The sequence below is a fragment of the Balaenoptera borealis genome (assembly GCF_965194805.1).
Source record: "Balaenoptera borealis genome assembly, chromosome: 2".
Lineage (NCBI taxonomy): Eukaryota > Metazoa > Chordata > Mammalia > Artiodactyla > Balaenopteridae > Balaenoptera > Balaenoptera borealis.
The window spans coordinates 151,927,925-152,000,013 of NC_138867.1; the positions used below are offsets into that span (position 1 = coordinate 151,927,925).

At 38.2% G+C, this 72,089-nt stretch overlaps 1 long non-coding RNA gene across 1 annotated transcript; it reads right to left on the minus strand.

The window, feature by feature from the left end:
• Positions 1 to 27,469: 27,469 nt before the first annotated feature.
• Positions 27,470 to 60,143, minus strand: LOC309622740. The gene is made up of 2 exons (XR_014241098.1): positions 37,533 to 60,143; positions 27,470 to 36,921 (listed from the first exon to the last, which is right to left on the minus strand). It is a non-coding gene; the product is annotated as an uncharacterized lncRNA (long non-coding RNA).
• Between the last annotated feature and the right edge of the window lie 11,946 nt (positions 60,144 to 72,089).

A 72,089-nucleotide genomic window follows, 5' to 3' on the forward strand; every position in this document is an offset into this window, starting at 1 on the left:
GATGTCACCACACCTTACTCAGACCTTCCATCTAAACAGTTCCCTCACATTGACTGTCTAGCGCATCACCTTATTTAATTTCTCCCAGAGCATATATCACTATCTTAAATTATCTGGTTTACGTATTTGTTTACTTGTTTATTTTCTGCCTCCCCCGTGTAGAAAGAAAGCAAGAACCCTCTCTACCTTGCTCACTCCTGTTTTCCCAACACTTAGAGTGCCAGGAACATACTAGTCACTCAATAAATATTTGTTCAATTAAGGAATGAGTGAATGGCTGAATTGACCTCTCAGATTTGTATTACAAATTAACTGAGACAGTGCATAAGAGGCATTTTTATTGGTGTCAGACACACAGTGCTCAAGAAATATGTGTGACTCTTACATTATGGACTGTCAGTACTCTACCACCTACCAGCCCCCACCTGCAGACACTTCCCACCCATAGTTCCTTCCAATTCTCCTAACAACATTCTTTCCCTGATTCTAAGGATTCACAAAGTAAAACAGAGTCCTGGCTTTTTGGAATTAAGTAGCAGTGATAGTTATCCATGCTTATTAAACTAGTCATGGTGGTGGTGGTGGGTAGGGGGTGCATGTGTAAAATCACTGCCTTGGGGGTGAGGCATTGGTGTGAAGTAGGGAGATACGAGCTTTGGAGTAACTTAGACATAGATTCTAATCCCTGCTGTTTCAACACTGACATTTTCTATCTGTGTGGGCTCCAGAAATGTACTGAACTTTTCTAGTCTTTATAATGTTCTCCTTTAGGCTTGCTTTAAAAGGATTAAATTTAAAAAGCTATTACGTATAGATTATCAGTGGCACACAGTAGGAATCCAATAACTAGAGCTATTAAGAATACTAAATACTGACCTTGATGTGTGTAACCAAATGTCCAAATCTCAGGCATGGATATTGTTCCAAATACCTTTCCAGCTTCAAGCAGCTTCAGGGTCATTCTCCCCAGAGTAAGTGACCGGTGGAATTAAGTGAAGGTGGAAAGACTCCCACCCTCTCCCGGCCCCCTGCCTCCAAAGGATATTGCTTACTTTTGACAGTCTTACTGACTGTGAGGCTAAACCACCAGGCTGGTAAAGAATGAGTTTCCCCCTGAATCGCAGTTGATGCAATCCAGCATTATGGTCCAACATGTTTCTAAGTCATGGGAGATAAAGACATTGCCATTTTCATGTCAGTAAACTGTCCCCCTGACTGGGAAAGATAGTAATTGAGATAGTGCATAAAATGAAATAATCACCTCTTTAGGTCTCCTTTGTGCACAGTTTACTACAGGCTTAGTTTTGCCTCCATGATGTACAATGTGCTGAATGGGAATTAGACGCTAAGATCCCCCTAGACCATGTTGTAGGGGGTGTGATCTGATTTTAAACAATATCCTTGGCTGTGCTGATGTACTTGGGAATATTTTAAGACTAGCTCTGTATTGAGGAAGCAAGTGCTGAGTTCAGACCAGTGTTTACACAATCCAGGATTTAAAAACTCAACCCTACTCTTGAGGAGGATAATTGGCACTTTAAAAACATTCTGTTTAAGGATCCATAAAGAACAGTCCATCTATAGGATGTGAAGAATGGCCGTGTTGGGGAAGGAAAAATGTCCCCTCTAGCCTTTCTAGGTTCTTCTGGCTGGTCTAAGGATAAAATTGACGTGAGACAGAATAATAAGAGAAAATCAAATTTAATTACATATGTGCAAGGACTCCATAAGAATATGAGGCCCACGGACAAGTTAGGCAATTGAGGCTTATAAGCCACCTGAGAGAAGGAGAAAGGGGGTAGGGATTTGAACTGCAGAGCGGGGAGGAAGGCAACTCACATGGAGATGGGAAAACAAATGTTTGGTGAATGTATGTTTTCTCAGCCCTGCGGAGACAATGGGACACACAAAGGACTTTGGTGTCCAGCTCCTGCAGAGTTTCCCCTACCACACATAGCCCGTATTCTTGTAGATATCTCTGGTGACAGTGCTCTTCCTGGACCAGGCCCTTTGTGTTAATTCTTTTAGGCAGTTAAGGGAGAGGTAACGAGAAAGACTTCTGGAGTGTTCTGTTTTTTAAATATAATCATCCTCATGCCAAAGACACACATTTTGGGGCAGTGAATTTTGTTTTCCCTGCAGCTGTTCCAAACATATTTATGAGTGTTCACCCTGTGCCAAGATAAAAAGATGAAAAAGGCATGGAGAATGCAGTCGGTGGTGGTGATGGTGACTGGGAGAAAAGAGTTACGAGTTAGACAGACGTCTCAGTAAAAAAAAATAAACAGTAGAAAGCAGAGGTTGTGTAAGCATCCATTAGATTGATTCACAGCATTCATGGAACAGTTCCTTGAGTGCCTCCTTTACTGGGGCTAGGTGGTAAGACATCCATCCCAAATGGAAACAGATGGACTAACAATGAATTCTGTCATGGAAGTTGTGTTAAGGAAGTTCTGTGAAGGAAAAACAGGTGAGCTGTGAGGACCTAGGCGAGCCACGCAGTATTCAGCTGCTTACCTTTCCTTCTGTCAGTGATGACCATAGAGCCATCCAAATAAAGAGCGTGCATTCTTTAGGCAAAGGAAAAGAAAAATTAGTGATGTTCTGGCTCAGACAGGAAAACCTACCTCCTAGATCCTCCCTCCACCCTCCTATTTTGTATAAGAAAGGTGTAATCTGGCCCCAGGTGGGTTTTTTTTTATTTTTTTTTCCTCTTGATGCCAAAAATTGATGAACTTTTTTTTCTTTTTCATAAAAATTCATGCTTAATACAATTAGGCACATTTATATTTTTTAAAAGATTTTTAAAAGATCTTCACTATCACCTACATACCTAAGTATTCTCTAGCTATTCAATTTTAAATTTATCCTTTTTTTTTTTCCTTCTTTTCAATTGAGTCTTTTCATAGATAGGCAATTAAGGAATGGTTCAAAGTGGCATTTGAAACCCACTGTACTTTTTTCAAAATAGAATTCATCGTTCCCTCAGCTAATGTGTATGAGACATTTAAATTTTAAAAGATGGCCTCGCTGGTTGTACATGACACTAAGAACAGGCAGAAGCTGAAATCCTGAAAGGTAGCATACCATGTTATCAAATGCTCTTTTCCCTTCTGGTTAGTATTACTTACATTGTGCAAATGTGTTATGCAAAATAATTTAAAAACTGATTCTGCATCTTCGCCTCAGGTTCATACAATATTCATTGAAAGTTTTACAAAAAAAGAAATTAATTTAGTATAAAAATCAAGCACTTAAAAATGCCCATGTATATCAATGCAACAACATTCCAAAGGGAAGCTTGGAAAAAGGAAGAGCAGCTCAAGTCAGAATTTCATACATCTTATTTAATTACCTGTGCGTATATGTCTATATTTATGTTTCTAGCATAGTAAAACCCCATGGAAACCTGAACATGAGAAATCCTCACTCATGCTGGTTTCATGGCCTTGGACAAGTCACTGTACATCAACCAAATTCGTTTCCCTCAGTCATTTAAGTGGTGCTGCTAATGTTAATCCCAGTTACTTTGTAAGGTTGTTTTAAATATAAAATCAAATTGTATCCAAATTAAACATGTTTTACACACTGAGAAAGTGCTGTGTAATTCTAACTAACCTAAATTATCATGAGCCTTCCTTTCTGACCTGTGGATGGAAGTTTGGAGCTTCTGATAAACATATTTTTGTTATTACATCTAGAGGCAAAAGCAAGTCATAGAAAATTTTGGCCTCTCTGTATATGTAGAGTGTAGGATTTTTGTCATTTGGCTGGACCAGAGAGTTAAGTTAATGTTTTCATTTGCGCAGAGTAATGTATATTTACCAAAGTTTCTGCAACTTTAGGGGTTTTTATTCTAATATTTATTAGATAGGTATACAGCAGGCCCCTGAATCTTCTATAATTTTAGTATTTGAGACCTGTAAGCTTAATATTTCTAAAATTGCAATTATATGGGTTGCAAAATATTACATGATTGTGAATCACCTTATGTAAGCAAATTTTTAGATGAATTTTCATTGTGTATTGTATCTTATAATCCTGAGATACAGAATTACATCAGATGCCTCATCTTTTGGAAGGAGATTTTTTTTTTTTTACTATTAATCCCTCATGCAAATCATAAAATGAAATTCTCTCTCTTCTTCTTTAAAGCTGCTTTGCTCCTTGACTTTTGTGCTTTACAAGTTAGTTTCTACATGGTTTCTTTGTATCAGTTAGTGAATTCATGTTCTTTGTCCAAAGTATCATTGAGTGATCATTCCACTGGGAAGTCTTGCAGACCCTGTTGATTCTTTCTCTCTTGGGACCTGATTTTATAGGAATAGATTATTCTTCCCTTTGGCAATTAGACATATTTTGGTCTGAAGGCAAAATTTTCACTAAAAAGTAAACATTATTTATCAACCACCATTACTCCCCATTTATGTGGGGAGAAAAAACAAAACAAAACACTTTACCCTTCTACATTCTTCCGGCTGGTCTAAGAATTAAATGACATGAGGCAGATTAAGAAGAGAAAATCAAATCTTATTAAGGACTTACGAGGGTTCCATAAGAATATGGATCCCAAAGACTAGTTAGGCAATTGAAGTTTATATGCCCGCTGAGAGAAGGAGAAGGGGGTGGGGGCTTGAGACTTCAAAGGGAAGGAGGGCAACTGACTGGAAGATGCAAAGAGCAAATATTTGGTAAACAAATGTTTGCTGGCCCAGAGACAATGGGACAGAGAGGACTTTGATAAACAGGCCTTGCTAAGTTTCCCCCAGTCTACCACACCTACTTCATATTATACTTTAGTTATCTACGGTGATAATTCTTTTTTTTTAGAGTAGGCCCTTTATCTAAATTCTTTTAGGCCGTTAAGGGGAGGAGGTATAAGCTCCTCCTGAACCTTTTATTTCTTTTTTTTTTTTAAATAAATTTATTTATTTTTTTTATTGGTTTTTGGCTGCGTTGGGTCTTCGTTGCTGTGCGTGGGCTTTCTCTAGTTGCGGCGAGTGGGGGCTACTCTTCGTTACGGTGCATGGGCTTCTCATTGTGGTGGCTTTTCTTGTTGTGGAGCACGGGCTCTAGGCGCGCGGGCTTCAGTAGTTGTGGCGCACGGGCTTAGTTGCTCGGAGGCATGTGGGATCTTCCCGGACCAGGGATCGAATCCCTGTCCCCTGCATTGGCAGGTGGATTCTTAACCACTGCACCACCAGGGAAGCCCTGAACCTTTTATTTCTTAAAAGCAATCAGCCCCCAAAATCCTGAAGCTGAAGAGATACATTTTGGGGTGGGCAGTTTTGTTTGCCTACATTTGCATCAACGTTTTGTGATGACAGCCAGTGACTTTGCTAATACAAGTATTTCATAATAGGTTTCTTGTTTCTGACCTACATGAGAAGCAGAATAAAGTGGATTTAATTTACACAATGGGGATGAAGAGAAGTTACATGGGGAAAATTAAATATTTTGGATTTTTCATAAGACTGCCAGAATCTAAGGGAAAAAGTTATTTATCCATATAATTTGCTTTCTTAAAGACCACTCTTTTATATATATTTATTTGTATCATTAATTGATACTCATATGCAGATGATTCAACAGTTTTAGGATTCATTGGCAAAAGGAAATGCAGTAATCCTCATGCCTCAGGTACCAAAGTACCTAATTGAAATGCACTATGAGGAAAAGTCAAGTTTATTACCCTTGCCTACAACGTGCAGTGTGACATTTTGCTTTATAGCATTTGGAATCTCTCACCTCCCAAGAACAATGAACTTCAAAAACATAATACAAGTGGGAAAATTGCCTTAAAAATGTAATTTTAGAAATGATTATCTGAAAATACTGTTAAATGAAAAAGTTTGGTGAAAAGATGAAACTAATATTTCATTCATCTTCTGTTGATTCATATTTAAACCCAATGTAAAGTTCAGATGTTTAGGGGAAAGAGAAAAAAAAATAAGCTGATTGAATAAGTCAGGATGACTCCTTAAAGTTTAACTCAGATATTGTTATTTGAGAGTCTATGGTGTGTGGCTTATGACTTTTTTCTTTGCTGTTGTTGTTGTTTCTATAGGTAAAACATCTTTTCAAGGAAAATATACAATTGTTAAATCTGTAATTTCTTTGGGGGATTCCATTTTCCTTTAATGTGGACAATTTACCCATAAACAGCACAAAAATAATCAAAAAAACTCTGTCATGAAGGAGGGGTAACCTGACTGAGCATATGAGTGGTGGTAATCCTAACTGTTAGTCTGGGGCTGCAGACAGGTCTTTCATCATACAGTACTTGTAATAGATAATAGTTCTTAACAGTGCCAGGCACTAAGGACTTTACACACATTAAATCATTTCATCCCTGCATCAATATTAGGAGATGGATGTATTTATTATATTCATTTTACACATAAAGAAATGGACGTTTGCACCTGTGACTGTGCTCCGTGTTTCAGCACAGACTTTCTCCCATAGGGTCCATCAATTTATACCCCAAGTAAGCTTCCAACAGACGACCTCAAATAAGTATACAATCTAAGTAAAAACAGCCTGTTCTCTATGCAGGCACTATTTTCAAGCTCCCACACTCCTTGTGGCTCCCACCTACCCCCCCCTCCAACTTCCAATCAACTTGTATTTACTTCCTTCCCATATTCACATGATGGAGTCAACCCTAAAGAGGAGTTGGTCTAATGTTTCTCATTACCACAGCAACCTGCAAGTTCTATCATTTATGCAGGGTCAGCTTCCAAGTTTTTGTTTTTGTTTTTGTTTTTTTTTAATAACCTGTGAGAAGTTTAGTCTTTCTTTTTGCTTCTTCTACTGAGAACAAAAGAGAGAAATCAAAATTCTGAAGCTCACCTCTAAACACCCTAACAAAGATTGACCCAAGCTGTGGCACTAGGTCTAAGTTCTAAGGAGCACAGGGATTAAGAGAGTGCCACCTTGCAACTCCAAAACCCAGACAGTTTTCATAAATTGATTATGTGAAAACAAAACAAACAAATAAATGCTCAGGGAATCTGTCAAATTCCTTCAAACAACATTTATAGCTTCCCACCTTCTCCTGCTACTTTATTTTTATATGTGAAATCGAAAAATAAACTGAATTCTGAAAGTGCCTAAGGGCCAAAGATTCAAAATGGAACTGATTCAGAGAGGCCACCCTCTCCTGCTGTTTAAAGAAATTGTTAATGGTGGAGCCACTTAAAAGTTTTGTGAAATGAAAGACCAAAGAAATGTTACCAAGAAATCAAGGGGCTTCCCTGGTGGTGCAGTGGTTGAGAATCTGCCTGCCAATGCAGGGGACACGGGTTCGAGCCCTGGTCTGGGAAGATCCCACATGCCGCGGAGCGACTAGGCCCGTGAGCCACAACTGCTGAGCCTGCGCGTCTGGAGCCTGTGCTCCGCAGCAAGAGAGGCCGCGATAGTGAGAGGCCCGCGCCCCGCGATGAAGAGTGGCCCCCGCTTGCCACAACAAGAGAAAGCCCTCACACAGAAACGAAGACCCAACACAGCCATAAATAGATAAATAAATAAATAAAATTTTAAAAAAAATCAAGAAATCAAGACTGAATAATCTCACCATTTTCATTGTTTAAAATCTCAAAACTATAAGCCAGAAATCATAATCAAGTCCATAAAGAAGCTTATGGATTATAGGAAAGTCATCCAGAATTTGAATTCAACTGTTATGCTAGTCCCCAGGAGACAAAATTGCCTAGGACTGTCTGATAATTAAAGGGATCCTTTACTTTTATAAAGATTGGAAATACCAAGCTGTTTAACTTTGAAGTAAATAGTATCCCCCATCTAGCATTTTATGTGTTCTTCATACAAAACCAATATAAGTATCTCTACAATTCATGGAGTACCTAGATACGATTTCAGGGGGAAAGATGTTTTATCTGAATTATATTTCAAGGAGAATGTTTTATTTAGTGAAGAACTGACACACATGGATTTATGGGAATGATAGAACTGAGAGTAAACAACGTCATCTGTAGGTTACATTTCACTTTAAGAACTTCGGTCGCCTAAGCTAATGCTCATTTCTTGGGGAAGATGGACTCAAGGGGTCAGAAGGGAGATCTTAGAAGTTAGAAGAGTTATAGAATTTTTTAATGGGCACCATAAAAATCTATTCAAAGCCAGGCATGCATTTCTATAAAGAAATGAACTGTGCAAATAATGTGACCCATCACAAGCCTGATGCTTAAAGCCCCAGATGCCATATTCCAAAGAGAATAGACATCACCCACTGAATTGGGTGCCTGGACTCAACTTGGACGTGCATGTTTCATAGCAAAAAGCGTTGGTTTGTTTAAGAGTCGGCAGTCTTAAAAGTTCATGAAATGTGCATATGATTATTATTATGTACCAGCCACTTTCCAGGCACTGTATTAGACTGCGGGGACAGATTGATATGGAAGATAGCCATGGCTGTGGCTCTCAAGGAGTTTCCATGATAATGAGAGAAATGAACAACAGTGAAGTAATAATTCAGTTAGTAAGTGTTGTGAAGAGAGTCAAATAAGGCTTACTCACTGGGACCTACTTGAGATAGAGTGATAACTTTCTGAGAGGGGACATTTGAGCTGTGACTTCGGTGACAGGAAGTGAGAGCATGGAAAGATCTAGGGAAGAGACTGTTGGGCAAAGTGATCTGCAGTAAAAAATTCACACAGAAAGACACTTTTGTTTAGAAACAGGAGATAGAGACATCCCTCTCCCCGCCACCCCCATCTTTGACCAACAGTGAAGTGGAGGTGCATATTTGTGGGTAAGATGATAAGAAAGACCACCTCCGGATTTAGCCTGGAAGGGGTTTGCTTTCTTTCGCTTTGAAAAAAAGAAACGTGGGTTAACAATGATAATGCTCTCCTCAACTTTCTCTGGAGCGTTGCTAGGGTGACACTGTAATTCAAAGGACAGAATATCAATAAAGCCAGGATGTACAGGAATGTAAACAAGCTTTAAAAAAAATAGTCCAAGTGTTTGTTAAATAGACCACAACGGGACAGGTCCATTATCATTGCAGAAAGCTCTGTACTTAGTATGTCCAATTATCTAAATAGCTCAAAAACATAATCAATCCATCAGTAGTATTCAGCTTTCTAGCTCTGATATCTGATTGTGAATTCTCCGTGTTTATTCATACTTCTGCCAAATGTCGATCCAGAAATGTATTAGCATCTGCCAGTGATGAATAAACATAAGATTGTGCCCCTCCTGGAGTTCTTAGTCGGGCTGGTGAACAAAGGCTAGTCCCATCCATACCCCATGGATGTTTCTTCACATCACAGAACTGTGTCCTTTTCTGTAGTAGAGTCAGCATAGTCAAGGATGAGTCTAACCTCGAATCCTTGGCCTTTAGCGGCAGCACCTCTCTTTTTTCCCTTGCTCAGCCTACCCAGAGTTATGCATTTTAAAAGACCAGCTCTGCCGGCTTCCTTGTCCTTCAGTTTTCTTAACAGGCACATACTTGTGGGATTCCAAAGGTACTGGGTCTGAAAACCCTGGGGAGCTGAGAGCATCCACCGGTGCTTGGGCAGAGAGGAGCATGCAGGCAAAGGGTGAGGCCAGCAGCATTCCCCAGCCACCCAGGCTTCTGAGTGTGAACGTGTTCAACATCTCTGGGAGTCTTTCTTTTCTTGGGTGACATGCAATGTGGTGTGCTGAATGCCTGTTAATTAGTCCCTTCTGTCTGTAAGTTGTGGGTTCCGATTGTCCTGGTGACAGTGAAACAAGAGGCAGACGACTATGCTAGAGATGAGTGAGTCACACACAGCCCTGTGTGGACATACCCCATCATTCATTTTCTTGAAGCTCTTTGCATGGCAAGTATCAGCAAGTCTTCACATTGCCACCAGCCCATGCCATTTGCTGGGCTAAAGCGAGCCATGCACCCTTCTTAATCTCAATAACATTGTTTTTATGGTGTATGTCCTGCACTCCAGATTAAAATGTCACTGAGGAGAACTGAATCAGAAGGTCCATCTCTCAGCCTGTTTTCTGCTAGTCTGAGTGGCCAAAAGCTTTTCAAAATCAGTGTTAAAATAGGTGCTTAGCTTATAGCGGTGCTGGGGCCCTGTCCCTATAAACATTGAGGTCTCCGGTTTATGTAGAAAGACCTGACATAGTCATGGTGGTCATCCAGCATATTTGAGAAAAGGGCATTCTTAGTGGCATTTCCTCATCCATGGGGGTGTGTGTGTGTGTGTGTGTGTGTGTTAGGAGGGAAGGGTTTTCACTTCACCAATGCACCAACTTGCCCATTGTTACTTACCTATTAATGTTTATGATACTGAGCTACCTGCTCCCACCTATTAAGAGAGTGTGAAAACCCATCATTACCATGATAACGCTATCACTATGGTCATAGGTCAGTAGTGAATTCTCACTACTGAGCATTCTAACTTCTTTTGTATCTTCTCATTTGCTTTTCCATCTACTAGTTAGCCCTTTTTCAAATAATGAACTTCTTCTCCTTGTCTTTTCAGGCCAGTTTAAATGCCATGACTTTAGGAAAGCCTTCCAGATCCCCAGACCCAGATGATTTCCTTTTCCTAGGAATCCCTGGTAGTTTTTATATACCACTACCAAAGTGCTTAATACTGAACTTCATAACTATTTGTTTACATATCTGCCTCATTTATAGACTGCAAGCTCCAGAGTCAGTCAACAGGCAAGTTTGTGAAAGGATTAGGTAGGAACTGTCTAACATTTGATGCTATTTAGCAAGAAAGCTCGTTTATAAAGAATCAGAAAATGTTATTTGGCTAAATTGTTTTCCGTTAAACTTTCATATCCTCAAGTGCACGCATTGTATCTTTTTCATCTCATATACTCAGAAACCTAGCACCATATCTGAACAGTGCTTGGGAACTGTTTGGTCAATGAATAAATGGTTGTCACTTTCTAGCTGCAAATATTCCAATGACACTGTACTGTGTGCCAGAAGATATTCAAATACATTAGGCCCCTTATAGTCAGAGGTTAAAGAAAGTAAAAAATTTGTTAACCTGGAAGAGAGAATGCAATCTTTGCATTTTCACATATTTGCAGAGCTGTGTCTTCTCCTAAAAATGATAAAGTCTGCTCTTTCTCAAAGACCCAGCTCAGGGTTGCCCTCTCTGTACCTTCACTAAATTCCTGCAGGCAGAAGTGTTCATGAGCATTCTTTCTCTCTCTTCTCTCTCTCTCTCTCTCTCTCTCTCTCTCTCTCTCTCTCTCTCTCCCCCCCCCCCCGTACCCTCCACTCCTCCCTTCTCCCTCTCCCTCTCTCTCTCTCTGTCCCCCCTTGCTCCCTCACTGTCACTCTTTCTTTCTCTCTCCATTGTGTTATCACCATTTCTTAAATGTTTCTTAACTATCAACATTTTTACATTGTATTACAAATATTTGGGAGCACATTTGCCTTCTCTGCTAAACCAGTGATTCTCAACCAGGATCATTTTTTTTCTCCCAGGGACATTTAACAGTGTTTGGAGACATTTTTGGTTGTTAAATCTGGAGGATGTAGAGCTTTTGTAATCTAGTGAGTAGAGGCCAGGGATGCTGCTGAACATCTTACAATGCACAACACAGCCTCCCACAACTAAGAATTATGCATCTCATAATGTCAGTGGTGCTGAGGTTGAAAAATTCTGCACTAGACTACCAACTATTTGAAGGCAGGGAATGTGTCTGAATTCACTGCTAAATTTTTTGGATCTCCAGAGTTTAACATGGCTTGACCTATCTATGTTCAGATAACGTTCGATAAATTAATAATTGAATACATGAATGAATGACTGGTTGGTGGATGGATGGATGGGCGAACAGATGGATGAATCAGTCGATCAATCTAGGACCATCTTTCAGCCCTTTAAATTCTTGGCATCCTTTTCTTTCCAAGTCAGAATTGCTATTTATTATCCAAATTACAGAGTAATCAAGTCACCAACCAAGATGTTGACCTGACCAGCTCTAATTTTGAGCAAATAAGCACTTGACTACAAATCTTGAGACATTCATTCTCAGCAAATATTACATGTCTGGTTGTTTGGTAACTGGGTCATTTGTATGCTCTCCTTTTGTGTTCATCATGTGTTTCCCCTATTTTATCATCTGTATTACTTTTGTAATGCTTCTTATAACTGCTTTATTCTCTGAGGCTGTTGAAGCATCTGATGTGACTCTCACTTTAAAAACCCTCTGAAAGGTCTGCTCTCTGGGTTTTTCTTAGGCAGTAGGACTTGGTCACAATCTTCGCTGTAGAAAACAAATGCATTTTCTTTTGGTCAATCTCAATAACTTATCTTTCAGTCAGTTGCTGTGTGTGTGTGTGTGTGTGTGTGTGTGTGTGTGTGTGTGTGTGTGTGATTTTTAAAATAATTAAGCATATCTAGAGAGGAGAAAATATTACTTCACTGAGAAGGTCCCTTAAACAAAAGCGATCCACGTATTCTGAAGTCTTTACACCTTTTTTTCACTTGTATTATTTTTGCATTTGCTACAGCTAGCGCCCTATGGATTTTAGGTAAAAGAGTATGTGAGTTGCATGTGATTTTTCTGTCGGGCTTCTGAAGTGGTTTCCATCTGTGCACATGCTCACTGCATTATGAGCTGGCTCTGGACAGTGAATACAGAGACATCATCCAATACTTGAGTCACTACCCTTCCTTTCAGGTTGGTTCTATTTAAAACAACAAAAAGGATCTTTATTTATTTTTGGATTTAAACTTTAAGTAAAAACAATAGTGTACACACACACACACACACACACACACACACACACACACACTCCCACACACCCCTTCTGTGAAAATAAAGAAATCACCAGGAATTATTTGGATTGATTGAAATTTTTACTACGGAGTAAAAATGCTGGGGAAGATTCTCCTCCAAGGGAAGCTATGTTTGACAAAATATGAATTAATTACATTGAACATAAATTTTTTTTTAAAAAAGATGAAGGAAAAGATTGGTGTTTAGATATCTTGGCAGATTTATACTTCCTTTATCCGACATGCTTTACCTCATTTTTTTTTTTCCGTTGTGAGATACAGTATACATGAACTGTTGCATGAAAATGCAAGCATATTATTTAAAGGACAAAATTAAATGATCACTTTGTACCCACTACAAGGCTAGAGAATAAACATTATCATATCTGAAACATCATTATGTGCTTCTTGAATTGACATTTTTCTTCTCCCCATCTCCTGTAGTAAGTGCTACCCTGAGTTTTGTATCATTTCTTTGCTTTTATTTGTAGTTTTTACCCCATGTATGTATGTTTCAATAAACAGTATACTGTTTAGTTTTACCTGCTTTTAAAAAAATACATGGAACCATACAGTATATTTTCTTCTGTCTTAATTCCTTCACTCACTGTTATATCTTTGAGACCTGTCAGTGTTGAGGTGTAGTTCTAGGTCATTATCCCATCGTGTGAAAATACCACAACTTACTCATTTCACTCTGAATGAAGATTTGAATTGATGATTCTTTTTTTTCCCTTTTACAAACAGTGCTATTGATACTATAAATATTTTGAACAATATATCCTGGTGTACCTTTGCAACAGTTTCTTGAGGATGTATGTTTATAATTAAATGGTCGAGCTGTAGAGCATATATACACATGTTGTAAGTCAGAATATGTTGGGTGTACCAGATTGGTAATTAAATAGCAACCAGAGCAGCAAATCTCAGAGGCTCACACTAACAGAGGCTGATTGCACTCTCCTGTTGCACATGCATCGTTTGTGATGAGCTGGGGGTCTGCTCCGTGTCCTCTTCAGTCCAGGACCAGCTTCGAAGAGAAGCCCCAGATGGTAACACTGCCAGAGTTGTGCCAGAGAGAAAAGACCACAGCACACAACAACTGGGAAGTAGAATCTTCTACTCAGACGTGATACACATCCTTCCCATTTATATTTTATACGCTAAAGTAAGTCAGGTAGCCTAGTCTGAATTCTACAGGATGGGATTTAAAATGCAGGGAGGGCCACTGCAGAGAAATGTGCCAGTACATTTGGTGACAGTAATACAGTCTACCACAATGTGTATTTAACTTTACGAGTAATATCAAACTATTTTCAGAGTGGTTGCATCATATTGCTCTTCCACCAACAGGATCAGAATTCTTTTGCCCACATCGTCACCAGTGCTCCCTATTATCTGACTATTAAATTTTTATCAGTCTAACAGGAGTGAGTGATATCTCATTGTTGTTTTAATTTGCATTTCTCTGATTATAAATGAGGTTGAACATCTTTTCATATGTTACAGGCCATTTAAAGAATTCTGTGAAGTTTCTGATTAATCATTTGCTAATTTGTTAAATTGGACGAGTATCTATCATTCTTTTTCTTGTTTTTCTTTAATATTTATTTATTGTGACTTCGCTCGTGGCACAGTGGTTAAGAATCTGCCTGCCAGTGCAGGGGACACGGGTTCAAACCCTGGTCCAGGAAGATCCCACATGCCACGGAGTAACTAAGCCCGCACACCGCAACTACTGAGCCTGTGTGCTGCAGCTACTGAAGCCTGCGTGCCTAGAGCCTGTGCTCTGCAACAAGAGAAGCCACCACAATGAGAAGCCCGTGCACCACAACGAAGAGTAGTCCCCACTCACTGCAACTAGAGAAAGCCTGCGCAGCAACAAAGACCTAGTGCAGCCCAAAATAAATAAAAAATTTTAAAATCTTCTATTTATTTATTTATTTGACTGTGTCGGGTCTTAGTTGTGGCACATGGGATCTTCGTTGCAGCATGCGAGATCACTCGTTGTGGCGCGTGGGCTTCTCTCTAGTTGTGTCGCAAGGGCTCAGTAGTTGCAGCCCATGGGTTGTTTAGTTGTACTGTGCCGGCTCCAGAGCACACAGGCTCAGTAGCTGTGGTGTGCAGGCTTAGTTGTCCTGCGGCATGTGGGATCTTAGTTCCCCGACCAGGGATCAAACCCGTATCCCTTGCATTGGAAGGCGGATTCTTAACCACTGGACCCCCAGGGAAGTCCCTCTGTCATTCTTTTTCTTACTCACTCATCACAATTCCTTTTCTGGTTGTCAATCCTTTCTCAGTTGTGTGGTGCAAATATCTTCTCCCAAATTGTAGCTACAGTTATGTCTTGTGATAAGAGAAGAACTTAATGTTTTTCAGTTATTTTGAAACAAGTTTAAATTTAAACTTAAAAGTTGTAGAAAATATGTATAAAGATCCAATATACTCTTTGCTCAGAATTCACTTTTCTTTCTTCTGAAGCATTTGAGAGTAAGTTGGGACACGTTGCCTCATTGTCTCTCAGTACTTCAGTGTGTATTTCTTATTTAAAAGAATAATCACAGTACATCCATCAAGATCAAGAATTTAACATTGATTCAATATTGCCATTAATCCAAAGATACTATTCAGGTTTGGCTATTTGTCCTATTCATATTTTTTATAGACCCAGGATCCAGTCCAGCAACACATTTAATTCTTACATCTCTAGTTTTCTTCAATCCAAGAACAGTGTCTCTGTCTGCATTTCTTTCATACCTTGACATTTCTGAAGAGTACAGATTAGTTACTTGGTAGAATATCCCTTAATTTGGAATCTGATGTTTTGTCATGGCTCATGCTTTTTGCTAGGAATTCCACAGGAGTCATATTGTGCTATTCTCAGTGCATCATATCAGGAGGTACACGACACTGACTTGTCCCATTGTGGGTGATGTTAACTTTTATCACTTGGTTGGGATGTTGAATAACAGGACCCTACACTCTTACATTAATTAATTAGGATGTTGTATGTCAGTTGATAAGTAATTCATAAGTATAATTGGAGGAGATTCTTAGAAGTTATGTACGTGTCCTGTTCCCCCTTCACCAACCAGATTTATCATCCATTAGTGATTCTTGCCTGGCTTAATTGTGACCAAAGTGCCTGCCAAAGGGTGATTTTCTAATTCCATCTAGATTTGCTAGTTGGTCTTCCATTGGAAGGTAGAGCTTTTCCCTCCTTTCCAATTAATTAATTAATTAATGCATTTATTTACTTATATCAGTATGGACTTGTGTACTCCTATTTTACTCAGAGGTTTACAGTTCCATCATCACACCATCCAAGATGTGGCCAATGGAAGCCCCTTCAAACTGGCTTGTGTGACTTTTGACGTTTCCCTGATTCTTTGAGCACTTTCTTACCTTCTGGCTCAACTAGTTGTAGGCTCATCTTATATTTCTTCTGTCAAGTCAGACATTTCTCTAGGGAGTCCAAATTCTTTTAGTGGAAAATGGTATTCAGAAACCAAGAGCAAGTATGTCACTGCTACTGAGGTGTCATTGCTTCTAGTTCCCTCAGAAAACACAGATAGAAGATGTAAGTCTTATATGCACATACAGACACACAGACACACCTGTATGTTTCTGTATATAGACAAGTTAAAAACCATGGGTTCACACTAATAATTTCTGAAGCTAATCAAATACCACAGAGTTTATTCAAGTCTTTTCTGTTCCATGTTCCTAACTCCCTTCTGCAACAGTGAGAAATCTGGCTCTATTACTCTCAGTCTTTTTACTTATTAGATCAGCCTCCCCCGTATGTAAACAAAGTTGTGGATGAGTCAGACCAAAGGTGAGCCCTAACAACCTGCTGACTGTTCTCCTCCACTGACACCCACTCCTTTCAGGAGGGCAGACCAAGAAAGGAATAAGGAGGAAAGGCCTGTCAGAAAGTTCAACCCTGGACATGAGCCCTGCCTATCTGGAGTGCCAGCTGAAGGCCAGGCCCCAGTCATAGGCACTGTTCAAAATCTCAGCTCCCCATAAAGGAGGAGAACATGGAAAAGAAGTACTTAATTATAATGTAGACAAATGAAACAAACTTTTCCTTTATAGTTTCTACTTTTTTTTTTTTTTTAACATCTTGTTCAAGAAATCTTCTCCTACACCCAAGAACATTAATATATTCTCAAATATTGTCTTCTTAATGTTATATATGTTTGCCTTCACGTTTAGGTCATTTAATGTCCCTGGAATTGATTTTTTATTGATTGGTGTGAATTTGGGTCCCAAATTATTTCTCTTTTTCCATATGGATAACCAGTTGTCTCCGCAGCATTTATGGAACTGTCCATCCTTTCCCCACTGATCTGAAATACTATCTCTGTCATATTTTTAGGATCTATGTACTGTTTTATTCGTGTATTCACCAATTTCTGTACTAGTACCAATATTGTCTATTTATTGCCAGATCCAGGACCAGCTACATAATTTGAAGGCCCACAGTGAAATGAAAATGCAGGGACCTTGTTCAGAAGTTCTCAAGAATTTCACAACAATGACAGCAGAGTGTTAGCCCAAACGCAGGGCACCTCTAAGAACAGGCCTGTGTGCTGCACAGGTCACACACCCGTGATGCCAGTCCTCTCTAGAGCTTTATAATATGTCTTGTTGTTTCTGTTAGAGAATTGTGTTCCCAGAGTGTCTTTCTTCTTCGAAATCACTGCACATTTATTTCCTTTCTTTAGGCATCCAGTAAATCTCAGACGTGAAGATTTTACCCCTTAAAATAAGTCTACCTCTTGTATTATGCTCTTCCAGAAAATCTTTTTTTTTTTTTTTTTTCTTTTTCCAAGGGCTACCTTAGCAAAGTATCACAAACTCGGTGGCTGAAAATGACAGAAATGTATTGTCTCACACTTCTGGAGGCCAGAAGTTCAAAGTCAAGATGTCAGAAGGGCCATGCTCCTTGTGAAATCTTCAGGGAAGATAAACCCCTTGAACTTTCTGAGCTTCCACAGGTGGCTGTACATTCTTGGCATGCCTTGGCCTACAGATGCTTCTCTACAACCTCTGCCTCTATCTTTGCACGGTGCTCTCCCTACATGTCTCCTGTCTTCACAGAGGTGTCTGCTTATAAGGACACCAGTCACATTCAATTAAGAGCTCACCCTACTCCAGTTTGACTTCATTTTTACTAATTACATCTGCAAAGACACTATTTCCAAAGAAAGTCACATTCTGAAGTGCTGGGGCATTAAGATTTCAATGTATCTTTATTTTTGTGGATGAGGCACAATTCAACCCGTATCAGATACCAGGAAATTCAGAGCTAAATATCAAGCTCAGTGACAACAACTTTGATTTCCATAGCTGTATTTTGTCCTTCATCCTTATTTACTAGTTCTTACTTATATTTTACCCAGACCTAATTATTTGTATCCATTTCTGTCTATCATATATCTTTTGTGTATGCCTTTGTAAGAACTATCCTCAGTCTTTTGTGGAATGATGCAGGTGGTGAGTGGATATTTAAAATTTTACAGTTAAATCTCATGGTGTGGTTCAGTCACCATGCAAACCTACCAGTCTATCCACAAGTTTCATTTCGAGGAGGAAGACTATGTGGTGGTTACCTGGAGACTGCCTGATTATGCACATGTTTAAAGTTTTTAAAGTTTATAACCTTCTTAGTTCTCAGGTTTCCTAAACTTAAAATGAGAATAAAAGTTGTAAGTACTTCAAATGCCCACCACGACATAAGTACTCAATAAACATTAGCCTTCATTTGATGTTTTTTGTATACTTGCTATGCTTAACAATAATGGATATATAAACTGCACAAAGTAGCACCATAATTCTGCTCCAACTGGCTTAGGGGAACTCATTCATTTATTTATTCAACAGGTATTCATTGAATACCTAGTATATGAAAGGCATTTTCCTAAGTAAACTCATTTGTCTTCTAATCCTAGAACAGTACCTAGCAAGCACATAGTAGGTGCTTGATAAATCACTGTTGAATGAGTGTCCCTGATATCACAGAATTTATATTTAGTTAAAGGAAAGATGCATGAAATAAATATATAATGCAAAGTGCTATTACATTCTATGAAGAAAAATAAAGCAAGATGAGCGAAGAGCAATGGAGTGGAGATAGAAAGTAATTTTACAAAGTGTTGGGGAGAAAAAATGTTTCCTCTACCCTTGTAGACTCTTCACATTGGTCTAAGAATCCAATTGACATGAGAGAGATTGAAAATCAAATTTAATTTCATAAGTTTGGGGGCTCCATAAGAATCTGAGGCCCCTGGGCAAGTCAGGCAGTTGAGGCTTATATGTCATCCAGAGCTAATGCGAAAGGGTGTAAGGGTCTGGGACTTCAAAGGGGAGGAAGAAATTCACAAGGAGATGGGAAGAGCAACCGTTTGATAAACAAACACATGGAGAAGTCTTTCCTGTGAAACAAAGTTATCTTTAGTGATAGCTGTCTTTCTGGTGCAAGTTCCCTATCTAAATTCTTTTAGGCATGTTAAGGCGGAGGTAAAAGAAAAGCTTCCTGAGTCTAACGTTTCTTAAAAATAATCAGCCTAAAATAATCCCCATGCCAAAGAGATATATTTTGGGGTGGTAAATTTTTCTCCCCTCCAAAAGTGGGGTCAGGGGATGTATTGTTAAAGAGGGAATATCGAAGGAAAGCCGCGAATGACATAACTGCTTGCTGGTCAGCAGGAACAAAATGCAAGAGCTCTGAGGTGGGAATGTGCTTGTGCAAGAGCTCTGAGGTGGGAATGTGCTTAGGGAACAGCAAGAGGCCATTAAGTAAGATAGCAAGTTCTTTCCACTTGAGATATTTAATAACGTCAAATGCTATTACATAAATGTAAAGTTAGCACTGTTTGTATTATAGTATAGGAGGTCAAAGAAGGGAGGGAGAATTTATTGTGGTCAGTGAAAACCTTGCAAAGGAGGGAGCATTTAAACGTGGGTGGAAGAGAATCCCCTAGTGTCTTTCAAAGTGTGATGAGGAAAGAGCAGTGTCAGTATCTCCTGGGTGCTTATTGGAAATTCAGACTTGGTCAGAATGGCCATCATCAAAAGGTCTACAAGTAATAAATGCTAGAAATGATGTGGAGAAAAGGGAACCATTCTACACTGTTGTTGGCAATGTAAATTGCTGCAGCCACTATGGAAAACAGTATGGAAGTTCCTTACAAAAACTAAAATAGAGTTAGTTACCTTATGATCCAGCAATCCTACTCCCGGGCATATATCTGGAAAAGATGAAAACTCTAATTCAGAAAGATACAGGTACCCCAGTGTGCATAGCGGCACTATTTACAATAGCCAAGACATGGACGCAACCTGACCATCATCAGATGAATGGACAGAGAAGGTGTGAGATATATGTATATATATATTATACATATACCCATGCACGCAATATACACACATACAGTATTAATCAGACACAAAAAAAGAATGAAATAATGCCACTTGTAGCAACATGGATGGACTAGAGATTATCCTACCAAGTGAAATAAGTCAGAAAGAGAAAGACAAATATCATATGATACCACTTAAATGTGGAATCTAAAAAAATGATACAAATGAATTTATTTACAAAACAGAAATAGACTCATAGACATAGAAAACAAATTTATGGTTACCAAAGGGCAAAGAGGGGAAGGTTTAAATTAGGAGTTTGGGATTAACAGGTACACAGTACCGTATATAAAATAGATATTCAAGAAGGACCTACTGTATAGCACAGAGAACTATATTCAATATCTTGTAATAACCTATAATGGAAAAGAATCTGAAAAAGAATATATATATATATATATATATATAAAACTGAATCACTTTGCTGTATACCTGAAACTAACACAACATTGTAAATCAACTATACTTCAATTAAAAAAAAAAGAGAGAAATGCAGACTCTCAGGCCTTACTCAGTTTATTTCCTTGAGATGGGACTCAGGAATTGGTGCATCCACAGACTCTCTGGGGGATTCTTCTTCATGCCAAACTTGAGAAGCACTTCTGCAGCTTCTCACGCCTGCACATCACCTGGGGATCAGTTAAAATGTAGATTCTCATTCAGTGGGTCTAGAGTGGAGCCAGAGGTTCTACATTCTCTCTCTGCTCCCAGGTGAAGCAGACACTATCAGTCCACACACCACACACCAGTGCCTGAGAGTTGAGGTTGGACAGCATTTTCTGTGAAGGGCCGGACAGTAAATAGTTTAGGCCTTGCCAACAATACAGTTTTTGTTGCAACATGAAAGGTGTCATAGACAATATGTAAATGGATGGACATGTTCCTATAAAACTGTATTTAAGGACACTGAAATTAGAATTTCATAAAATTATTATGCATCTCAAAATAATCTTCATCTTTTAATTTTTTTCAACCATTTAAAAATGTGAAAACCATTCTTAGCTCACAGGCCACAGTATGCTGACCCCAGCCTAGAATAATGTTACATAGGGCAGAGCGATTTTGTTTTCTTTTCCCCCAGTTGTATAATGAGTGCCTAGTGTTTATACAGGAGAAAGTTTTAAAAAATACATTTTTCCAAGTGGAAAAAAAGCTTTCAGGAAAAAAATATGTTCCTATTGCTAATGGCATGTAAGGATCAGTAAATGCTAATTATTTATTAAAATATAATACACACTCGATACAACCATGTAAAATATATGGGTTAAAGGAACTGGAGGAATGTTAACCTGGATATGACAAATGATAAAAATAATAGTTGGTTTCGAATGTATGAAAGGTTGACTTTGTATAAGAGGAAGGTTACGTAGTTTGCTTTTCTGCAGAAGGTAAAACTAGCATCAGTGGGTCCTAGTTACAGGGAAGCAGATTCCAATTCAACCTACGAAAGAACTTTCTTAAACAGTTGAAGTTGTGCAGCAGCAGAACTGGTTTTCCCAGGAGGTAATGTTTTTCCTGTCTCTAGAGGTAGTTTAGAGAAACTCCATCATCTGGTGAGCATGTGGAAAAGGAAATTCTATTTTGGATAAACGACAGATGCCATGTATAAGATTTTTCTCAACCGTATTCTCTTTTACGTCCCCTCCAGTAGTCCCTTTGTTATGTCCACTCTGCGTAACTGTTTTAAAAGCCTCTAACTACCCTCTTCACCTCCAGTCTTACCAACACAGTCCAATTCAACAGTCGCGTGTCAGAGAAATCCTTTGAAATCTCAGCTCTGATTATTTCCCTGTCCCCAAACCTTCAGTGGTTCCAGATGAACTATTCAATAGTTTTCTTGTTCTGACGTTTAATCCCATTCACAGCTCTCACAAGCTTTACATTTCCCAATTGTTGCTCACCCACTTACAAGGGACCTCTTGTTAGTCACAGAACTGCCTTATACACTGTCACCTATTTGCCCTTACACAGGGCAAAAGCTCACCCTACTCCACTTTTTTTTTTTTTTTTTTTTTTCACCCTACTCCACTTTGACTTCATTTTTACTAATTACATCTGCAAAGACACTGTTTCCAAAGAAAGTCACATTCTGAAGTGCTGGTTCCTGCTAGCTGCTGTACTCCTTTACCACTCCTACTCCTATTTCTCATCTATCTATGTCCTACCCATCTTTCAAAGCCCATCTCAAATATTACTTCCTCCATGAAGATGGGTGGTATTTTTCACACACACACACACACACACACACACACACACACACACACACACCTACCTTTATTCTCCCATAGCATTATAGCATTTTGAACTATCCTCATAGTAATTAAAAACCATTAGTTTTCTGAGCTATTTCTTTGGTAACTTGTCATGATCTGGCTCCTTTCTATCTCAAGAGCTTCATCTCTTATACCTCCTGCCTTTCCTATTATACAGTCTTTCCATTCTGGCCTCTGTTGGTTCCTCAAATGCTCTCAGCTCATTTCTAACTCACAGCCTCTCTGCCTCTAATGCTCTTATTCAAGTCTAGACCTCAACATGGCCAATTCTTTTTCTCACTCACCTCTTCATTCAAATTGTTATCTCCTTTGACTAGGCCATCTGCTCTCTATACCATTATTCTGTTTTTATTTTCTTATTAAGAGCATTATTACTCTCTGATACTATCTTATTTATATGTTTATTTATGATCAGCTTTGCTGCAACATTACTAGAAAGTAAGGCTCATAAAAGCAGATACTTTTTCTAATGTGTAACTACAGAAAAGTGCTGGGAACATGGTAGGTATTGAATGAAGGGATGGTTAAATAAATTAATGATTAGACTATATGTGCTTTAAGAGCAGGTGAATTACCTGTGCATCTTTTCCTTCTCACTCAGTCACTATTAGCTGAGAGTGGGCCAAGGTAGCTAGCAGAATGTCATGAATAAACTCTGCCATCTGGAATATTGCCATCAGAGTTTTTACCCATCTAAGCAATGAACACCCATGATAAGGAGCCCAAGAACAAGTGAGGTGAGAGATACTTAAAAATAAGTAGTAAAATTGTGTGAATGCGGAAATAAAGCAAGATGCAGGGCAATGTGGAAGAATATGATGTCTTTTTTTTTTTGTGAAGTAAGCAATGATTAAAACTTAAGTGACAGAGGACAATGTGGAAAGACATGTCAGATTACTTTGGCAGGATGGGGGATAGAACATAGTATGGGAAAAAAAAGAATAAAAGGACAAGTAAAACAGTTAAAAAAAAACCAAACAAACCTTGGAAACGAAAAGCCCTGTTGAACAGCACACATGGAAAAAGAAGCTTTTTTTAATTTCCATAACACATGGGTAAAGGTTAGGGGATGTAAAGGCTGGAAGATTAATGTAAATCTAACTTCAGGAGTATAGGTCAAGCAGAGAGGCTGGGAATAGGCTCTAATTTTTCTAGTACTCATCTGATTTGATGATTCCTCAATAATATATCAGTGACACTTGGGCAGAAATTACACTGCTGGACATCTGCTTCTGCTGAACTTAAATGCCTTGGCAGGGAGAATAGTTCTCTTTCGGTCTGTGCCTTCTGAAAAGTTATGATGAAAGTCATAGCAAGAGAATAAATAAGGAAAGCTAGTCGGCCACAGTTTCAGGAGTCACTTTCCTGATTACTATGGCAATTTTAAGTACAGGGAAGAGGTCTAAGACAAGGAGGAAATACTGTCAGAAGCAAAAAAACTATATTTAAAATATAATAAAGACAAATGCTTGTAAGGTCTCCATTCCAAGTCATTTGAGGGCATGTGTCACTGCCAAAATCCTGCGGGCTCTCAAACTTGAGAGGCAGCCGAAATGTCCACATCAGTTCCTGTGGCACACACATCAAGCGCTCTCAGCGAATGCCCAGTGGATGGCACACGCTTGGAAGACAAGGAGCCATCCACATTATCTCTAATTGCATACCATGTGCTTTGAAAACCACCCACAAAAATATCACACTGGAATTACAAAGGAGCAGTTCTCATTATCCTTATTATCTTCCTTTTATGGAATTAAAGAAATAACAGCATGCACAGTAATTTACAATTTTTCTTAGCCTTATAAACACATCAAAACTACACTTTGTTGAATCAAGGCAAGTTCAAGAAACAAAGGCAATGTAGACAAACTGTCAGGTACTTATATTTCCACTCTGCCTTAATGTAGTTGGTGTTTAAGAGCGGCGGCTCTGGGCTTGGAGAACCTACATTTGAAACTGTGTGATCTTGGGCAATAATATCAACCCTCTGAACTTCCTAAAAATCACTATAAAATATGCATAGTACAGTAGACACATCAGTGAATGATTATTAGGAATTATATGAAAGAGTGGGTATCAAGTCTTAGCATATGCTAAGTACATGATAAGCAATAGATGTCAGCTATTCTTACTGTTTTCTCATTGTACAGAATAGCACTCAAGTACATCTTTGTTGAATGGGCTTAATAGTGACTTTCAGAAGAAATGAAATGCTGGTGTAGGGCAGTCTCCTTTTATGCCAAAGGTATATTCCTGAAAAGGTCTCATAATTCAAAACTGACCTAAGTCAACATCCATTTTGCCATTGTAACAAATAGAATGTAATTGGAGTGAATTTGCAAGGTGTTTATATCTGTAATCGCTATAGCTTAGGGGTTGATTTTGTGGCCATGTCACCAGCATTTTTTCCACCTTATTTACCGTGTTACATAAGAATTTTTGCAAACTCAACCTGTAGCTAGATTAGAGTTGCTTTTTATTTTGTCATCATCATCTCCAATAGTTTGCACAGTATCCTCTCCTAAATTCATAACATTTTGTATCATGGTAGTTCTTTGGCCTTCGTAGCTTTCATCACACATAAATTCTTTCTGAAGTTACTACTTTTCAGCTGGAGCACTGTCACTGCTAGAAAATGAACATTTCCTTGACATTATTAAGGCAGTTTAAAAATACAATAAGAATGAATGCTAAAATAATAGTGCCATAAGCTGCCAGATCTTTCAGAAGTTCTGTTACTCATAAGTAACAGCTTGGTTCACCTGATGTTGAAAAAGGATAGTAGGTATTTCCCTTTATCAGCCAAAGTGAAGCCAACACAAGTCAACAGCAGTAATGCAATTTATAACCCACTTGATCTAAAATTTCTAAAAGATAAAATGATTGACAATTTAAAAAAATTGGTGAAATATTTGTTTCAAAATGTATATATATGATATGATTTATTTAAAGTATTTAAAGTATATATCTTATTCAAATGTTTATAAAAAGTGACCAAACTCTTGGCTCCACCAAGCCCAATTAAGTGCCATGACTACTGCGACCTGTTACGTGATTATAAGCCAACATGGTCCGAGTTGTCTGTGATTGAGTCTAGTAAAGTCTCCCAACTCAATAAATCCTTACCGTAATGTTAATGTGCCAGCAGCTCTCAGGGCTTAATTGTTTTACAGCATTCATAAATGTGTCTGTTGTCCTAGCTATGTTCAGAATAGAGGTATCACTGAGTTTCCTAGCCTATGAATTGTCATGAGGTAAAGTAGTTGACAAATCTCTTTCCTCTGCAGTGACATGCGGGTGGGTCAGTGAAACTTCGTTCTAGTGACTGAGTTCTATAGCTCTTCACACTTAAGGATAGAGGCACACATTCCTTGCTATGTGTTCTTTCCATACTCTCTCAAATATTGACAGGAGACCTCTTCCCATAAGATTCCTTTGGTACCAACCTAGGGCCTAAAAATCTTCTAACAGTGTGCCTAAAAATCTTCTAACAGTGTAGGCTGCCTGTCTCCTGAATATCATTGGATATAGTAATTTTGAAATGAGGTGGAAAATCACATAATTATGTAGCCACAATTTTTTAATAAACCTGTAATGTGTTAGTGGGAAGATGCTTGTTTGTCTAGCAGTTGACGAGGAAACCTCTAGAACCTTTCAAGTTTGTTGGTAAATTTCCATCTTAAACTGTGGTGCTGAAAGGTTAAAAGTGGGCAAATTGAACATTTCCATGAGGGGTGGGTTTTCCACTCTTACTCTTTCACCATCTTTTTTCTGAGTCCTCTAAAAGCCAGTCTCTTTCAGAGGGATCAAGATGGCCTGCAGAAAACTCCATGCTTTGATTCTCTCCATTCTCACTCAAAATGAATTGTTCTACAATGGCCTTCCATTTGAACCTTAATTTCTATTAGTTGACAATGGTTGCTAAAGTGATTATTCAGATAAAATAGCATATCTCCCCAAAATGTTCCCCCAAACCCTAATTATACAAGATACTCTGCAGAAAAAGAAAATGAAGAAAAAAAGAAGCTTTTCTTTGTGGTTTCATCACTGTGGGAAATGCCTTATACTGCATCCTCTCTCTTGGAGATTAAAAGTCGACATTCTCATATTAAAAGTTCTAATCAGTATGGAAGCTGTCTTAACTTTGCTTAACCTAATATTTCCCAGAATTTCACCTTGCCACTACCCCTCCCTGCCACCTTTTTTTTTTTGTTAAATGTGACACCTTTAGAAACACTGAGATAACAATCCTTGCTGAGAGTCTGGCTCAGGGAAGATAGAATAAGCAAGGTGGCACTTGCACATAATGGGTAATTGATAACTGTCATTATTTTTAGTCCCAGATTAACAGTTATCAAATAAAACCTTAAGTGTGTGCCTTCGTATCCACCCATATATTTTTATCTAAGACAGGTGTCTCAGATTCTCTACACGGAAGGTTTTATTGTTTTAATTGCCTGGTCAGTGTTGAAGCACCATCTCCGTAGCTGCTAAAATTGCAAGTGTTTGTCTTTATTTTTACCTTTCCTATTCTGTACTTATTTTATGTTTTGTTATCTTAATTTTCTAGAGACTTCTTTGTGGTTTCATGGCTAGCTGCCAACATTCTGGGAAGTGTGTGTTTAAAAATTATTTTTCAAAGATCCACACACTAAAAACACTATTCCCAGTAAGAAAAGCCATCTCCAAAGTTGGCATTATTTTACTTTGCAAGAGCAAGTTCGAGTTGAAGGAAGCAGCACTGTTTATTTCTCATGGGTCTGTCTTTGGCTCACCCTTGGGGGAAAATCCTCATCCCTTCAGATCAAAAAAAAGAGAACTGCCTCCCAATGAATTAGAATACAATCTACATTTGCTCGCCATATCACACAGTGATTTCCGAAATCTGGGCTTGTTCACATCTGGGGAATGATGGCAGGATGGCCCTAGTTAGAAGGGCTTTCAGAATCTACATGGGTGATTTTGATTCCCTAAGCCTCATTTTTTCATCTTTGCCTGACTTGATTTCTTGTTCTGTTTTGTGCTTCACTCTTGCAAAAATGTCCTTCCTCTGCCCAGCCCTAACTGATTCACGTGCACACACACACACACACACAAATACACACTCACTCAGACAAGTCGCAAAGGCCAGGGGGGAAAAAGTGAAAGGTCACCTTCACAATGGGTTTTCCAGGATTCTTTAGATGTAATGAATAAAATTGCAAATTCTATTGAGGCTTTTAGAACTAATGAAAATTATCAATGTGTTACACAGCTGCATTTCAGTTTTGTTTGTCTGAGCCTGGAACAGAATAGATTTTATAAATAGAACTTAAATGTGACCACAGAGCATGCATACTAATCAGTTCATTTTAAGATATTGTTTTTGCAATACTTTTAAGATGCACACATGCTGGGAAAAATTACTTGTCAGAGAAACAATGTGGAGCAATTTCTTACCAAAGTTGCTAATGGAACTACTTTTTTCTTTTTTCCTTTTATTATTATTTTTTTTTAAAAAAACATTAAGCATCTCTCCTTATCCATCTTTTCTTTTAGGTAGATGGTAAAATAGGAAGGATTTAGAGAGAAGGAAGCCTTTGTTGCAGGGAATTTCTGTGAGAAATGGGACTTACTTTTGGGAAAGCGTCCACTAATTTGGGAAGGTTAAGATGAACATAATCAAAATATATTGGGTAGCACATGCTGAGTCGTGTTATCCATTACACACTTTCTTGGCTCATGTAAATGCGGAGGGTCTTTTTTTCTTCCTGACTGGCTCTAAAGAGGTTGGAAGCCTGTGGGATGGAGTGCTAAGTGGTCCCCCACTGAAAGTATTCTCTACCAGCCACCAATTTCCTCTAAGGAGGCAGTCCTATCTGAATAGTTCTGATATCTGGATCGCTTCCCTCCCCTTTGACAGCACGCCCCCCTGCGGGAATGCATTTGTTTCACTTGTTTGAAGGTGGAAATCCCAGGGGTGAGTTTTGATGTGGGATGAGGCAGTCAGCCCAGAGCTTCCCATAAAGGTGAAATGCAGACACTCTTTTAGAAAAGGAAAGGTGACTCAAAGGAAAGCTTCACTTCCCCAGTCATTAGCAGAGATGAATGTGAGGTTGTTAAAACTCAAATATATTTTAAAAGCCAGTGGTGGCCTCGGTAAAGGTGTGCCTCCTCCATTTCCACACTGGGCCTCGTCAAGGGATTCTCAGCTTCTGAGCACCAGCAGAGGTCATGAACCACGAAGTTTTTAGGAACTTGTTATACTGGTGGTGAGGTGGGGTGGGCGAGGTAAATGACCTGGATAATTAAAATCCGTGGAAAAGCGAGGCATTTCCTGTAAGCCATTCCCCACCACTCAAACTCTCACTAAAGCTGTTGACAACGAGAAGAAAATAGACTTATGAATGCCAATTCCTCTCCAAATCAAACCAACAAATATCTATTGCATGCCCACTATGCCTGAAGTACTGTATTTTTACCAAACTCTGCTGGACAAGTCATTGTACCATCTCAGGCGTCAGCAGCTGTGGCCAGGGGGTCAAATCCAGCCCACAGCCTCTGTTTGGACAGCTTAGGATCTGAGAGTGGTTTTTACCTTTATAAAGCATTGTAGAAGAAGACAAAGACTAACGTGAAGATAAGGGAGGGAAAGGGGACCCCCCACCAAAGCCTAAAATATTGACTGTCTGATCCTTGACAAAAAAAAAAATAGGCTGCCCCTGCACTGAACAATATTCAGTAATCAAGAAGATCGTCTGGAAAATTGCACAGTCCCTGAATAATTAAATGCAACATGAAGAACTGAGCAAGTAGGAAAAGTTTGTTCGATAAAAAGCACCAGGGTGGCTAATGTTTTCTTTCCAGAACTTGTAGAATCTTAGGATTGAAAGGAATCTTGGGGGTCCACCAATCAAAGTTTTCCAAAACGCAGCTCCCATATGAGATTGTGCAAAATAATCGCAGCGGTGCCTGGAAGGACAGGTATTTATTTTAATATAACTAGCATTTCCAACACATCATTTCCCAGATTTTATTGCTTGGGATGAAGCTAAAATATTAAGTAAACGATTATACAAATGGCAGTAGATACGTTAGTCAGCATTAAGGTGGTTTGTGGATGAGTACAGCCTTCAAAACACGGATTTTAGTCTAATCTCTTTCCTATTTTTGAATGGTGAGGGGTAGGATAAGAAAATATCTTCATCTTAAAAAAAACCCCAAACATACTTAAGTATACCCTGATTATAAAGCAGATGCATGCTTTCTATTTTAAAGATCAAATATTGTTAAAAATATATAGTATAGAAAAAGAGAGTTTCCAATTATCCCTTTGCCAGAATCACCCACTATTAATTTGGTTTACACCTATCCAGATCAAATTTTCTAGGCACAAAATTAGATACTTAATAGCTATTATATCTAGACCATGATTTTTTTTTTTTTTTGGTTTCTGACATTGCTGAGCTATAAATTATTATTATGATTGACTCTTGAATCATGTTTAGATTTTTAATGGAATGTACAAGGGGCTTTACTATGATATTGGTTTGCAATCCAAGTAGGTGCATATTGGGAAGCAGAGTGGAAATTGGGAAGAATTTTATCCATTAATTCCAGACACAGAAAAGGTTGGGAAGCTAAATGAGTGATCGTGAGTGGCTCATGCAGGTCTTCCCTACATTCTTCATTTCTGCCTAGGCTGCAAGTTAACCTGAAAGGTTAATATCATTGCTGGCAGCTTGTGGGCCCCGGCTGATGATGAAATGTACCACCTCTTCCTCAGAGGAGTTCCTGCTTCTCTTCAAGGTCTCCTCACTTCGCATTCACACTAGCAATTCTCCAGTTTTTTCGATTACAGTCCATTTTTAGGCAGGGCAAAGAATATGAAGAGCCAGCTGCCCCCACTACCACCCAAGGGTGTTTTTCAATGGAAAAGAAACTTGTGATGAAAAGTTAGTTCAAAAGGACAAAATAGACAATGGCAATACAGTTTTGCCAGTGATATAGAAGAATTGATATCATTTACTTGATAGAAAAAAAAAGTGCAAGCTTATTTACAAATGCAGTGTCCTAGGGGTGTAAGCAGATGTCCTGTAAACTTAAAATACACACTCATCTCTCATAGTCCTTCACAAGTGTCACAAAAGTGTCACAAAGGTATGAGTGACACCTCACCACTGTAACACACCTTCTTTAGCAATAGGAAAGTGAAATGTTAGTTTTTGGTAAACTGTAACAAAGAAAAAAAAAAGGACACCATTCATTTCTCTGCCTAGATTTCCTGCTACACTAGTAGCTGCCCTCCATCCTATACAGAAGCCTTGATTACTTGGTCACTTTACCCAGAACAGGTAGATTGCAGATAATATGTTGAATATTACTGACCTTGACAATTTCAGAATCTGGTCACTAGGTCTCCTCCCCCATTACCGTCCCCTTCATATGTCCAAATCAAATTGTCGTTTTTTGGATTAGAACCATATAATAGAGCATGCCCTCTGCCCACATGACAAAGCATAAACCCCTTACTGGGATAAATGGGCCTCACTATTTATGAACATACATATTTCTCCTGATTTACTTTCCTGATGATACCTCTGGGGCAGCTGTGTTTAAAAACATAACTTGCAAGTTTTCAAATGCTCAGAGCTCCTTCAACTAGCCTCTAGAAGTTCTGTCCTGAGCCCACCTTTGCTGAGTTAACTTGCTCTGTGTTCCCATGATATACTGGGCATACCTCACGTAAAGTACTTTCCAGAGTGTATTTTATTTATTTATTTATTTTTAAACAATTTACTTTTTATTTTATTTATTTTTGGCTGTGTTGGGTCTTTGTTGCTGTGCGCGGGCTTTCTCTAGTTGTGGCGAGCGGGGGCTACTCTTCGTTGCAGTGCACGGGCTTCTCATTGCAGTGGCTTCTCTTGTTGCAGAGCACGGGCTCTAGGCGTGCGAGCTCAGTAGTTGCGGCTCGCGGACTCTACAGCGCAGGCTCAGTAGTTGTGGCGCACGGGCTTAGTTGCTCCGTGCATGTGGGATCTTCCCGGACCAGGGAACAAACCCGTGTTCCCTGCAATAGCAGGCAGATTCTTACCCACTGCACCACCAGTGAAGCCCCTAGAGTGTATTTTAATGTTGAGTTTATTTATCTGCCTTCCTCACAAGACCCTGAGCTCTTAAATGTAGTGACTATATCTTGTTCACTGCTATATCGCTCAAATTTATCACAGCCCTGACGCCTAACAGATTAGCAATAACCATTACATTTAACAAATGATTCTTTTTAGATGGCAATTTAAAGAATTATGAGTACTAGAAGGTACTAGATAGAGCAATAGAAATCATACTAATATTTATTGTTATATGTACTATCTCAGTTAAACCCTCCAACCACATTTCTTTAAAAAGCTGTTGTTACTCAGTGGTGAAATAATTGACCCAAAGTTACAAAGTAGTAAAAACCAAGCTGGATTTTATCCTATGTTTATCTGACTCAAAAGCTGTGTTCCTAACCTCTCTACTACCCTAGGCAAGTGCTAGAGACTGCTTCTCTGCAAATTATTTTAACTGTTAATTTTGAGCCCTAACACCCTGACAAATAAATCTGCAGTGCCCAGTGATAAAGCAGAACAGATGACGAGAATGAACACTTAACTTCTTCACAAGCATCCCTTCTATGGGCAGCTTTTTGGTTGAAGGACTATATATTCACGTTTGGCCCTCAGCTCTTCAAGCCCCCAAATACTTGACTACTTTATCTAAAATGGATTCAAATCACAGTTATTTTAAAGTGGGAAAAGACACGCAAACTGAAGAATCTGTTTGAGAGGTGAGCTGGGTGTTCTAGGAAAGATGACCATTTGTCAGTCTTCTTGGTGGCCAAGTACTCATTGAAAATAGAATCTTTTCCAGGAGTTTTATTCCAACTTCAAAGCCTGATTCAAACTTTAAATAAATAATGATTGGGGAGACAGTTTTTTATTTCAGAACACTAGAATCCTCACCCACCCCACGCTGTTCAAAGCAATGACCTCACCCCTTAACTTCCAAATTTATCCAGGAGGTTCATAAACAGAAGAGAAATTTCATTTAGCTTCCGTTTCTCTTAGGATATTTTCCCCAGGACTACATCATGGCTGTGCATATAATGTTAAAACTTTATTCCATGTGCTCTTAATCTGTATTCTGTGAAGGAGGTGTTCCATGGGAAAATCCAATTTGGAAATGGGAGTGTTTAAGAAGTTAAGCAGTGTTTTTTACTGAAAAGCTTCTCAGACCTTTCATATGCTAGGCATTGTGACTATCCAAGAAGATGATGTGATTTGGGAAAACCCTAATCTGGCTGGGTAACTTTTATTTTTGGTTTCATTGGTGTTTACTAGAAGAGTGTAGGGATCATGAAATTAAATTTTTCAGTTAACCAAGTACTTCTGTTCTTTCTCAGAACCCTCGCAGCATGTATAATATATAAGGATGGTTTTGAATTGTTTAAAATGAGGTTCATTAGAGGCCCCTTAATTGCCATACTCGTCTATTTTCATGTCAAGTTGGGAAGATTTTAACAGTCACATTTTATCCAATTCTAAACCATCCATATATGGTCTGTCAATGTGGACCACACAGTTGGATCAAAGGGAGGATCTCTTGGGATGAGGATAGAGTAATTTGTCGCAGAAGAATCAGGATGTGAGCTTGCGCTAAAAGTTAACTTAGTTTGGGGTGAGTAGCAAGGAGATAGAGGAGGAAGATGAGAATCCCCTGGGGCGTGGGGGGAACAGCATAAGCACAGTTACCGGAGCAAGTGTCAGGAGTGTCCAGGTAAAGAGAAAACAGCTCTCAGGTGGCTAAAGTGTTCATTTGGGATTCGAAGACAAAGTGAGATAGGAAAGGTAGATTGGAGTTAAACAGGAGAGGTTAGCTTCAGGCTAATGTCAGAATACTCTAAATATCTGAAGGTTGGGTATGTCACTGAGAAGTATTATGACATTTCACTAAGTTTTTAGTGCCAGTGCATAAGGGACTCCTAGTTTTCATTGCTGTTCTTAACAGAGGAAAGCAATACAGACCACCAAAAGGTGATGTGAAACAAAACTAGTTTTTGTTTTCTTAAGTATCACTCAGGTGTGGGTCTTCTAAGTGGGAATCAAAAGACCTAGATTTAAGGCAACAAGGAAGAAACACAGCAAAGACAAGATTCTGAGTGCAGACTGGTTCATGAAGCAGATCATGTCTTTCTTTGCCATTAATCACCTTCTAGTCTTATGTCACCAATGCTGAGAAGCCTGATTCAAAACGGGCTGCATATGATGCCAGCCAGTCTGGTTCACTCAGCAGACCCCCTGCAATGGGCTCACTCATGGCTTACCGTGATTTTCCTTTAACACCGAATAGTACAGTGATGAAGACTACAGATACTAGGCTTGGATTGCTTAGATTTGGATCCTAGTTTCTCTGATACAATTTCATCATCTTGGGCAAGTCAGCTGACCTCTTCTAACCTCAGATCTTTCGTTTGGAAAATGGGCATATTCCTGTTCTCAGCCTTTAGGGTTGCTGGAAGGATTCAGGAAGCCCTTAGTACACCTCCTGGCCTAGGGTAAGGGCTGAGTACATTTCAACGGTTGTTTTGTTTTTGTTGTTACCCCTAGCTGCTTGAAATAATCCAAGAATCTTGTTCCTACTCTTAAAACCCCAGAAGAGAGAATCTTACAGAAATATGAAAAATGACATGAATGGAATTGTTTTATCCCAGGCAAATTAGTACATTTTTTTTTACATATTTTGCCATGGCCTGAAGTCTTAAAAAATAATCATAGTATCAGCACCTCCAAGTTCAGTAAAAAAGTTATTATTTCCTTTAAATCTCATGTTGCATCAATCCTGTTAGTAGCCAGCACATATTTAACATGTTCAAACAAAATGCAATCCATAAGTGTATTAATATATGTTAGGGTAATTTTTAGAATCTGAGCACAAAGTGACATTGATGCAGATTTTTACTTATTATCAATATATCTGTTTCCCTATTTCTACTCTATGACCGTAATAGTTATTAATCTCAGTATTCCTAATGTTTCTTTATTCTTGGCTACTTTTCTGACATATTAGTTCTTAGCAAGAAAAAAATGACTCAGTAATAGTAGACATGAATTCCACTATCTCTTCACAGCTCACTACGTCCGGTAATAGTTAATAGCGTAATTACTTTTTGAGTTTAAAAAAAATCCAATTGGAATGCCTGCAGGTATATGTACATTTATTTGGTTTGGAACTTATTTTTTTAGCATAATTCATTTACTGTATTTGGTATGACGGGTCCAAATGAAACCAAGCATCCAGAGGAAATTATTTTTTAATGTAGACTCATAACCCAGGTATTAATAATACTTTTTTTTCTCACTCAAAGGCAGTAAGGCAGTTTTTCTCCTCAAATCCATCATCATCATCCATCAGAAATATTTATTCTTTTTCTTTGTTCCTATGGTGGTGGTCTGTGAATTGAGGGAAGGCGGAAAAAGGCTATCTGTACCCATCATTCATTTATTCATATACCTCTGTGTACAAGGCACTGCTCTAGGCACTGAGGATACAGCAGTGAATGTGAAACAGACAAAAATCCCCACCCTCTTGGAGCTGTCATTCTAGTGGCATCACATTACAACACTACCACCACGTGATGGCTAAAGAAGGACACTCACATTGTCCCTCTCATACTTAAGCTTAAAAAAACGGATGCTATGAAGTATTACAACTTGGCCAGATCTTTTCTGGCCATTCAGTCGAAAACGTTCTAACTTGTTTCTTATGTGTGTTAAATCAGGAAGCGTGAAGAGTCCAAGAAACTAGGAGATCCCGGGATCAGAGACAAAGACAGTTTATTATTTGCAACAAAAGCAGCGATCAGAGCGACATTATAGAAGCAGTTCCCTGAGACGCAATCCCTCAGAGCGATTCAATGAGGGCTGGGTGGTACCTGTACGTGCCATGGGGTACATTACAGGAGGGGAGACTCTGATCTAATTTAGGAGACTCTAATCTCATGTAAGGATTGTTTGCAAATCTGCCCATTCTCTCTCCAAATAGAGATAACATTTTTATTATCGTGGAATGTAAGTTGTCTTCAAGGAGAGATGTCTTATGCCTCTAAGTCTTTCAGGAGAAAAATCAGTCTTTTGACTTGGCTTATCCAAGGATGTATATACATATGTTCCCTAGGGGATCTTGTTCTCCTTCGTTGCAGAGCTACCTGCTTGTATAGGCATCCCTGAAAAGATAGGCCCAGAGCATACTGTGGCGTGTAGGAATGCCACAGATTGATGGAGAAATATCTCCCAACACTGGTACACTCCAGTAAGATTGTATGCCCCATGAGAACAGGGCTGGTGTGCTATTCCATATGCCTACAGTAGTGTCAGACATGTGGTAGGTACTCAATAAATACTTACTGAATAAATGAATAGGATTTATTTTGAAGATGATGGTGATTATGATGGTCATGATTTTGTCCTATTTCAATTTTCAGAAGGAAATTATTCCTTTTGGGGCCAAGACAAAAACACCACAGGGACACCTTAGACAGAATGAAGCAGAAGTCTGCTAGCCACGTTTGGTCAAAAATATGTCTGAGCAGGGTAAATTAACGTCATCTGTACATCAAGGAAACAGTGGTTCCCAAATCTGTAGAGTTTTTTTTCCTGATTTTGTGGTTTTATTTTGTTTTTCTGATGAGCACTACACCTATAAAATGCTCAAGATATAGTAATTTCAGAATAATTACAAAGCATTAAAATTGCATCTTCCTATTGGAGATGTACAATGTGTGTTGACATGTTCAAAATTCTGAGAATTTCTACAATAAAAAATCGATAAAATCAACAACAATAACAAAAATACAGAAAAAAAAGAGTGACCCGATTAACTTTTTTACACCTATCCTTTCCGATGTCCCTCTTTTAAATGTTAGTTTAAAATTGACTAACCTTTTACAGGATATGTACGCAACGGAATGTATTTGAAGAAATACAGCTACCTTTTAGGTGCCGCACATGTTTTGATGATCAGATTTCTAGTTGCTCCTTAATCTTGGTTATGGAAATGTGAAATGCCTAGGAGCTCTAAGCCAGGAAATATTGGACTTTATTGTGTGCAATAATGCAAAAAAGCAAAAGGGGATAGAAGTGGCTTTTATCACAAACCATGGCTTGTGACCTGGCCAGCTGTATGGTCTCCGAAGAAAATCAGAGAACTTTGTCATAGTTGTAGGGTTCCACATCCCAGGGACAGTGGTGTCATTACCACGGCTCCTCACTGCCTTCTTCCCGTTTTTTTCTGGTTCCTGCAAGATTTCTTTGCTCTCAGACACCGTTTGCAGTTGACAGTGGCTGGTTGCAGAAGGAGTGAATTTTCATCTTAAAGATCTCTTTATAAGATGAGGGAAAACACTTCCTAGAAGCCTTGAGAAGATTCCCATCAGTCAGCTGGAAGAGATGGTATTTCATGTTTAAAGGAATTGTTAGCAAGATGGGGAGGTCACATGATTAGATCAGACCAATTCCCTATTATCCTCTAGGACCAGGACTCCCTCCCTTGAAGACATGCCCCCCACTCAGAGCATACAGCAAAATAACAGGGTTCTACTGGCAGAGAAGACAGAAAGACTATTGGTCAAGCTGATACTTAAGTTGTATGAATAGTGTCCTATGAAAAGGCCCTTGAGGTTGAAGTGTTGGAATTTTCAGTTTAATTCACAAAATATCTCAATACCCAAACATGGAAGCTCTACCTGAAAACCTAATATTTCATTTAGTGTTTACAGGGCAGGTCAAGTAAGTATTTTTACTGACATTTGATAAGCGAGGAAGCTACGCGAATACCTCCAATCCTTTATCCAAAAATCCCATAACTAGCTGATAGTACAGAATGACTAAATACCCTGGCTTCTAGATACCTTAACCTCATTCTTAATGAACTCTTCTCTGAGATTTGGAACTTTGGTTGTATCTACTAGAGAAGAGGTGAGGTGTAGGGGTGGAGGTGGGGTGGGGGTCCCTTGTCTCCTTCAATAGAAATCACGTTTATAAATAGGTACCTGCATCTGCTCAGGGAATCACGCGATGGCTTCAGCCAAAGAGCACAAGTTGATGGCAGCCTGGGTTAGTGGGGTGAGCCCCTGGCACAGCGCCCGCCCTTCCAGCTCGCAAGCCAGTGTGAAATGCAAGCAGCTCTGCGTCGACAGCTTTGACAGAAGGTGCCACACACGAATTATAGTTAGTTCAAAAATTAGCTGCCAGATTATTAATTTGAGAGAAAACAAGCACAGCAGAGTTTCTCCCTTCTAGATCTCTGGCTAAGCTTTCTCTTCTGTTGGTATTGATCTCCCTGCTTCCTCCTGCTCCCCATCACAACACAGGAGACTCCGAAAGTCCTTGCCAGGAAAGATTCAGAAACCAGCCAGGCAGGTTTTTGCTCTTTTGAAGTTTCCAGCAGGTTTCGGCAATGTATGTGGCTTTCTGAACAATTAACTTGCTTGTGGAATTCAGGCCAGTCATCTTTTTTACAGATGAGCCCAGATTGCTCATCTGTTTAAAAAAAAAAAAAAAAAGAGGGATTGGAATAAATAGGATAGGACTATAATCTCTCAGGATACTTTACAACATCTTTTTTGTTTTCTGATGTTCAAAATAATACGTAATTGTTAAATAAGTTAATACAAAAGTATACAATTTTCAGTATGAAAATTGCCCATGATTCTACCTAACTCGGAGGTAGCTCTTATGGATGTTTTGTTGTATATTCTTTGAGGTTTTATGTCTTGTTCACATACTAAATTTTTACATATTATGGTTCTGCAGCTTGCTTTTTTGCTTAGTAATTAGGCATACTTTCATAAAAACAATCTAGATTTTTCTTTTTAGTGGCTGTATAGTATTCCACCCCAAAACTTTTATCAATCTATATTTGTGTGGTTTCCAATTATTTACCAGTGCAAGTAAAACTGTGATAAACACCCCTCTAGATGCAGCTTTGCACTCTTGTCTGTGTATTTCTGCAGGATAAATCCTTTGAAAAGGAACTGCTGAGCCAAAATCCTTTTCAACACTACTAAAGATGCAGAGTCACCCAGGCAGCCACCTCCAACCAGATCTTGTCTTCCAGGGAGAACTCCCTCTCTCTACCTCTGTGATGGCCTGCAAATCAGCAGATTTTTAGACCTGCACTTCTGATGGGGCTTTTCACTTCCTATCCAACGAGCAGGCCTAAAATGATTCCTTTCTTACTCATTTTTATGGGTGATAATGTGTTCCTCCCACTTGGCACTTCTTTTTATTTCACTACAGCTATAATAAGCACTTATAAAAGCAGCAATCTAGGTTACCTGAAAACCTTTTCCTTGTTAACTTGGTTCCAGAAACTAAGACTAGAGATAGAATTGGAAGGCAGTAGCTCAACCCTGGTTACATAAAGCTGCTCTTGGGCATGTCATTAACGTTTCTCTTTGGTTTATCTGTTAAAAAAAAAAATAGGGATGCAATTCATTTGTTAGGCTTGAGAGGATGAACTCATAGACCCTGTTAGAGCAGACACACTCTCTCACCCTCCCTTCACACGAATGCAAAGCAGTTTACTTTAGAAAAATGCTAAGTGAATGAGATGCTTAATAATAATGAACAAGTGTCTTACTACTTTGTGATTAGCACTCAGAAATGACTAATGTTTAGACCTCCTTGTTTCTGTCAAAAATCCATTTTATTAGACACGGAAATGGCCTAAATTATTTGGTATGCATTAGGTATGAAAAAGACCTCTTGCAGCACTAGATATTCAAGTCTCTGACCCTTCTGAGCTGGAGCAGCAATTAGGATAGCTGTCTGTTCCATTCAGACCCAAAAAAGAAAGTATTCAGTGCCGGCAACACCAAAGCACAGTAGTTTTAAACTTGAGATACTCTCATTTCAATATTGACTCCTCTACCCTCCCCCATCACCTCTTGCCTCCAAATTGCTCTTATTACCCTCCAACTATCTGGTATTTTTCAAAAACTTCTCAGGACCCCTGCAAAAACGACTGCCTACTCTCGTTAAACGGCAGATTAGTGGGCCCTTATCCCACTCTAAAGAAAGGAGGCTTGGAAATATGCAATCTTTAACAAGCACCACCCCCCCCACACACACACCAGGTGACTTGGATGCAGTCTAATATCTGAGGACCTCTCCATGCTAGACCATGCATCTGAAACATTGTCATGCATAGGGGGCATCTAATTAAGATATAACTCTGATTTCAGAAGATTTGGGCTAGGACCTGAGAGTCTCCATTTCTAACAAGATCTCAGATGGTGCTGATGCTGCTGGTCTATGGACTACTGTTTGAGTAGTGAAGCCCTACTATAGGACGTTTAAAGGGCAAGGCTCTGTCATTCATCTCTATAACTCCAGTGTGTTGTACAGGGCTTGAGTGTAATGCATGCTTGTTTGAATGAACAAATGAATGGATGTCAAATCAGTGGAGGTGAGAACACTGGAAATGTTATCTAGACTGTACCTAACACTGAAAAAAAATTCAGCACAGACGGTGTGATACGTATGTTTCTGTTCCTTTGACTATAGGACCCGGGAGTGGTTAGTTCCCCTAATCAGGTGTACACATTCCACATGAAAGGCTACTTTCCAGAGGCAGCTATTACAGGAACAGCTATCTTTATCTGCGAACAACCCTGGAGTTTTGTTAAATAACAAAAGAAATGTTAGTAAGAAGATGTCATTGGGAAATCTGTGATGTTCAAGACAAGTGCATTGATAAAATATAGTAGAGGTCTTCCTGCTCTTGCAGGAAATTAAGAATTGAGAGAAAACAGGAGTCTGTGTTCTCAGGTTACTAGGCTACTGATTAGTTAGGTCTTCTAACTCTGTGGTTAGCTACATCCTTCTAAAAACACCTGCCTTAATGATACAGTTTATGCAAGGCAGTTTTGGAGCACCTAGAAGGATGGAGATCTGGCATTCGGATATATGATTTCCCTGTGCCTGCATGCTACTAAATGCCTGTTGGGCTAAATTTGCCCTGACACTTCTTTTCACTGTGGCCTATTATTGAGTGTATAAGAAGGAGGTCTGTAGCTCACATGTCAGTCTAACAATGGTGAATAACCAAATTGGCTCAGGCCAGTAGGCAATAGGAAGTAACTGAGTTCAGATCCACTGACATCTTTAAATTTGATCTGTTCATATACATTTAAAATAATTAAAATGACTCACAAAGAGTTAGGTAAACATTGGCAACATTAATTGGAATCCATGTAATGCTCTTTCTCTCTTTAGCAAAGCCTTGACACAGAAAGGCACATGATTCATAAAGCCTAAGAGTTTACATTTAGAATGTCCTTTCTCAGGACATTTCAAATCTGGGCAGGTTGAAGCAACAAGGTCCAAAAGCTGGCTCTGAGCCAGTTATACTAGTGATGTATCCTCCTAGGGTTGGAAATTTACTGTGGTACCAGGACCGTGATCCTCATCCTAGCTCTCAGAGAAGAAAGGCAGAGATAAGAGGCAGTGAGTTGGACTTCCCTGGTGGCGTAGTGGTTAAGAATCCGCCTGCCAATGCAGGGGACACGGGTTCGATCCCTGGTCCGGGAAGATCCCACATGCCACGGAGCAACTAAGCTTGTGCGCCACAGCTACTTCACTCTAGAGCCCACGAGCCACAACTACTGAGCCCGCGAGCCACAACTGCTGAGCCTGCGTGCTACAACTACTGAAGCCCGCATGACTAGAGCCCATGCTCTGCAACAAGAGAAGCCACCGCAATGAGAAGGCTGCACACTGCAACAAAGAGTGGCCCCTGATTGCCGCAACTAGAGAAAGCCTGCGCGGAGCAACGAAGACCCAATGCAGCCAAAAATAAAGAAAGAAAGAAAGAAAGAAAGAAAGAAGAAGCAGTGAGTTGATGTAGAGGAGTGAGCTTGGCTCTAACTTATCCTACTGTCTCCATCCAGTTGACAAATGCAAATGTCTCCTTTAATGAAAGAGGAAAGTCTGGGGAAGTGCATCTGGGGACTCCTCAGGCTGAAGTAGCAGTGTATTCAAAGCAAACAAATAGTAATAATAATGATGATGATGATAACTTAAGTACTAAAATATGAGGTGAAGTGTCACGAACACATTTTATTAAATATTGGATATTATATATCCACTCTTCTGATCAAACCCTGAGTGATACATGAGTGATCATTGGGCAGTGTGTACAAAGGTAAGAAAATGTAAAATAAATTTCAATTATGTTGAAGGGGACAAAGGTCTCAAATGTCAGTGAAATATTAGGAGGTTTTGCCTTGTGAGATGGTACAAGGCATTTTGAATGACTGTTAAGAGTACAGAGTCTAATTTAAGCAGAGCTTGAGGGAGAAGTCCCACAGAGGGTTTTTCCTTCCCTCTGGGGCTTCAGAAGATATGTGGGCACACACAGGAAGGCAGAACAGTGAGGAGATGGGGGGATTTTAAGGTTACCAGAACAAGTTACATGAATGCTTTTCCAGATTTACTCAATTACACATAGTTTAAACGAGAAGGCGGAGCAAAGTGTGTTTTGATCATCAAAGTATAAGTTAAACTTTGGTCCTACTCAAAATTGTATTAAACGTTCTATGAAAGGGAGTCAGGGCTTGAAAGACCAGGAAGGAGACCCACTGCTGGTTTCTTTTGCTTCTCCTGAAAGGCCTTTTCATTCCTCAAGTAATTCCAGGCCTTGTGCAATTTAGGCTATTCTTTCTGAGTTAACCAGCCCATGGAGGTCAGCAGTGGTACCATGTATAAGCGAGCGTGGAGGGCTTTAAGGACCCAAGCCCAAGCTTTTTGTGACAGGGTTGGGTATACTTTCTGTAAATGGCCAGATAGTACATATTTTAGTCATTATGGGCCATCATCAAGTTTCTGTCACAACTACTCAAGTGTACCATTGTAATGCAAAAGCAGCCATACCTAAATAATATGTAAGCATGTAAGTATGATTGTGCGCCAATAAAACATTATTTACAAAAGCAGGCGGACAGCTATAGTTTGCCATCCCCTGCTCTATATCAGTGAAGTGTGTGTCTTTGCCTTACCCTATTTCCTGTGAGTAAAATATCTTTTATAGTAGACTTGTCTTTATTGATTCTTTAGCAAGCTTTTCTTTAGCATCAAGTATGTGATCTGTCTGTACCATATTAGTACTAGGTACTAGGGTGTCGGGAGGTTGGGGATGAGAAGAAAGGAAAATGGATAAAAACTACCTAGAGTGGCTTAAACCTCCCTAGGAAACATGGGTATGTGGGTAAATAGGCAAGTACTGAAAGTAGGTTTAATGTATAAGCAGCCAGGTACAGGTTACAAACTGTGTGGTTGGTTTTGTTTGTTTGTTTGTTTGTTTGGTTTGGTTTGGTTTGGTATATTCCGTTGACCCAGTGGTATATGGATGGTAAAGAATTCTCCCAAAGCCCAGGGGACATAGCATTGACTGAAGTGACTGTGTATCCATCTATGAAATTCAGCTAATGTGATTTGATGTTATCTACCCCATCCTCTTCTTTGGAAAGACATGATTACTAAGGCTTTCATCTATGTGACACACTACTTCTTAAATGTTAATGTTCCTAAGTATCATCAGCAGGGGCTCGTGTTAAAATGCAGATTCTGGTTTAGTAGGACTAGGATGGGGCCCAAGATTCTGCATTTCCAACAGTGTCACTGCTGCTGGTCACCAGGACATACTCTGAATGGCAAGGTCTAAGGATACTTCAACAAGTGTACAAACAGCATCCGCATTAGATGAGGAGACCAGCCTCCCAAACTAAAAAATTTTCTACTAGAGGAATTTCAGAGTTTAAACATTGAATAGATAAATGGTCCCACTTCCTTAAAATATCTTTCCAACTTCCTTCCCCAACAGTAAGTATATAAATTCCTCATTTATTTATTACTCGTTTATTTTATTGAAGTATAGTTGGCATACAATATTATATAAGTTACAGGAGTACTACATAGTGATTCACAATTCTTAAAGGCTATACTCCATTTTTAGTAATTATAAAATATTGGTGATAATTCCCAATGTTGTACAGTATATCCTTGTAGCTTATTTTATACATAATAGTTTGTACTCATTTTTATAATGTGAAGGCTGCTGTGGAAATGCAGGGGGATCATCTGAGCTGGCCAACACTTTATGCTAAACTTTAATGTGACACTTTAGGTGGAAATGGCTTCTCAGATAAGTGTGAGTCCCCACGCAGAAACATCAGAGAGTGGGATAAAGGGAAGGGGAAGTTTGATAAGGAGTTAAAGGATCACAAGTGCTTATGGGTCATAAAATCTGCCTAAAACAGCTAAAGGCAAGACTGAACCTACTGGAATAGATGTGGATACACAACAGGACTCCAGACTCAGGGCTAAAAGAGCAAGATGAGGAAAAAAAGGTCCAGAGGAAATATGGGCTGGGAAAAGACCCTGGAATTTCCTCCACTTCACAGCTGAAAGGGATCTGAGGGATGATCTAGTTCTCTGTTTCTCACCTTTCTGGTCCCTAAGCCATACTTGCCATCAGTAACAGTGACCCATCAAGAGGGTTACTATGAACGCCTGGACCCAACATCATGCCTTCTATCTCTTCCCCACACTTAACCCACAGACAGACATATCAGGATCTCAGGGAGGAAGCTGGGGATTCTGATGGCTGATAGGTCCCACTATTTTGAGAATCCATAAAGCTCCCTTATTTTATAGATGACAAAACCAAGATGTAGGGACAATTGATTTGCCAAAGCTTAGCCAAGTCATTTTTTGACAGTTGGTCTTCAAAGTTGGAGCTCTTGACCTCAAGCTAGTACCACTCTACTGTTGATACACTCTCTACTCTTTAGTTGGTTGATCATTGTGTGGACTACTTATCAATTATTTATTAGCTCATTTTTTTCCCCCAACATTATGTAGTAATTCATCACAGCTTTTTAAAAGGATAGGTAACAGATAAAATTTGCATTTTTAATTTATAAGGTGCTCACCCTCATAACTGCCTGAACTATTGATTTTATGAACTTAAGAAAAGCTAGGTGTATTCATTGTTACTACCTTACCTACTTAGTAACAAGATTAATTTATTCAAAATGTTTATTTGACAAATAGGGTGTGATAAAAATACAGGAAGCATGCTAGGAAATACTATATATGTCAACACAGGCTCTGTCCTTAAAAGGCTTGCATTTTTAGTGGTGAGACATATATTCATGAAAATCTTTTAAGAAATGCTCCATGATTTGCCAAGAAGAATTTTATAGAATTTCCCGTAAAATCTTATTAAAAAATATAACATGTGTACCGTATTAGAATAGTTTATTACACTGAATTTTAATTGTTTACTGTTTGCATCTCTCACCACATAAAAAAAAAAAGCAAGAAAGCAGAGGTTAACCATTGCCTAGCATAATGAGTATGCATATTAGTCATTGAACAATTATTTGTTGATTGAATATGCATGAATACATAATCATATGCTTTCTTTATGTGGTATATGGTATGTATATATAAAGTATACATCTAAGTATACATAATTTATTTAGTATATTTTTATAGTTTATGCCTTATGTATAAGATCAGACTCATTAGGACATAATGTTCTTTTCCATTTTGGAAAAATAATTTATCAGTATGGATAATTTGCTTCAACAACTAAACCAATGCTTCTGAAACATCAACATGTGCAAAATTATGCTATCAAAATTTGAAAACTAATGTTGAATACCAAATATTTTACATATACATGCTATATATCTGTAAACACCAATTTATTCCTCCCACAAAGAAGACATACTCTATTATAGTAAGTGCTTTGCATAAATTATTTCATTTTTATCCTCACAACAACCTTGTGAGATAGGAAATAGTTATTCCTGCCATTTTACAAACAAGAAAACTAAAGTAAGTTAGCTGAGGTCACAAAGTTACTACACGGTGAAAGCAAGATACAAACAGAGAGGACAAACTCCAGAATCCATTCTTTCAGCCCCTAAGTACGCTGCTGGGCTAGGTATACTACACTCCCTTCCCAGGCCAAATCCAGCAGCTGCCTGTTTTTGTAAGTAAAGTTCTATTGGAACAGAGCCACGTTCATTCCTTTTAGTATATGGCTTCTCTAGAGCTCCAGCAGCAGAGTTGAATACCTGTAATAGAGCCCATCTAGCCCTCTTAACTTAAAATATTCGCTATCTGATTCTTTACAGAAAAGAAAAAAATTGCTGATCTTCTTACAATGTATCAAATATATCATTCACCTTTACAAGTTAAATGAAGAGTTGTGTCCAACATTTTGAAATGTATGTTGTACTTAATATAGTGTATTAAGTGCATAGGTGTACCCCCCAGCTTTTATCATCCTGTTTCTGGTTAGTATATAGATACAAATTCACTATAATTTGTTACATTTTCTATCATTTTGATCAGTGACTTGTAAGACACACTAGGACTATATTGTATTAACTCTTGCTAGACATTCTAAATGTTCAGAATTTGGTTCAGGATGCATTGGAAATGTGTGGTTATTGTTAACATGTGCTCTTCTTAAAGAGGTTGCAATATGTTTATAGTTTTGAAATCTAATGAATGTTTGGTGGTGTTCTTTTAGGGTAATAACTTAAAAATATATTTATTTTTAATTATATTTTCTTACCAAGTTCTATTCTAGAAGCTACAGAAAAACATACATTGTAAAATTGCTAATAAATTTTGGAGGGGTTGAGCAGCATATTTTTCTTACTAATTTTAAGGAGGAGTTTTTCAACATTATTGTGAATCATAATTATGTCATTATATGTTATAAATATATTACATGTATTTACACTACATAATTAGACCTAATTCTAATTATGTAGATTCATGGTAATCAGCTAGAATTTGCTTTAAAAAACCAAGATAATTCCTCTAACAGATGCTACCTTAATAGAATATTAAGTTTGAGAAAATCTCATGAAAATAGGAAAATTAATAAGTAATGATTAAACCTCTAACATGAAAGCAGAATAAGATACCATGTCATCACTCTCCTAAAGCTTCATTATAAGAAAAAGTGTTTGTTCTGAGATACCCTCAAAAATTTTGTAAATAGTGTTTTGGAGAAATCATTTCTTAAATTGAAAAAGAAAGCAATCCAGTAAAAAGACCTCAAAGTTTTAAAGACTTGTTTTGGTTATAACATAAATACTCTCTTTTCAAAGCTCTTTATATGAAAAAATTTTTAAATTGTTCTAGTAACAAAGAGGTAAATAAAAACACTATTTCCCACTGGAATCTTGCTCTCTAGATGCTAAATCTAGCATCATTGCTGAAAATTGCTAGTTGTAGTCTTTGACTGACATGTTTACCCAGATAATGTAACAGTTTTTGTGAAAGAAATCTACTTAGTGTCTGGATGACATGAAACATGTTTCCTGTGGAAGGAAAAGCCCCAAAGTTTTCTTTCAAATGGGAGTCTTCTCTCTCCAAAGCTTTCGAGCTGATAACGAATTGTGTAATTTGTTTTACTCCCTCATTTACCCAACATTAGTTCAACTGCAGTGTGCATCTAAATATACTCTAAAAAATCCCTCAGTGGCTCTGTCCTTGACTTTATTTCAGATTAATTTTTGGCACTAAATTGCAGAGAAGCCCGTTGTGCACCACATGATGTTTGACCAAGGAACCCATGTGGTTCTCTTGAGCCTGCTCTGTCTTTTTCTACTGGGTTTTAACCCTTTCTGTGTTTTCTGGATACCCAAACAACTTGCCAGCATACTCCAAATGAAAGAAATCATTCTCTGTTACTAATGTTTTTCCCACTAAGTGTAAAGTACATTTTTTTCTTTCTCTGTAAAGTATATACTTTCTTTTGAAGCTGCTGCAGATATCAAATTAACATGAGGATGATAAAGGATATTTCCCAAGCTTCTTGAACTTACGAAGTCAAACTTGATCTTTACATGACCCTGAGCCTTAAGGGTGTAAAATAGCAAGTGATAAGGACAGGGCAAGGAGGAAGTAAAACAACTTTTTCTCAAAGAATTGGTCAGAGTGGGCAGAAACAGCTTCATAGTCAACTTGAAACTACACAGCTGATGGACTTGAGGGTTAGTGATTGTTCTGTGCTGAACTCCTCTACAACCATTCCACCTTGAACTGATAAGCCACTGACTTTAAACTGGCCAATCACATTTCCCAGTGAACTTTTTTGGCCTTTACCTTTAGAAGCCCAACTTGCCTCTGTTTGGGGAGGCAAGGGGCTATAATTCACCCTTTTATGATCCAGATGCAAGTCAATTCCCAAGGCTTTAACCTGCTCTGAGTTAATAGCCCTTTGACAATCTAAAAACCCAGCCCATAAAGCCTAATCTCTGCACTGAATCAGGTTTTCCTGGCCTTAGGGGCAGGAAGCTTGGGTTCACATTACTCTGTTTAAGATTTTGTTTTACCTTTACCAGGGAAATTAAATCAACCCTGATATACAGAAATCAATGAAGTTTTATGTCAACCCCTATCTATAGCAGACCCTTAGCAGTTAAGGATTTAATCTCTGTGGTTTCACTTATTCATATGTTATTTGCTCTTTTTTGTGCCAAGATACAAATTTGATTGGGCCCTTCAAAGTTGGGTTACCTTAGAGTCATTCCGTTGGTCAGGGAGCCTAGAATCCTCATCTCAGAATAGTTTATTAATTCGATTCTCATTATATGTGTAACAACTGAGGAACAGTGATTAAAACTTTTCTCTTTTATGAACACTGGCTACTAATCTAACATCTGCTAGTCCTAGCCATAGCAATGGGAAGGTTAAGAAAAGGAATGGTTTGTAAGTAGAAAATCATTTTGTAAATTATTATGATTATTACGTACCTAGTATTAATCTAAAGGAGTTGTTTACAACTATTTGGTTATCCCTTATTTAATTTTATGGGAGAAATAATAATGACACACAGTGTTATTTGGAGGGGAACCTCCCAAAGGATCACTGATAAGTCCTTTTGCATGGCTGACTACTTCCTGTATGCATTCCACAGGAATTATCATATGCATAGCCATTGTTACCCCTAAAGAAGTAGAAAAGTGGCCTTGTCCTCTCCTTAAAAGCCTTCCCAAAGTCTAAATCCATACCACCATCTAGATAAAAAGGGAAATTGGCCTGATATTTATTCTTCGCAACTCAGAAAGTGAGAGAAATACTAGAAGAATACTAAAAAAGAACTGTACAGATTTTAGAAGAAACGATATGTTCCTAGGAACTCAATAGTCTGTGTGACTGTTTTTAAATTATGAGAATGGCTTTTTTCCCCCCCCCCCCCACTGGAGAGCAGACCACTACACCGTTCGTTTTGATATAAAAGACTTATCTTTTTATTATTGTTCAATAACCTGTCCACACAGCCAGAAATAGTGCCTAAGGAAGAGGAGATGCTTCATCGATACTTAAAAGTAATCTTTATTTCATTCAGTTTTTTTCTTTTATGTATTTATTTATGCAACACAAAAACAACAGCATACCACAGTCTCATCAGGTACTCAAAATAATCTGGAGAGCAAGTTGGTTAAAATGACTAGAAAGGAACGAGCCAGTGTGTGAAATATGTGCCATCATTCCCCTTCGCATTGTCCAAGGCAGACCTCGTTAATCCATCACAGCCCTCTTTCCCACTGAGCCTGGACGCATCATCAGAATCGTTCTCAATGCAGGGCTCCCATCAGCCGCTACCAATCAGCTGGAGTTGGCAACTGCTTCCAAACTATTTGCAATTGTTGGACTATACTGTATTTCCCTAAAACCTTAAACAGAAGGTAGCATCTTATGGTCATGACACTTTCTTGCCTTTCAAACTACCATTGTGATTAATTTCTATTACCTGTTTCTCATAGTCAGTTAATCTCATGATTTTAAAATGTTGACCTAGGTGCAGGTGTTTTGTGAATACAGTATACTTAATCAGCAGCTTTTCAGACTTCAGATCTATAATGCAAAATTCATTGTTCTGTTCATGCATTTTTACAGTGAAATGGAAATTTTCTACAGAATAATTTGGGATGCCTCATTATCAAGAGAACTAAAACATCCCTTTCTACTAATCCAGTGGTTCTCAATCAGGAGCAGTTTTACCTACCAGGAGACATTTGGCAGTATCCGGAGTCATTTTTGGTTGTCCAAGGTGGGGAGAAAGTACTACTGGCATCTAGTGGATGGAGGCCGGGGATGCTGCCGAACATCCTGCAATGTACAAAACAGCCTCCACAGCAGAGAATTATCCAGACCCCAAATGTCAATATTGTTGAAGTTGACAGATCCTTCACTAAGCTATTGAATGCTTAGTTCTAGAATAGATGTTGAAGGAGATAATTTTGTAACTGAAATCTTTATGCTGTGAACTTGATTTAAAAGAGAAACTACTTAAATACTCTTTTTAAAAAAGTGTTGTCATGCTCATATTTGAAATTTGCTTTTGGGTCCAGTATTACCAATTTGGTGAATAAGACATTCTCCAAAGACAGTGGAATTCCATGGGACTTGCCTAGAGATGACAGCTACAACTCAGCATTGTATTCCTTTTCTATCAGCTGTGAATGACCCAAGTGTGAGTTCTTCAGTGTTTCACGCTATATTGAATCTCACACTGAGAAACTACTCCTGTAAAGCAAGATGCATTTCAAGGGTTCTCCATTTTCTTTTAAGTGTTAAGTTTAGTCTAGCAGGATTTTTTTTTTTTCCATGTGAAAACTCAGTTCTGTTTCTCAAACAGACCAGTTGTTCATTTATCAAATATTACCATTACCAGATGTAGTTAAATTCTGCTAATGAAGTGATGGGAATAAGAAGGTTTTTACTTACACCCACCTCAAAACACAACTTTACATTCTGAGAATTCAGTCCAGCGCCCCTCCCCCTGTTGTCAACTAGAGACAGAGAATGTCTTTTAGACTAAAAGATTCTCAAGCCACAGTGGCTGAGAACATTTCATGTTAACTCAAATATATAAGCCTTAATAAGCCAATTTCCCATTCAGTTTAATCTATTTTCAGCAGATCAAAATAATTAAAAATGCTAACAGTTATGATAATTTTCAGTACACTGTGAGAGAAGCAATTTAGATAGCACCTTCCCGACGAATCTATATTTGTATAAATGCTGATCAAGAATATTTGTTCAATTTTATACAAATCAAACATGAATAATTTCTTCCATATTACTCCTTCTATTGTGTTTTCCCTCTATCTAGTTATCCATTCGCCACTGGCATGCTGCTCTAGGAAGATTTGATTAAAATCAATAAGTTATTGGGAAGATGGCAATTAGCAGTCTTTCACCTATAATAGCATTGTCTGTTAAGCTTCCTTTGTGTTAATCACAATATTTTAGCAAGACTCTCCTATCCAGCCATGCAGTTTAATGAAATGGAAGATTTAAAAACATCCTTAATTTGTGGCACTGGAAATACACTTCTCTGTTTTTTCACTATTTTGATAGGAATACCCAGCATTTCTGCAGTACATCAGAATCTTTGTCTCCTTTGAGAGTTTCTCAATTATAAGATCTCAGAAATACCTGCACAGAAGTTAACACTGCATAAACCTCAAGTCAGTTCAATGTAGCATAAAAAGATACCCAAATATCAATGTATAGATTTGTTTAACTATTTCAGAGTGACTTGATAGTTTGTTTGTAATAGATAATTGACATGGAGAAGTTCTTCACTTTGGCCGTATGATATTGAGTGCTGAATGCCTAGCTAAAGACTGAACCTTGACTAATGCCCCTCGACAGCAAGTAATGATTGTCAAAGTCATTAATTAGAATGAAGTCATGGTACCCTTCTTTTTACATCTGTCATTTGCTTCTTTGTTCTGAAGACTCCTTCATTTCATTTTAGTTTTTCTTTAGAGGAAACATACACACAATTAATGTGCTTGCTATTTAACTGTGCTTATTAGAAGGACCACCTTTATTCAAAATTTTTACGTAATGACAGTTGCTCTGAAAACACAGACACTTAAGCTAGTAAGTAAATATTGTTCATTTTAGACCTGTAGCCAAGATCCTAATTCATAAATTTACTACTGCTCTCTATTTAGAGAATTAGTACCCAAAAAAACATTAAAATGGAGACATTCAGATAAGTAGTGGCAGTTTGGAAATATTTTGATTTCTTAGAGCATTGCCTATTCAGTTTTTGCTAATAATATAAGACTTGGTGTGTTTGTCAGCTAGAACCTCTAAAAATGCAAAGTCCCAAGCTTGGATATGTAAATTGTACAAAAGAAATGTGGAAATGGGTTTTACCCTCAAGAAATTGTTTATCTAAAAAACCAAAGAAGTAAACGGATAATGCAATTACACGGGTCATTCAAAGCAACTCATTTTTGGACGAAAAGAGAAACTATAATAATAATTAATCATATTTTTTCCAATCTATAATGCTCAAGTTCTCTAAATAACTGTGCAGTGCCCCATTATATTTGCCCTTGTAGACACAACCTAAAATAAATGAAGCAATTTAAGACACTCAACATTGCTTTAGCACTTTTTTTTTTTTTTTAGTAATTGTATCTCTACACCAAGGAAGATTTCAGGTAGTTGGTGTCATTTTTATGTACCAGTAAGTTCAAGTGACTCTTTAATAATAATGGGTCTCTTATTAGACTCAAAAGAAAGATGCTAACATCTGAAATTCTTACTGCAAAATCATTGTACAGGTGACGTTGACATCTAAGTAACATTTATTACAATATGAAAACTCTGCAAAAAGATTTTGCAATAAGAAGACCGTGACAGTGGCTAGGTATCCAAAGAGATGAAAGGACTTGAAATGAAACTTAAGAAACACTGGCCTAGGGACAAAGAAAATTCATGTTCTCTATATAACTTCACCCATGTTACAATTAACCACCACCTAGTCAATGTTATTGCTGCTGAATCAGATGTAAGTGAAAAATTTGCTCAGTGTGATTTGTTACACTAGAGGCCTCACTAGAAATAGTGTAAGTTTTGCCCATTTCCTCAAAGTTCTTGAATACACCATAGGGTATTTTTGATGGGAGCCTATTATTGAACATTCGAGACATTATCAGATCCAGGGTCAGCTTCACGGGCAGCTACTTGGGCGGTTGTCCAGAGCATCTCTCTATAAAGGACACTAGGGTATTACAGCAAGTATAATTAGATAGAGGAAATTGTATTTTCTGGAACTCTTCTTTGGTTGAAAGGATTAACATGATTAATTGCTTGGGGGATGTTTAGTGTGGGAGCAGGTGAGATCCTCAAAGTAAAAGTGTGAGTAACTTCAGTTTCATTCAAAGAAAGGAAAGTGTGGGTAACTGAAGGGAATTTATTTTGTTGAGTGGGTGATGAGAGTTTGGCGGGGGCAGAGCTAAGTCTCTGGGGACAGTAGAGAGATCATTTCCTATTTGTTAACATACCTTGTAGTAGAGCAGAAGTTGTTTCCAGAGTGCTTTGATTTCCTCAAGAGCAGTATATATTAACGGTTTTGGTCATTCATCAAATATATTTTAATCATCTCTGGAAGATGGTTCTTTGGGACACCAGTCTGCGGTCTTTCTGCTGGCTTTCTGAATAAAGTCTCTATTCCTTGCCTCCCCCTTGACCCCCACCAAAAAAAAAAGATTATCTCTGATATGTTGTTGGTGAATTTAAAGATTAAAGACAGTTTCTTGCTCTCAAGGATTTACAGTCTGTTTGGAAAAAGGATATACACACAAGTGTCTTCTGTGACATGAGTGTTATTTTAAAGGTATAGAGCATAGCAGAAGCCTAGAGAAAGCCAAAACTTGCTGTGCCCGAGGGTATCAGAGGAGGCTTCACACAATAATATGTGAACTAAGATGTAGAGAACAAACGTGTGGACACCAAGGGGGGAAAGTGGCGGCGGGCGGGTGGTGGTGGTGGTGGGATGAACTGGGAGATTGGGATTGACATGTATACACTAATATGTATAAAATGGATGACTAATAAGAACCTGCTGTATAAAAAAATAATAATAATAAAATTCAAAAAAAATAGCAATGTGTGAACTAACAAGACAATACAAGTTTGACAAGGGAAGGCAGGACATTCTGAGTAGTAAGATCAGCATATGCAAAGGCAAGGAGGTAAAAAGAGAGAATGTTCAGTAAATGGCTCAGGTTTCTAAGAACAGAAGAGAATGTGAAGGGAGAACTGGACAGCTGAGCAGCAGCCAAAGTAAATCCTAGTCTTCATGCTAAGAAATTGAGGTTTTTATATAGTGGATATATAGAGGGACATGAAATTTTTCAGGCGAGTTTTACTAAAATTGATATATATTGATGCTGGATGCTCATATTGTCCTGATGGCATGCAAGTTCTTGCTGAGAAGGAGTAGAAGATAAATTGAAGGTGGCAAGGCTGGAGGGAGAAAAGTTAAGAAACTACTGGGACAAGCTAGAAAGAGATGATATGGTTCTCAACGAGGCTAGTAGTAAAGAGGATTGAAAGAAAGGTGTGAAAAAGGGAATAGGTTGGAGAGAAAGAAAAGGAAGTATGTTCTAAATGACAGCAACTAATGTGATGTGAGGGGTGAGAAGTGAAGAGATTATGGTAACACTTAGATTGAGAACTGTGTCGATTTAAGTACCACTTGCTCAGATAAAGAAGAAAAGCCATTTCTTTTTGGTTGGCAGTGTAGTCTTGAAAGAGGTAAGATAAGATTACTTTTCAGAACATTGAGTAGAATAAGCACTCCTAAAATCAATTAGGTCTTCATTAACGCATTAAATATATGTTTAATAGCTTCTGAATGTTAAATTCTAAGTGAAAAAATGACTTATCATCATCTGTCTTAGTTCTGTCCACAAGAGTCACTGAGCAAGAAAAGGCACCAGATAAAAGACAGTTTAGGGAGATCCTTTCTTGAATCATAGAAGCAAATAATTTTAGAGACCACCATGTCTCATGGATTAAACATCTCATTCTCCTCAAGGGGACAAAGCAGGCTTCAGTAGCCCAAGAGCAGTCCTCCAAATAAGAGTTGCTATTTCTGGAAACAAAGGTACACTAAAACCAGGGGGCATTTACAAAAGAGATCAAATGGGATCCAAGGGCATCTGGGTGGAATAGAACACATTCTCAGCTCCAAAATCCTTCTGAGAATCTCTCCAGATGACCCCGGCTTAAAGGATCTCCTGTCACTCTGAATTATTGTTCGCAGGATTTTTCATAAATGTAATGAATTAACTGTGATATAACATTTTGAAAAGACATTCCTCCCTATCTATATTTTAAACTCCATTAGGGCAGAAATTATATTATTTCTAGCTATATCAGTCAGGGTTCAACCAGAGAACCAGAACCACTAGGAGATATATCCATATAATGTTAAATGATTTGCTACTGGGATTTGACCTTATGCATGTGGAAATTGGTGAAGCATTCTCTGTAAGGCTTTGTCTTCATGTCTCATGCTGAAGTTCAAAGTCCATAAGCAGGCAGGCAAGAATGGAAGATGGATGTAAATTGAGGGAGATCAGGAGTAGGCTGGAACCCACAAACATGAGCTGGAACCCCACAAGGATGGACTGAAACCCGTGTCAATTCTTGTTTCCTCTGACGATGGTGGTGTGGAGGTCTTGCACGCATCAGGGCCCATTTTGATGTAGGAAACATATTCCTGGCCCATGAGTCAAAGAAGCTTGAGGAAGATCCAGGGCAAGGTGGAGCATTACAGGTCCAGTTGCTAACTCACATCAACAAGGTGAGCCAGCAGATCATTGACAATGTGTGTGAAATTCAAAATGGCTCTTGCTTGGCTTCTACCCTCCAAATCTCCCATAAGAAATGTCTCTTCTGACATATACAGGAAAGGGAATTCTGGGAAATGTCATTCAGCCTAGCTAAGTTGATACATTACAAAGGTACCACAATAGCTATATCTTCAGAACCTTCAGAGTGCCTGTCACAGAGTGGGTGCTAAGTTTACATTCATGGAATGAACAAATACATGAATGACTGGTGGAAGGGGCAGGGTTTACCATAGACTGATGGGAGTTCAAAGAGCAAGGATGAAATAAATGTTTAATCAGTCCTTCATCATGTTGCAGAATGTAGTCCAGTGCCAATGAGAAAACACATACAATTCTCTGTGTCTCTTTCTCTGTCTCTTTCTGTCTCTTGCTCACACACACGCGCTCACACACACACACACACACAGACACACACACACTCTTTTTTCCTCTTTAAAATGTGTAAAGTGTAGGCAATGAATTAGTTGAAACAGCGTTGTCCTACTTTCCAGGCTGTAAACTCATCACTGTAATAACTACAAAGCCTTTACAGTAATGGCACATGAGTAGGAATTTGTGAAATGAATTTTTTGGCAGTTCATTAGTAAATTTGGGTTTTGCCACTGCCTTAGGGAACAGAAGGGATCCCAGAAGGTATAGCAATCAGCAGATGAACTAAACCTCCCCTCAATAATATGAAATGCTATTTTAAAAGAATTAAGCAATGAGAAATACAGCCTGGAAAATGAAATAATAGCTCATTAAAATTAATCTTTTTGAGTTATGTGGGTTGGGACAAAATACATTCTAATCACCACTGTAATTCAGATAACTAATGTGGTAGTTTCAAAGGATTTTTATTGTGTGTTCCCAAAAAGTCCTTTTACACTGGGTTAGCTAAATGCTTCAAGGTCTGTATCATGCTTTAATTCATTTTATGTCCCTGGAACCTATCAGAGTGCCAGCGTGTCTTAATGCTCAGTAATATTTGTTGGAAGAATAAATGAGACAGTGAATTAAGGACATTTAATAGGAACAGACTGAAGTTAGTTAATGATATAGACTTGAGTTGTAGGCAAAATGCAGCTTAGAACACTAAATAATGGGTTCTTGTTGAGATGACAAACTGGCCTGGGATATTGGTTCCTCCCCCAAAGTCAACCCTAAGGAAACTACAGAAGCTGCAGAAAAGCTTGGATTTGAGGAATGAAAAGTGAAAAACCACAGAACCCCCAAGGAGTCTGAGGTCTGCCTTGGCCGTTTGGGAATTTTGGGTGGGTAATGGTGAAAGTACAGATCAGAGGAGAAAAGGAGGCAGCCGTGAGGATACAGGTTGTAGGATCCTATTAAGCTTTGCTTCTGCTCTTTTACAACAGAAATCGTACGCAATACTCTAGACCTCTAGTGTCAGACAAGAGCAAGGCTAAGTTCAGGCTATGTAAAAGACATTACATTGACATTCCTTCAATATCAGGTGTGAGTGAAATTGCAGCTTGCCCTCCATCTCCTATTACTGACGATCCTTCAGCTCTACCATCTCCCACCTCCTCTCCCTCCTCCAGTCAATAACTCTTCTTGCCTGTTCACTTGATGCCAGCCCTTGTATGCCAGCTGCTGTACTGTACTATACTTTTCAAGGTGCTGTACTGTAAGATTAAAAGTGTTTATTTTTTGTTTTTTTTTTATGTATTATTTGTGTGAAAAGTATTATAAACCTATTACAGTACAGTATTACATAGCTGATTGTGTTAGTTGGGTACCTGGGCTAACTCTGTTGGACTTACGAACAAATTGGACTTACGAACGCGCTCTCAGAATGGAACTCATTTGTATGTAGGGGACTAACTGAATGAAAACTGGCAGGGTGGCCAGACATGCTCACGTATTCACATCTCTGTTCCTCTAAACCCAGCAATAAAAGATTAGGAGGCCCTACCTCCTGTTAGGGCCACTGCTTCCTAAGTGTTTAAAGGTAAAACAATGAGCAGAAGAGTTGCTTGGTGGATTGGAAATAAATGGGAGTGCTTAGCAGACTTTCCATAGTTCCTGGAGTTCTGTGCTCCAGAGCTTTTCACTTTCTAACTCCTTATATTCACCTGGAGGTTTTTCAGCCCTGTCTTTTCAGCCCTTTCTATTGTCGATTTCACACAGATCATCAGGTACCCATGACACGAATTAACAGGCAAAATAACCTGACACTTGCAAAATAACCAGCTACTAGCAAAGAAAGATCACAGAGGAACAACATAACCCATCTGAGGCAGAATAATTGAAACATACAGAGAAAACTTAAAATAAGCATGGTAAATTTACTAAAAGGTAAAGGAAGGTGTTTGCAATATGAAGAAAGAACAAAAAATCATACAAAGAGCCAAGTGGAAAAACAAGAATAAAAATGATAGAAATAAAGAACTCAGTAGTCAGGATAAATAGCAAGACATAGAGAGTTATGAGAAGATCAGATGGATGGACTTTGAAGAAAGCTGAAAAAAACATGGAAAATAGAAAAAGACATTTAGTGGATGAAAATGTTGAAAATAAAAATACCAATATGTAGGCAACAGAAAGTACAGAATGAGGGAGAATAAAAGAAAACTGGAAAAAGGAAATATCTGAAGCAATAATTAAGATTTCTAAAATTAAAGATGAAAATGTCCATATTAAAGGGGCTCAAATTGGGAGAGACAAGGGCAAGGTGTACAGGAGGGATAAGAGAATGTCACAGTTAAGTATTTTAGTGAAATTTAAGGGAAAAGAAAAAAATTCCAGAGAGAAAGAACATGCCACCTACAAACATTGTCATTTATTCATTTATATGTTTATTTATTTTTGAGATATAATTGACATATAACATTATATTAGTTTCAGGTGTATAACACAATGACTCAATTTTTGTATCTATTGTGAAAGGTTCACCACAGTAAATCTAGCCAACCTCTGTCACTGTACATAGTTACAAGTTTTTTCCCCTTGAGATAAGAACTCTTAAGGTCTACTCTCTTGGCAGCTTTTAAATATGCAATACAATGTTATTAACTATAGTCACCGTGCTGCACATTATATCCCCGTGAGTTATTTATTTCACAGCTGGAGGTTTGTACCTTTTGACCCTCTTCACCCATTTTGCACACCCCCTTTCAAACCCTCCCCCGGCCCCCTCCACCCCTTCCTCTGGCAACCAGCAATCTGTTCTCTAAATCTATGAGCTTGGGGTTTTTTTGTATTTTTTTTTTCTGTTTTTTTAGATTCACACAGTATTTGTCTTTCTCTGTCTGACTTATTTCACTTAGGATAATGCCCTGTACATCCATCCATGTTGTCACAAATGGCAACATTCCATTGTGTGTGTGTGTGTTTGTGTATATCACCTTTTCTTTATCTATTCACCCCTCAGTGGGCACTTATAGGTTGCTTCCACATCTTGGCTGTTGTGAATATGCTGCAATGAACATGGGGGTGCATACATCTTTTTGAGTTACTGTTTTTGTTTTCTTCGAGTAAATACCCAGAAGTGGAACTGCTGGATCATATGGTAGTTCTATTTTTAATTCTTTGAGGAACCTCCATACTGTTTCCCATGGTGGTTGCACCAATTTACATTCCCACCAACAATACACAAGGGTTCTCTTTGCTTCACATTCTTGCCAACAATTGTTATTTCTTGTCTTTTTAATAATAGCCGTTTTGACAGATGTGAGGTGATATCTCATTTTGGTTTTGATTTACATTTCCCTAATGATTAGTGATGTTGAGCATCTTTTCATGTAACTGTTGGCTATCTGTATGTCTTCTTTGCAAAACTGTCTATTTAGATCTTCTGCCCATTTTTTAATCGGATTTTGTTTTGAAATTGAGTTGTATGTGTTCTTTATGTATTTTGTATATTAACCCCTTATCACATATGATTTGTAAATATTTTCTCTCATTTAGTAGGTTGCCTTTTTATTCTGTTGATGGTTTCCTTTGCTGTGCAGAAGCTTTTTAGTTTGATATAGTCTCACTTGTTTATTTTTGCTTTTGTTGCCTTTGCTTTTGGTGTCAAATTCTAAAAATCATTGCCAAGACCCATGTCAAGGGCTTACTGCCTATGTTTTGTTCTAGGAATTTTATAGCATCAGGTTTTACATTCAAGCCTTTAATTCATTTTGTGTTAATTTTTGTGTATGGTGTAAGATAATGGTCCAGTTTCCTTCTTTTGCATGTGGCTGTCCAGTTTTCCCAACACCATTTATTGAAGAGACTCTTCTTCCCCCATGGTCTATTCTTAGCCCCTTTGTCATAGATTAATTGACCAAATATGCTTGGGTTTATTTCTGGGATATCTACTTTGTTCCATTGATCCATGTGTCTATTTTTTTTTCTTTTCTAATGCCCATACCATACTGTTTTGATTACTGTAACTTTGTAGTATAGTTTGAAATTGGGACATAGTATATCTCTAGCTCTGTTCTTCTTTTTCAAGGTTGCTTTGGCTATTTGGGGTCTTTTGTGGTTCCATACAAATTTTAGGATTGTTTGTTCTATTTCTGTTTTCATTCCAAAAATGCCATTGGAATTTTGATAGGGCTGCATTGAATCTGTAGATTCCTTTGGATAGTATGGACATTTTAACAATATTAATTCTTCCAGCCCATGAGCATGGAATATCTTTCCATTTATGTGTGTCTTCTTCAATTTCTTTCAACAGTATCTTATAGATTTCAGTGTACAGGTCTTTCACCTCCTTGGTTAAATTTATTCCTAGGTATTTTATTCTTTTTGATGCAATTGTAAATGGGATTATTTTCCTAATTTCTCTTTCTGATAGTTCGTTTTTAGTGTATAGAAACACAACAGATTTTTGCATATTGATTTGTACCCTGCAACTTTACTGAATTTATTAGTTCAAACAGTTTTTTGGTGAAGTCCTTATCATTTCTGTATATAATATCATGTCATAGAAGAAGAAAACAATTCCAGGGGGATTTTTTAAGTGATATAAGAGGTAGGGGAAATCAAATAACTTGGTTATGCTTAGGTTTTCTTAAAAAGAGAGAGAGGGAGAGAGAGAGAGATAAATGTATTCTTAACAATTCAGAGCAATCCAGAATGCAAATACAGACAATACAGGAGGAGATATATATATTGATAAGTTTAAGAAATTAATGAGTGAATAGACATAACCTTGGTCTTATATTAAAGGCAAAAACTTGAGTACACATGTGTAACATATAGTTTCAAATATGAAGAACAAAACTTGTTTATACAGAGGAAAGTAAGAAAGGAAAAGGTGAAGGAGAAAAGTGCAGAAAATGAAATATATCAAATGGAACAGCAGAAATGTTCTACTATAAAAATAATTAAAATATTTATAATAGAGAAACACCAGACAACCTCAGACTGTATTTTTAAACATAACAAAAATGATCTAACAAAATTCTCTTTTAAAAAGAGATATTTAACACAAAAAAATTTCAAAAATGTTAAAAATAAAAGAAACTTATAGACCAGGCAAATATGAGTGTGAAAACTAAAATGGAATAGTACTCTTAATATCTGACAAAATATAATTTGAAGGGGAAAAATGTGGTATAATGAACATATTTGTTCAGGATTTTGCTCTGGGTTACCTGAAAAAAGGAATAAGCTGGATTCAGTCTCACATTTCTCTTTTCTATCAGGAAGATAGAACTCAATTTGCCATGAGATTAGTGGCCCTTCGCCTGCAACTGGAAGAGAGATAATTACAGACAACTCCTATAAAAAGCCATTATCTGTATTCAAAATACCTAGCACCCACAGGATTTATCATTGATAAATTTTCTGTATAAAAGAGCTCAAAAAGGGTTTCAGTTCTGACCCTTGAAAAATAGACTCATGCTATGGGTCCATGGTCCTATTCCACCTTTCCGTGGGATGTTGGGAAGATGCGAGGATCTTCTCTCCTTTTTCTCTTTTGACTCTTGTCTTCATAAGATGCCCCTTTTCCTTAACATGTGGAAGATAATATTGTAGAATTCATCCTGAGCACTGGTGTACTGTCGGGGAGAAACCATTCAGCAATCTAACCTCTACAAGAATATTGTAAGGGTCAAAAAAGGAGGTTGCCTACTTGTAGAAAGAGCATTAGAGCAAGATGATATCACACCTATGCATCTAACACGTTAAAGATTAGTAAAAAACAAAAGTCGGTTCCTTGAAAAGATTTTCAGACTTTTGCTAAGACTGCCTCAAGAGTGAGAGAAGGACAGAGGATTAATATCTAGAATTCACGAAGAACTCCTACAAGTCAACAAAAAGAATACAACTCTAAAAAAAATGGCAAAGGATAAGAACAGGCAATCTCTATAAGAGGAATCTCCAGAGGATCACAAGTATATCAAAAGTTTCTGAAATTTATTAGTAATTAAACTAAGGCAAACATGAGCTATTACTTTATACCTAGTAAATACTCAAAAAATTAAAATATAGGAAAACACCAAATGGTGGTAGGATTGGAGATTATTGCCAGTGCTCTGAAAATCACTTGGTGGGTCTTATTCAAATGCAGTGTGTAGGAGTATATATACACAGTATGCATACTAAACATATATACATAAATATATATTTATGTTTTATATATATATATACACACACACACTGAACACACGCACACAGACACATGATCAAGCAGTTGTGACCCTGAGTTTAGAGTCTAAAGATTTTCTCACACAGATGATAAAGGGCATCTAGGAGCATGTTCATCATAATATTGCTCATGGTGATTGGAAATTAGGGTCTATCCCAACCTGAGTATCTAGCAGTGGGGTACTAGATAGGTCCCCAGTGGCAGATATATCCCATGAAGTACAAGGAAGCCCTCATAGAAACAGAAGTAAAACTGGATGACCCAAAGGCAGATAGGTGGATTGTAAAAATAGTGTAATGAGTATAAAAATGAGAGCAACAGAGAATTATCCATTTAAAGATACATACAGCAAAATAAGAAACATTGTACAGATTGCACCAAGCGATGATTACCTGACTTAGCAAATAAAAATGCAGGATACCGAGTTAAATTTGAATTTCAGATAAAATATGAATTTTTTTTTTATTATAAGTGTGGGCCAAATATTTAGTATAAGTATGTCCCATACAATGTTTGAGACTTACTCATACTAAAAAGTTATTTGTAGTTTATCAGAAGTTCATATCTAACTGGGGGTCCTGTGTTTTATCTGTCAACCCTATACCAAACAAATGATACACAAACACATGAGAATGGTTGCCTTTTGAGGGTGGGGAGGTGTAGGAAAATGCAGATAAAATGAAATAAAACAGACAAAGAAGGGGAATAAAAACAAAAAAGGGCAATGCATAGATCAATGATGATAAAATGCCATGCTCTGACCATAACTGACTAGCTGATTCTAAGAATACAAAGAAAAAGGGGACATTTTTGGAGAAAAAAGGAATCTTCTGCCATGATTTGTAAGAGCTTGGTTATAAAAGAGATGTGAAGATCGTGGTGTGGAACTGACTTGTAAGTGAGATTCCCTAGTAAATTAACAATTGTCCTTTTGGTTTTGGGAATAACTAATTATTTTTAGATAAGCAAAAAACCTATTTTCATTCTTTCTGAAAGTTTCATCTTTAGTGAATAAAACTGTTTAATGAAAGTTCAGCACATTAAAATGATAAGTTCAGGGCTATTGTGTGATAAAAACATATTTTGAAATACGATACCATATTTTAACGCACACAGGTAAAATGCACATGCAAAGTAATTACTTGAGCAGCAAAGAGAGTTAGCTTAGCTAAGATACTTTGGTCTCCTCCTGCCGTTGTACCTTAGAGAAAATGCCCTCCACCAAGCTAAACAAGACTCTTGGGTCCCGAAGCCCCCAACCCATCATAAGCCCAGGTATTTTAGCAGCAATGTCATCCTTATCACCTGTTTTGTCCTAAGACAAACATAGTTTTCTCAGGCCCCGCCATCGAAACGCTGATGTTAGTACCTTGCAAATTTGAAACAACGTGCAAGTCAAAATGTTGGATTAATAAATTCTTAAAAGCAGCCAAATTCCAAAAAGTGAGTTCACTCACAGGGCTACCCGCAAGCAAATGGCAGGATTCCTTGCTAGAGTCTTGTTTTCATAATTAAATCAGTATCTGGGTGTGGGAATTCTCTGCTCGTTTGCAACAACTTGAGATGTTGGCATCAGTTAGAGATGAGAGAAAAATTTAGGTCTATACCTAAAAACCCAATCCCTCTAAACCCCTCATGCTCTTGCACAGGGAGCGCCAGTTTCCTTTCTCTTAGTTACCTATTTCCCTTTACTCTTTTTTTTTTTCTTTAATTAATAGTAATCTTTTATTTATTTATTTATTTTTATTTTTATTTTTGGCTGTGTTGGGTCTTCGTTTCTGCGTGAGGGCTTTCTCTAGTTGCGGCGAGCGGGGGCCACTCTTCATCACGATGCGCGGGCCTCTCACTATCGTGGCCTCTCTTGTTGCGGAGAACAGGCTCCAGACGCGCAGGCTGAGTAGTTGTGGCTCACGGGCCTAGTTGCTCCACGGCATGTGGGATCTTCCCAGACCAGGGCTCGAACCCGTGTCCCCTGCATTAGCAGGCAGATCCTCAACCACTGCGCCACCAGGGAAGCCCTACTCTTTATCTTACTAATTGTTCTTCCTTTATGCTCTATCTTGCCGTCCTAGGTTAGATCAGCCAAGGTTGGTACCCTCCTCTTTGCTGCTTTTGGATAGTTTCACCAGTTCCTCATGGTTTACCTGTGTTCCTGCCTCTCCCAAGGTTTCTTTCTATAACTCAAGAGTCTTTCCTGAATTTATCACTAAAGTGCTTGACTAAGCAGCTGATGCCAACTAGCAGTTTATTTCTGAGATCAAAGATCTTTGAGCCAATTTCATATTTTCACAATAAACAATTAAATGGCCCTCTGCAATCTGGCTCATATCATTCAATTTTCAGAGTCTAGTAGCCAGAGGGTGGGGTCTGAAGTTATTATACCGAGTGCTTTGAAATCCGAGCTCTGGTGGCCAATGGCTATGTAAATATAGCAGGTTTTAGAACTTCTCTAAACCGTATCTTTAATGTTCCGACCAAATACAGTCTTTATTTTTTAATGCACATAAAGGAATGGTCACTGCCATTTCTTCTCTAACTTTTCCGTTGAAGTTCTTCAAAGAAAAAGCAGAGCAGAAAACACATTTCTAGCAGAAAATATTTGCCCTCTTTGTCACTTAATTTGCCTGTGATCCTGGGCAGATAATTTCCTATTTTTATTTTATGTATAGATATGAATAACAATCATACCTACCTCGTGATATTATTGTGAACGTCAAAAATTCAGCAAATATTTATTGAGTGTCTGTAATGTGTGTGTGTCTTCAGTAAACAAGGTGGTCTCTTGAAACTTGTTTCTAGTGTGAAGAGAGAGAAAATAAGCAAATAGGCAAATATTAAATATGATAAATATCACCAAATGGTTATGAAATGTAATATACATACAGTTTCTGAAATACTTGGTCGTTTGCTTTTAGTTCATTTAATCATATGCATATATATAAAGAAATTGAGTTATATGCTCACTGTCCTAGGTACTCTGCCAGATAAAGCAGGGTTGCAAACTTTTTTTGTAAAGGACAGAAAATAAATGTTTTAGGCTCTGTAGGCCATAACATCTCTGTCACAATTGCTCAACTCTGTCACTGCAGCACCAAAGCAGCCACAGACAGTACATTAACAAACAGGCATGGCTGTGTTCAATTAAACTTTATGGACACTGAACTTTGAATTTTATATAATTTTCTTATGTCACAAAATAACGATCTTCTTTTGATTTGTTTTCAACCATTTGAAAATATAAAAAGTACTCATATTTGGCATGCCATACAAAAGAGGCAGCAGCCTGGATTTGGCTCCAAAGTTCTCTGATGCAGACCAGCTTCTCAAACTTTAATATGTGTACAAATTACTTGAAATCTTGTTAAAATGCAGAGTTGGTTTAGTGGGTCTGGGATGGGATCTGAGATTCTCTGCTTCCAATAAGCTCCAAGAGAATGCTGATGTTACAGATCTTGAGTAGTGAGAATATAGAAATTATTTTTGTGAATGTACAGAAAAACTTCTGCAAGCATACAGGGAACGTGCTATAAGATATATCTTGCAGGACAATGGGGAGTAAATAGAATCTTCAGTATTTTTACTTTAAACTTCTGTTTTGCTGATTTTTTTAAACTGAGATTTCACTTCCAAAATAATTTTTTTAAGAAAGTGAAATTCAGGGCAGGCAAAAGCACACTTGGCAAAGGCATATTATGGCATTTTAAGGAGCTATAAACTCATGTTTTCTAAGAATAGTAACAAACATGGAAAACATGTGTAATATCATGTTATGAGAAAAAAAATAATACACACAGCATGTATTGTACCATACATAAACATGTATATATACCCACTAGAAAGAAATACCACAAAACGTTGGCAGTGATTATACGTGGGGAATGAATAAGAGAGAGTTTTACTTTTTTCTTTGTACTTCCATATTTTCCAAATTTTCCATGGCAGACACATGTTATTTTAAAATCAGAAAAAATGAGATACTTTTTTTATAGAAGATAAAGAAGCAAAAAGTAGGCCATGCTAAAGTCATGAGTTATTCTTCACTCACAGTCAAGCATGGGCTAGCTTATTCAGCAAATGCTCCCAGAGCACAGACCTATGACCTTGAGAGAGTAGTAGCAGTAGTTTTGTTCTCCGAGTCTGGAAACTTCCAGTCAGATCCAACAACTGACAAGTGGCCCAACCTAGACTCCCACTGAGGCCTTCTAATTCCAAGACCCATGTTCCTTTTCCTCCTCTTTACTGTTTCCCCCTGAGCAAAGATGGGGTTGTGCAAGGCGGCTCACTATTCATTCAGATCTACAGGTAGGATCACCCTAGGAAGAACTATAAATTTACGAATGTTTGGCTTAGACAATGCTATAAACTAAGATATATATGAGGGGTGCTTAAATTTTAACAGACATAATCAAAAGGGGTGTACTTCACATATTAACATTTGAGGATGCCGAAAGTTTGGGAAGGAGGAAGACTTTTCTTCTAAGAACTGGGTAACTACACAAAACAGAGGCTTAATTATTCTTCTTTGGAGAACAGAAATGACACCTATTTTCGTTCAATCTGAGGCAGATACAAGGAAATAGATACTTATGAAATGAACCTTAGAAAATAAGTCATGCAATCTCTGGAAGGCTCCTCACCACCTCCCTAGGTAGCCCATGCTTTATTTTGACAACATTTACTCTTACAAAGTTCTTATGTTGTGCTTCAATTAGAGAACTGCCACCCTCTGGCCTTTCTTGTCCTTCCTGGGACCATGTGGAAAAGTCATGAGATGTACAAAGCTCTTCTGTGAGGGAGCAGAGTTCCAGAATATTACTATGCTCCTGCTTAGGAAGCTGATGTCATGATTTAGCCCTGTTCAGTACAATACCCTACACTTGAGTCACTCTGTAAATTTCAAAGCCTTTGGTACCCTTATCTCATTTAATCCTTACAGCATCACAATATCATCTGATATAGGCTGGGCACGGTCTTAAAAGACAGGACTCAAAAGAGTGTTTCCATGACTTGCCTAAGGACACACAGCACAAAGATGGTAGAGTTTACAATAGAAGTTGAAGTCTTCTGATTCTTGGCCCAATTCTCTTTTCATTAAACTTCCCTGTTGATTTTACAAATGGGATAAACACAGAGCCAGATGACAGACAGCTAGATTTGTTAGGACTTTTCACTTTGTTTCAAGTTACAATTTTCAGTAGTTTTTTGGTTCCTACACTGAATCCAGTATAAGTAAAGCAGGAACTGAAGTAAACTAGGACACATTTAGCCCTGATGTTATGTGTCAAAATACCATTTGGATTTGTCCATTTGAATCTACATTCTAGGATTTTTCGAAACAAAGAATAAATAAATACATGCATTCTTGAGCACAGTGATTCATGAATTTGGGAGTTTCATTTTGTGATTTTTTTTTTTTTTTTTGGTAGACTGATTACTGTTCCAAGCTTATCTTTTGATCTTCTAAGATAAATGCTGTTTTTTAAAAGAAATTGCTGTTGAAGTTGCTACAGTATTTTGGCTTTGATGTGTTGCTTTATTCACATTTTCTTGTTTTTCCTACTGTATATTACCTTTCAGGATCTTTGAGAAACAACCTCTTCATTTTCAAAATTCCAATTACAGATTTTTAATAAAAAGGGGTATGGTTGGATTTATTTGTTATTATAGATTGAGTTAAAATCCATTAGTAAATTAAACTGAAATTATTTCTTTTACAAAGGAAGAAATTTATAAATCAAGAAACCCAGGGTTACCATAGCAATCCGTGACATCTAAAGATTGGAAACAGAGGACTATATTCTACTTTCTAGAAAACACTTCATTAGAGGAAAGATATATGATGTGTCTTCAGGGTGGAATATGACAATAAGAGTAGATCATTGCTTAACAAAAATACTTCCATTTTTTTCCCTGACTAAAAATAATGCAAGGTAATTTGGAACAATTTTTATCAAAAATGTGCATAATACTTCTGTCTTTGGCACCATTTGATATTTATTCAATAACAGGAATGGGGTAGGATTGTGTACTTAGCTGACTATGTTTTGGAAATACCCTAGCTGTAGCAAATATGTTATGTGGGAAACTGGGCAGAAGGAGTGAGATTGGAGAGAAGAAGACATTTTTTCTGAAAAGCAAGAAGTGAATCAAAGGGGAATGAAGTCAATCAAATGAGGTGGGCTTTCTCTAGGAATTAACACAGAATTGTCTGTGTGTGTGTGTGTGTGTGTGTGTGTGTGTGTGTGTGAGAGAGAGAGAGAGAGAGAGAGAGAGAGAGAGAGAGATGCATGTGTCTTTGCATAGTTTCTGGTCTTTTGGCTCATCAAATATACACCAAATAGACCTGCTGCAGTGGACATCTGCTGTTTTTGCCTGTCCAGCATCCATTCCCCCTTCTTTTAGAAACAGCATTTCATTTTTCCTTTGAAAAACTGTACTTTGCCCAACATGTATAGTCTTTGTGTGGTATTCATTCAAGGTGTCTTGTTTTCCTCTGGCCAGAGGGTAGACACCTGACCCCAGCAGGCCAGCCAGACTCTCCTTTGGGCATCTGAATCTTTCATGAATGATATACAGGCAGGAAAGGGTTGGCAGAGCTCCATCTCAGCCATAGAACCATGAAGAGATTCTCCTTTGCTTCCTGAATTTTGACACTCAGACTTGCCCCATTACTGTCTTTTCAGAGGTTTGATTGCTCAGTTTTTCTTGTATTTAGATTTTTCTTTTTAAATTAGCTTAAGTTAGCCAGACTTAGTTTCTGTTACTTATAACCAAACCCTAACTGTTATTCATGACAAATGGGGCATGAGACACACCAACTGCTAGATTGCATATTTTATAATTTTCTATTTTACTGTTGAGTTTCATTCGGGAAGCTCAATGGTCCTAACATTCATCATTTTCTAGGGGCTGAATTCTGTCCTTTCAACAGATCTTCATGCTTAAGGCAACCGCCAGTATTCTACTTAACTCGTTAAATTTGAGATTCAGGATGCATGTGAGGAAGAAAAACATGGTGAATTTTACAAGCCAGTAGTCCGGGTTGGTTATTCCAGCGAAGCAGCAAAAAGGGAAGCAAGAAGACTAGTCAGTGTTCTGGACGCCTTACACCCATAGGTAGGACTTTGTGTGTCAAGAACAACGAGAGACTTTAGCCACAGACTGAGGCTCCAGAAGATGAGGAGGCCCAGATGAGAAGGAAAAAACCCTCAGTCATCCAAGCATTTTATTGAAATAGGATAATTCATAAAAGTAGTTGCAAAGGGGCTTAGTGAAAAGAAGTGTTCAGTTTTTTGTGAAGGACATTAGGGCAGGAGCTGTTGCTTTGATTTTGATATATAATGCCATACCCTGAAACTCACAGTTGTTATTTTTTATTATCATTTTTTTTCCAATTCCATCTCTGGGTATTCCTTTCCTGAATTAGGGACATGAGAGCCCATTTTTTCAGATGAGAAGAAGTTGTATCTTTGGTAAATGACTTATCCAAAATAACAGAGCTAGTAAGTAGAAAAGCCAGTCAAGTCTTTGTTCTCAATAGTAGGAAGTTCTATACTTTTAAAATTTAAACCAAAATTTAAATTCTGTAAATTTTATAAGTAATACTATACCTTATGTCTACGGTAGTATACATATGTGGATTTCTCTCAACATTGAAAGATTATTTCTTCAGTCTCGGAAAGGTTGTCAGTTTTTCTCAGGCTCCCAGAGGTTCTGAGGTTTCTAAGCCCCTCTAGAAATAGTAATTAATAGTAATGCTGCTAATAACAACAGTTAAACATTGTAGATCACCTGCTATTTCTCAGTCTCTGTGTTATCCTCAGTATATGCTTTATTTCATTTAAACTTTACAGAGGAGACATCATTAGTAGTATTACCATTATCTTCCTTTTATAGATGAAGAAGCTGGAGCTTAGTGAGGTAAAAGTGAACTGCCTGAAGTCTCCCAGTTCCTGAGAGGTGGAGACAGGACTCAAACACAGGAAGTTTGACTCCAAAGACAAGCTCTCCCAACATCACACTCCTACCTTCTCAAATTGAGCTTTGCTTTTTCTCGGTGGGCTGCATCTTTGAGTTACCATTCCTTAAAAGGTTGTGCTAAAAATTGCTGAGAACAGTATACTTGTTACTTTAACAACAGTAAAGAATAGGGCAAATTAAATTATTTCACAGCAGGTTATCATTGTCTCTCTCTCTCTCTCTCTCTCTCTCTCTCTCTCTCTCTCTCTCTCTCGAATTAGTAATAGTATCTGCCTCCAAAGGAACTGTGGCAAGCCTCCCTCCCACCCTTTCTCCCAGGCATCTAACTCTTCTCCTATTTGTTCTATTTTAAGCTCCAACTAGAGTCCATCCTTAGTTAACCTTCCTGACAATTGGTTGTTCTCTCCTCGGTTCCGCCATAGGACTGATAACAGTGTAAAATACTGTTTTTCGGTTACATAGTCGGCTTCCTCATGAGATTGTGTACTGCTCTAAGTTGAGAACTCAGCTTGTTATATTCCCAGAGTCTTACACAATGCCTGGCACATGGTGGCACTCACAGTGTCCATGCGTAAATGGTCTAAGGAAGTCTTCCTTTGAAATCCACATTGTCCTCTACCTTCCAAGTATATTTTTAAAAACAGAGCTCCCCACACTTGATGTCCTCCCCTTCCCTTGATTTCAATTATTTACATCAGAATTACTTAATCATGTGGCAGATAATTAAGGAATACATTATTTATGTTAAATAAATTAACCCGACATCCCTTCTCCTCTCCTTCCCTTTGGCTGCCGAGCCTGGGTTTCAGTCATCTCACAAGGAGCGCTGGCATCTTGCGGGCCCGCGTAGCACACTATCGTGGCTGCCTGGTCCTCCAGATGCTCTGACAAGCTCACCTCCCACCTTGTGCCCTCACTTGCCTTTCTCTGTCCTGTTGCTGCCATACCTAGGTTTTTAGTCCTGGAAGCTCTGTGACCACGGGCAGCCCCCTAACCTGTGTGAGCCTCAGTTTCCTCATCTCTTATTGACGCACAGAGTTGTGGTAAAGGTTTAATTAATGAGGTCATGCCTTGGATCTTTTAGGAAATAAAATGTCTGCTTAAACAACTTTATGCTCCAAAATGCATTAGTATCCTATCATATATCTGTAGGAGACATCTGTATTCACCAGCAATAAATTGGAGTTACACATCTATGGGATGTTAGAACTGGAAGCATTTTATCATAATAATCTATTCCAATTTCTCTTTCCACAGATGAGAAGATAGGCTCAGAATGCATAAGTTATTCTCCCAACATTTACTAAACTATTAATAGTAATGATGAACATTTATTAATAATAACTAACATTTAATGAGTCCTCGTCTGTACCAGGCATCGTGCTAAGGCTTAACATACTTTATTACGTTTAATGATTACAATAATACCTTGGAAAAAGTATTACTATCCTCATTTGACTGATGAAGAAGCTGAGGCAGAGAGTTTATGTAATATGCCCAAGGCCATGGAGGTAGTAAGTGTTAGGGATCAAGCCCAGGCTCATCTTATATCTGGAGCCCAAGTTTTCGCTCATTGTTCTAAATTACTTCCCACAATGTCGTCAGTTAGGAGTAGGGCCCAGAGTGGGCACTGGAGCCTGGCCTTTTGCTTCTAAGTCAGTGAATCTTTGTGATACTATTTCTTAGGCTACCAAATCCCCAGCTACACACCTCGTATGTATATAGCAAGAATGTCTCTTTGTTGCAGGAACAGCTGCACCAGATCTCTCATGACCTTTTTTTTTGTTTTTTTTGAATTTTTGAATTTTATTTATTTTTTTATACAGCAGGTTCTTATTAGTTATCCATTTTCTAATGACCTCTTGATAGATCTTTATGGCTGGGCTCTCAATGTCAGCATCCATGCATCTATTTAGATATTCTCTTTATGTAGGCATTTGTGCTTGTGGAGTTTTAGCATTGGTAAGAACATTCTCTCCTTTACCACCAAATGGCCAATCTGCTCTGAAATATCTGTAGGATTTTCACACCTAATGGATCCATCCAAGCACATTGGTCAATAACATACATTTAATCTCTAGACAATGGCTATTTCCTCTGATTTAGGTGGGCACTTACTTGTGTGGTGTATGACACTCAAGTGTACTGTCAGACCCCAAATAGAGATTTTTGATTTCAGATGTCGAATATAACTGTTGATTCTGGCTCAACAGTGTTCCATTTTCGGTCCAGTGTTTATGTGGAAGCAGTTGAAGACTTAAGGGAATTTA